At 36.9% G+C, this 72,089-nt stretch overlaps 1 protein-coding gene and 1 non-coding gene across 2 annotated transcripts; one reads left to right on the forward strand and one right to left on the reverse strand.

Annotated features, from left to right (window-relative positions):
• Positions 1-2,142: 2,142 nt before the first annotated feature.
• On the reverse strand, positions 2,143-2,792 carry LOC141665689 (uncharacterized). Its single transcript, XM_074471673.1, has 2 exons — positions 2,748-2,792; positions 2,143-2,652 (listed from the first exon to the last, which is right to left on the reverse strand). Exons 1-2 carry the CDS (start codon positions 2,790-2,792, stop codon positions 2,143-2,145), a joined length of 555 nt encoding a protein of 184 aa, XP_074327774.1.
• Positions 2,793-36,941: 34,149 nt separating this feature from the next.
• On the forward strand, positions 36,942-37,048 carry LOC141670011 (small nucleolar RNA R71). Its single transcript, XR_012554262.1, has one exon. It is a non-coding gene; the product is annotated as a small nucleolar RNA R71 (small nucleolar RNA).
• The last annotated feature ends 35,041 nt before the right edge of the window (positions 37,049-72,089 follow it).

The raw sequence follows: 72,089 nt of genomic DNA on the forward strand, positions 1-72,089 counted from the left end.
CTTGGAATCAGGGCTACGGTTTCCCCCGCACTCCTTCATTCCAAGAATTCTGGTGGAGCTCAAAATTCATCTCTGCCAACTATACCCCAATGGGTGGGCTTTTATCACTCTCTTCATAGTGAGGTGTCATGACTTGGTGACTTGGGCATCCCGCTGAATGTAACAATGTTCCGAAGTATATTCATGATGAAAGCTTCTCCCCTGAACATACTTGGCTGGGTTGTGATACAATATAGACCTCAAGTTCCTCATATAGTGAACAAGTGCTCTCTCCATGACTCAATCCACAAATGGAATCAAAAGTTTTTGGTCTTAGAATGGAAGGGTGGTGAATGGGGAGCGTACTTCAGACGTGACTTCAGTAGCCCGGTTGATAGTTCTCACTACATTCTCAACCTTTCTGATGCTGAACTTCATGCTCACGATCTTCTTATTAATGATGACGGGAGAACCCCTTGTTGGGAGTTTGTAACAGAAACCAAGCTCGTTGAGGTTGGCATTAGCGGCCTCTCTATAGAGGGTATTTATTTTCATTCTACTTTAACTTTGTACAAGTTTTTTCTTATATTTGTCTTCTTTTATCTTCTTTCAGCTGCCGAGGCTCTTGCTAAGGTCAACAAGAGCGATACGACTACATGAAGGATGGCTTAGGACACAGCCAAGCAAGCTAACTGAGTCCCTATAATTCCTGTTTTCCATGAAGCGTATGGATCCGGGTAGAAGAGGACCAAAGACTTTGATGGGAGTGCAAGGCCCCCCGGGAACCTAAGTGGGGAAATTCCAACAATGACTCAGTGTTCGGCAATCCGGAATTAGCCCTCGAGTGGTCGAGGAACTGTGTTACTCCTCTTGACCTTCTTCATGTCTCTTCTGAAGAGAAACTTCTTGAGGCCAAGATGTCGGGGGCTCATGCCTTATATCAGGTATACTTCAACTTGTATAAACTTTTCGTTCGAGTGCACTTCTTTGGGAACTTGTAGAAATTTCACGAGAACCAATCTTACAGGGGGGCTCTGCTCGGCCAAAAGGCCTTGTTTTATGTTGGTCAGCCATGACTGGTCGGCCTAGGCCTTGTATTTGGGGACTCATCCCTTCTAACTTTTTATAACTCCTTTTAATGTTCTCCTTGTCAGGCCAATGCTTAGTTCACTGTGTCCTCCACCCAAATCATAATAAATGGACTGACTATGCAGCGCTGCAGACCTCAATGAACACAATGAAGATTTCCTCGGAGGAGTGGGAGTTCAAAGCTCATGAAGCAAAGAGTAAGATTACATTCTTAGAGAGGAAGTGCGCTAAGGTGGAGGAGAAGAGGAAGAAGGAATGGAGAGACCTCGTGGAATTATACCACAGATCCTCATCATTCACTAAGATAATGGATGAGCATGATGATTAGATGCGCCCCATTAACCTAGCCATAGGATGGAAGAGGGGATTAAATGATGCTTATGGCATGTATCCAGACATCGTGGACCTGAGTCTCTTATCTTTCCCTTGGTCACTACCTATTATGGACCCTTCCAGGAAGGCCTCCGGGTCTGTGCCTGAGACCCCTCGTATGCGGTCCCGGTCTAGTTCCAGTCGTGGGGTTTCCGGTTCTAAAGGTAAGGCCCCAATAGCCCTTTATGGGAATATCAGGGATCCTGTTGCAAGGAGCAGGAACTCGTCCTCCGAGGCTAGTTTGGACGAGGAAGAGGAGGGGGAGGGGAAAGATGGCCAAGGACCGGGGAATGTTGAGGAAGAGGAGGGCTCTTCTAATGAGTGACTGATATGGCCTTGCATGGCTTTGATTGCCACATGTGGCCTTGTTTTTTAGAACTTGTTTATTCAAATTGTATTTATTTGTAACTCGTTTGATTTCATTTCATACTTCGGGACTTAACTCGTGATCCTTCGGGATCTTTATTTATGCACTTCGTTTGATTTCATTTCATACTTGTCTTTTATTTTCGGCATTTGTTCCTTCGGGACTTGCATTCTTGAGATGCCCGTACTTAAATAAATTGGTAGACAAGATGATACAAATAAACTTGCATACATAGATAATATCTCTGAGAAATGGGTTCAATCCTTACATAAGATGGTTTCATCGACCTTATTTATAAACTTAATACTAAGTACTAGAAACACATCACCAATTTTCTAAACATAATAAACCTTCAGGTTTGAAGTGCGCCAAGTGTGGAGCACTTCATCACCATTCAGGGTCTCCAACTTGTAGTATCCTCGTCCTAATGTCTTTTTGACCTTATAAGGTCCTTCCCAGTTAGGGGCTAGCTTTCCTCTCTCCCCGACTCCCAATGCCTCAATCTTCCTTAGAACCAAATCTCCCTGCTGAAAGAACCTTTCTTTAACCCTTCTATTGTAATATAGGGAGGCTCTTTGTTGATGCTCTACATTACGTGTGATGGCCTCATCTCTGACCTCGTCAATGAGATCGAGAGTGAGCCTCATTCCTTCTTCATTTGTCTCTGGCTCGTAAGCTTCGATCCTAGGGGATCCATGAGTGATCTCGAGAGGCACCACGACCTCGGCTCCGTAGGCCAGCATAAATGGGGTAGCTTCGGTAGTCACTTTGCAGGTGGTATGATATGCCCATATTACTTGCAGCAACTCATCTGCCCAAGTGTTCCTTAAACGTTCAACCCTTTTCTTAAGTCCATCAAGGATGATTCAGTTAGCAACTTCCGTCTGCCCGTTTGTTTGCGGGTGAGCAACCGAGGTGAAGCGAAGCTATATGCAGTTACCATCGCAGTACTTTCTAAATTTCGCATTATCAAATTGTCGCCCATTATCCAAGACAAGGATGTGTGGGATCCCAAATCGGCATATCACATTCTCCTAGAAAAAATGGGCAATTTTCTTGGTGGTTATCTTGGCTAGTGCCTTAGCCCCAATCCACTTCGTGAAGTAGTCTATGGCTACCAAAATGAACATTCTTTGTCCCGATGCTATTGGAAATGGTCCAAGTATATCCATTCCCCATATTGCAAAAGGGATGGTTGTGTTGATAGATGTAAGTCTCTCTGGGGGCTGTCGTACTATTGGAGCGTGCCTCTGGCACCTGTCACATTTATTTACATAATCCTTTGCATCAGCTAGCATAGTTTGCCAGTAGAATCCCAACCGAGTTATCTTGTGAGCGAGGGCCCTCTCCCCAAGTGTTGTCAACAAATCCCTTCATGGGATTCTTTAAGTGCCTCCTCTACTTCAAGAGGTCTCAAGCATTTCAGGTATATAATAACAAAGGACCTTTTGTAGAGAAGGCCTTCAATCAATGAATATCTTAATACTCTAACTGACAACTTGCGTGCCTCCTGGGCATCATCGGGAAGCCACCCAGTCTCTAAGTGGGTTTTTATCGGGTATATCCAACAGCTTGTCATACCAACCGGTGTTATCATATTTCTGACATAAATAGTAGGGGTCTTTAAGACCTGGAAGTAGATACTTCTCATATAGTTCTCTATTTCAGACGAGGCGAACTGGGATAAGGCATCCGCCATAGTGTTCTCCTCTCTCGAAATATATTTTGCATACCATTCATCAAATTGAGTCAGTATTCCCTTTACGACTCTCAGGTATTTGGCATAATATCATCTTTGGCCTCAAACTCTCCATTAACTTGAGCAACTACAAGTCTTGAGTCTCCATAGACCTTCAGGTTTTTGGCCCTCACAGCTCTAGCCAAGCCTAAGCCGGCTATCAACGCTTCATATTCTGCTTCGTTCTTCGTAGTTGGGAAATCCAACTTTAAATCATACTCAATCATAAACCCATAGGGCTTTGCAAGACTAGATCTACACCACTAGATTTTGTTTTGGACTCTCTGTCAAAATGGAGAACCCAATACTCTTTCAGGGTCGTTTCTTTGTCCTTCTCCTTCTTTCCTCCTTTGGGATTACTATCTCTTGCCCCCTGACTTCTTGATCGTTAATGGTGCATTCGACCATGAAGTCTGCTAAGTCCTGGGCCTTGATGCCCGTTCGAGGCTTGTACTTAATGATAAATTCTTCTAACTCAATTTCCCACTTAATGAGCCTTCCACTGGCCTTCGGGCTATGAAGAATATTTCTGAAGGGTTGGTCCATCAGGACTTCAATCTTGTAAGCCTGGAAGTATGGTCTCAGCTTCCTCGAGGCTGTAATGAGAGCAAGCACGAACTTCTATATGGTTGATTAATTCAACCCTACTCCATGGAGCACCTTGCTTATATAGTATACAGGCTTCTGGAGTTTCTATTCTTCCTTCACGTGGACTGCACTCACGGCTTGTTCAAATACTCACAACTTCTTTGAGATGCGGGCTTTCATTATCTCATCAATGAATGGTGGGTTTGGATCATAAGGATCTTCTAGGGGCATAAGATCACTTGGGTCAGCCCTTGGGGCAACAGTCCTTCTTGGTATTGGACCATCCAGGTCTATGATTGGAGGAATATCTCTCCGTCTCAGAGCAAGTGGAGGTCTTGGGGTCAGGTGCGTCTCCATGTTGCACTTCAGCCTTTGGATCTCAGCTTCATGAGCCCTGATCCTCTCCTGGACATCGTGGAGATTCGTCCCTTAAGTGCTCCTGGAGCGCTGGTTGGTGCTAGGTATCGGCTTTTTACTAGCACGCCTCCTTCTCGGAGCAACATCGTCATCTGATGATTCAGAGTCTCTATCAGAATAAGGTCCAGAGAATTCTTGATCCTCCGGAATAGGAGCCAAGCCAAATATATATTGGGGCATCCGCCCTTGTGCTTCACCCCGATTAGAGTGTCCACTTCCTCCAGCCTCGGGGCATAGAGGCATCCCGTAAGGGGGGTTAGTGGTCAAGATCATCGAGTGCTCATACCCAATGGGTTGAGAGCTCACTAGGGCATGTAGCTGCTGAAATTGGGGATTCGTCCCTTGTGGCTAAGCCTCACTTGCCCCTACCAGGGTTCCTCCTTGGGTGAAGGCATAGGTTAATTGCGGTGGTACTTCCACCACTGATGCGATTGTTCAGGATGGGACAGGACTGTCTGTTCCACTATTGTTTCTGCTCCGTGTGTTTACCATGGTTGGTGTAGTCTTCCCACAGATGGTGCAAAATATTGTAGAATAAAAACTAGATAGTGTTAGTAATTAATGCTAGGGTTTATGAGCTTCGAACTTTAATGGTTACTCTCGCGTTCGGGAGTATCGGTCCTTGTAAGATACCTACGTATCTCTGTGTGTTAGAGAATCAAGCCAAAAAATGTAGTTCTAGGTTGAGGGGTAGAGCCCTTTATATAGAGGTAAGTCTAGGGTTAGACTTGTGTTGGGAGATTTGGTGGACAAGTCTCCAACTTAGATGGTGATTATGAGTCCTATAAGGGAAGGAACTCTAGAACCTTTTGTGTAGGACTTTGAGTCTATTTAGGACACATGTCTCTGCTATTCCATCCGTATTGGGCTTAGTCCATGAACAACTTGTGTTCGTGGACCTTGACGACATTTGCTGGTGGGCCTTGTCTACATGGGCCATCTTGAATCTTCTACGAGCTCGGAACATAGAGGTTTGTACCGGACTTCAGACAAGAAACCCAAGTATAATTAATGAAACATTTAATGTGTATTTAGGATGTATTTTCTATTCATGTCACCGGGGGTTTGAGGGGCTTCAATTCCCTTATGGCGGTAGCAGCACTTTGCGGGGCAGTATATAGCGGCGGTGGAAGAGGTTTTTGGTTCAGATATGCCCTTACGAGATCCATAAACTCATTCATGGGGTTTCCCTTGGATGGGTATCCTCATCCTCTTCTTCCATATATTCCTCTTCATCAAATTCATTAAAATCACAGTCTTCCTCACTTTCCTCATTAACAACATGCTCAGGTTCGTCCTGCCTCTGATTAACTGATTCTGCGGGCTGAGCCCTTGTTCCTCTCCTACGTGGTGGAATTATTTGGATAATGATAGTCGTTTTAACACAGTTGTACATATATATACTTTGATTAATTCATTTATACGTACGGATGCATTTAAATATTTGGCATGCTTTCATCGAGGGTTCAATTGTAACACCCCCAAATCCGGGGTCGGGGATCCGGATTGTCACGAGTTCCATTTCCATTAATCAACACTCAATCTTAAATCAACAACTAACTATTGCGTACTGACCCCATAATATACACATAGACACACACCACATATTATAGTCTTAGAGATGAAACTGAATTAGTATAAGTTAGATGATCTACAAATTATAAGTTATTACACCTCAAAAGGATACCTGATTAATTTACATGTTCCTTTCCATTATAACAATTCATAGATATTTATAAATCTGGTACATCAAAAGTTGAAATCCTAGCCTATTGGTAGTTCCTACCTCGGCCATAGCGGCATTGATGCCTACAAGATACTGCAGAATGTTTCCTATCCATTCGCGAATTGGGAGCTTGGTCCTGTTCATCTTGTATAACTGTTGTTGTGTGATGAATGAATAAAGTAAGGGTGAGAAACACAACCCACCAATTTAACGTATAACTGATTAATAATATACGTACATTTTTATAGTATTTATGAAAGCCTTGGTCAAGAAAATATGAACCATGTTTGATATCATAATGAGACTTTGAAGTCGCAAAATAATCAATATATATATACTTTTAAAATATATATAGTTTGTTTAGTAGTGCAAAGTATCTTTATCGATAACTTTATGAAAATCTTTTTATGCATAAGATAATCATTTACTAGATATAAGTTTAAATGATGAAGTTACAAGATACTTCAAAATACTTATATATTTTTCTCATAAAACTCACTTGAAAACTACAGTTCAAAATATAATTAGTTTTCAAAAATTCATCTCATAGATGAAGTTACAAGGTGATTCAAGATACAACCTTTTCATAATTTGAACATATAAAATAAAGGTGTTAAACAAGTGGAAATGTTTAAAGGACAATTTAAGTGTGAGTTCTCAATCACTAACAACACTTTTGATAACATAGCCAATGGGCTTTCCAATACAGAGTTGTATTCAAATTAAATTTTGAAGAAAGAAAGGAACCTTTTAAATAAACAATGATACATTGCTGATCAGGAAATGTATCATTCATTTAACTTTACTACTAGTAGAAGGACGAATTTCCATTTGGTCATCACCCTAGCTACATTAGGGTATTATGCTGGACTGTCCCACAGCCTCCTACGCGTTGATGGACTATCCCACAGCCTCTTACACTTATCCCGACGCGCTAGGTGTTGGGCACTTCCAATTTCTTGAAGAATCTTGTCTTTATAATTGGAATATGAAGTTAATCGTCATTCCCCGAGCGTATATTAGCTCGTTGATAGGTACAATACTTTTATAAAATCACTTCCAGATATTTGGGAAGTATTTAGGAATGTGGGTTGGCTTGAAGCCACACCCAAAACTCATAATCGGGAATCTTCCTGTAATTAAACTGGTTTCAAGACTTACTTCCCGAATGTTAGGTAAGTAATAAAATTCTCTTTGTTTATTCAGCAACTTCATTGCAAATATATAAAAATACAACACTGAGCAGGATCCCCAAGGTTTTTAGGCGAGTATTTAAATCTCCTTCATAAGGTAAGATTTAAATTTGAAAACGAGTTTTGGGATCCGCTCCAACTTTTAAAATCATTTTGAAGATTTGAAAATACTTTCGAAAATGTTTAAGGTAAAGATGATTTAAATAATATCAATCATTTTTAAAATTATTAGACGAATATCAAAACATTATTCTATAAGGAAATAAAGAATATTATTTAGTAAAATAAGCGAAGGCATAAGTCCTCGAATGAATATTCAAAACTAATATTCATTTCATAAAATAAAATAAGTCTTATACGTAGAATCTCTATTCAAATAACAAAATAATCTTTGGTCATAATAAAAATATTAAATAAATATTCATAAAATAAAATTCACTTGTAATTTAAAACTATCGAATAAGTATTATTCGATTAATAATTTTGAAAACTATATATAATATACTCGGGAACATCGCCTCCTGGTTTAGGTAAAATGTTCAACTGGTATGCCCTACTCTGAGGGGATACGCAAAATATTATTAAATACTAGCATAAGTATTATGCAAGATCTACTTTAAAGCAATCATATTTGACAAGAAAATATCATGATTTCAAAACATGCATGCATATATATCATACCAACATGCTTCCCGAAACATACATGTATATATATATATATCTCAAGAATTTGCTAAGAATACTCATGCAATTATATCAAGATAACCCATATATATCACCACAACAATAGTAATACGGGTAGAAAACTTGCATGAGTGTCCGGGGGTGTTAATGAGCTTGTGGTGGGTCCGGTAACCTATAAACAACAACATAAGCCGGAATTAATCCTCGATCACTTAAGAAACTAGACTTTACTCATGCATACCCTAACGCTTGCTTTCACACTTAAAGGTATACATTGGTCATTTGCACACCCTCGACTCCACCATTTTTATAAAATTGGTCGTAAAACATTTTAAGGAGAATCCTTCGCAAGAATCTTACTAACTGTCCAAGCCACTTTACATAATTGTTTCATGTTCTGATTAGTCTTTTAGGAGCCCTTAAACATGGTCTCAAAGTTATTCGAGGGATAGAAGTTTGCTTCCAAAATGCCGTAACTTAAAACGGTCATTTCTCCTAAACCGTAAATTGGATTAAAGCGATCCACATATCAAAAAGAAGCTTAAAACTTAAAATATCTAAGAATGGCAGTGGTTAGTACTTATAAGTGGGTCTTTGGGTCTAAAGGTTATGTACAAAAATAGTCTCTAATAAAACGGGCATTACGACGGTTATACATTAACGATTCCCGAATTTTAAACTACACCAAATCAACACCAATTCAATAACAATCCAACATCCATTAACATAAAACAAAACCCATTCATCTAAAAACCATTATCATCTAAAGAAAATAAAACTAAAACTAAGGGTTCAAAAGTTTATACCTTCCTTGGAGAGCGGAGAATCACTTGGGGCCTCAAGAACCTCTAACTATCTTTACTAAGGTTGGGTCTTAAAAGAAACATAAGAAAACATAAAGTTAGTTCTTGTAAACACTACTTTGATGAATTAAATGACTATGAAAGCTATGGATTCTAGAGCTTAAACTCATGGCTCTTCTAAGTTAGGAAATTTGGGTGCTATAAAAATAAACCTTGTAATTTTCCATTGAGTATAACTTGAGTTTTGAATTTCTAATTCACCATATTCTTCAAAAGGCCAAATGCAAGATGAAATAAGGGAGAGAAAGAGAAGCTTGCTTGGTTTGCTTTGGGAAATGTGAATGAAATGCTTGGTTGTAGTTTAATCTTGGTTAATATCTTGATTAAAGTGATTGCATCACTTTGATTACATCATCTACAGGCCACATGTCCAAACTTCATGGTGTAATGATGTCACTTGCTCTAATACATTTGCTTAATCTCTCTTGCTTCGTGTACAAGCTTACAGTTCGCTTAACTCTCATTCTCGTTGATCGTTTGAGGGATCATATCCGGGATCTTATTACTTGGATTTCCCTAAGCCTGTTTTAATATCTTATATTCCTTTAATGATCCTCTGTTATAATTAAATCTTGAAATAAATTTATTTTAATCATGTTACCTTATACTTAATTCCTTCAGTTTCTGGTGGATTTTCGGGAAAATCAAAATGTCAGAATTCGAATTCTGAAGACTTTCACATACACTCATTTATATTACGGAACACTAATATGAACCCATAATTTTTAAAACAGAACTCCTATATAGGGTGGTCTGATGATGTTCCACAATCAGCAAAAACCAACAAAAGTTACTATTCATCAGGGTTTCAAAAATTTCTAAAAATTGGGGTTATTACAGTGTCCCCTTCTTAAAAGGATTCCGTCCCGGAATCGGGTAGAAAATAATTAGGGATACCTTTTTAGCATTGCGCTTTCTAACTCTCAAGTTGGTTCTTCCACATTGTGGTTCTTCTACAAAACTCTTACTAGCTCGATAACCTTGTTCCGAATCACTTGTTCTTTTTCATCTAAAATTCCCACTAGGAGTGATATTATAGGACTCTTGTGTGAGCTAGACTATGAAATGCATGGTCACGTGATTTGATATGATAGTCTACTCATTGATCAAGGAAACTTTGATTAAACTAAGATGACGATGACACATTACATGCCTCTAGTTTAATCTATAATATTTGGTTAAAAGGATTATATTACATTATACATTATGACGAAAGGTTTAATCGAATCACCGATTTAATTATTATTAATTGGATAGTAATGATGTATTACTAGATGCTGCTCATTGTTTATAATTTTAACATGAGATATTAAAATTATTGCCAACATAATAATAACCTACAGGGTCACACACAAAGAACGCTTGAAGGAGAAAATATTTATATTATGAAAATAAATTAAATACGTAATTTGTTTTATTTATGATATTAAGTATGACTTAATGATATGGGCCTAAAACTATCCTAGAAATATAATTAATGTTGAATTAATTAGACCTGATATGGTCCAATAACGAAGCCCAATTAATGAGGCCCAAAGCCCTGATTATTTATTAATTTCGTAATTAGTAAATAGGGAGGATTACTAGCTCATCAAATGAGTCCTATCATTGATATAATTCTATAAAAGATAGCCTCAAGGGCACCTACACCAACAAAGAGTCTGATTCCTTTATTCTAGGACTTCAAAGTCTATCCAAAGTCTGAGAACTTGTTCAACAAGTCTCCTAACCCTAGTCCAACTCTAGGACATCGAACATCTATATAAAGGGTCTTACCCCATCAATTAGAACTATATTTTTTGGCTTGATTCTCTAATTCATAGAGATACATAGGCATCTCGTAAAGGTAGAGTTAAGCTACGAATCACGAGAGCAGCCATTAAAGGCCTTGAGCTCCCAAACCTTAGTAATAAATACAGCAGTTAATATACCCTAAGCTTTTATCCATAACATTTGGTGCCTTCTGTGGGAAAGCATAACAACAACCATGGCGAGAACACGGAGTGGAAATAGCGCCCCTGAAGGAATACCAGCTGAGACAACTCAAACAATTTCGTCAATGGTGGAGATGCCCCCACACTCGTCCTATACCTCTACCTAAGGATGAACCCCGATAGGGGAAACCGAGCCTCAGCCATAAGGGACGAATCCCCCGGCTCTACAAGGGATGAATCCCCCGGCTTCTCAAGGGGCGAATTCCCAATTTCAGCAGCTCCATGCTCCTATGAATCCTTGACCCGTTGGGTATGAATATTCCACTGTTGTGACCACTAACCCCCTTATGGGATGCCCCTATACCCCGAGGTTGGAGGAAGTGGACATGAAAATCGGAGCGAAACACAAGGGCGGACGCCCCCATATATACGTGGTTTGGCTCCTATTCCAGAGGATCAAGAATTCTCTGGACCTTATACTGAGAGAGACTCCGAATCTTCGTATGATGATATGGCTCCAAGGAGGAGGTGTGCTGGTAAAGAGCCGATGCCTGATGCTAATCAGCATCCTAGAAGCACCCGAGGGACGAATCCCTAAGAAGTGCAGGAAAGAATCAGGGCTCATGAGGCTGAGATCAAAAGGCTGAAGCATAACCTGGAGGCGCACTTGACCCCAACACCCCCACTACCTCCAAGGAGGAGAAATCCTCCTATCATAGACCTGGATGGTCCGGTGCAAAGAAGGACTGTCGTCCCAAAGGCTGATCCAAGTGATCTTCTGCCCCTAGGAGATCCTGATGATCCCACTCCACCGTTTACTGAAGAGATAATGAATGCCCATATCTCAAGGAAGTTTAAGATGCCTATAATCAAAGCTTATGAGGGCAGTAGAGATCCCGCTAATCATGTCAGGACATTCTCTAATGCACTGTTGTTGCAGCCCGTGAATGACGTTGCCGTTTGCCTCCGAATCCTATTGGGTCCTTTACAGAGCTAAGTCAAGCTTTTATTAAGCAATTCATTAGTGGGAGAGTGCATGAGAAAGGCTCAGCATCCCCTCATGAGCATTGTGCAAGGAGCAAAAGAGTCCTTGAGAGACTATCCGAATCATTTCACTAAAGAGGCTTTGAAAGTCCCAGACCTTGATGATAAGGTAGCTATGATAGCACTGCAACAGGGAACTAAGGATGAGTTCTTCAAGATGTCATTAGCCACGCACCCCCTGAAAGCATGTTACAGCTCCAAGACAGAGCTGGGAAGTACATCAAAGTGGAGAAAGGCATGAGGAAGACGGTAGTGAATAACGAGCCTGCTGGTGGCAAGAAGCGAAAGACTGATCTGGAATATATTGCTAAGGACACGTATCCTAGAACTGAGCAAAGCAATGATTCAACCCCGAAGAAGGGAGGACCTGGACAAAAGTTCACTGAATATGCTAAGTTGAACGCTCCTAGAAGTCAGATCTTAATGGAAATCGAGAAAGATAGAGATATTCGTTGGTCGAGGCCCCTGAAGGCTGATCCTACCATGTTGGATAAAAGTAAATATTACAGGTTTCACAAGGATGCTGGTCATGACACCGATGAGTGTAGGAAATTGAAAGATGAAATAGAGTTCCTCATTAGAAAAGGAAGGTTGAGCAAGTATACTGGAGATGGAGGAGATATGAATAATAATAGAAGAAAGAATCTCAATGATCGTAGGAGGGATCAAGATGATCAGGGGCGAAATCCCCAGCCCAGGGGACCGGTGATAAATGCAATCTTTGGAGGACCACGACCCCGAGGGCCGGTGATTAATATGATTTTTGGAGGACCAACTGCTGCGCGCTCATCCAGAAACTCGAGAAAATCCGATACTAGAGAAGTTATGCATATTATCAGGGAAGCCCCAAAGAGGGCTAGGACATGAGTCACAATGACGTTCGATGATTCTGATTTGGAAGGTGTTAAATTTCCACATGACGATCCTCTGGTCATAACACCAGTAATAGGGAACATCCCAGTGAAGAGGGTCCTTGTAGATAATGGTGCCTCGGTGGACATTTTGCTTCATGATACCTTCATAAGGATGGGTTATAATGATTCTCAATTAACCCCAACTAATATGCCGATTTATGGATTTGCTGGAGTGGAATGCCCCGTGGAAGGGATAATCAAGTTTCCTATGACCATAGGTCAGGAACCAAGACAAGCAACACAGATGTTAGACTTCGTAGTGGTAAAGGCTGGATCAACTTACAATGCAATCATGGGAAAAATGGGAATACATGCTTTCAAGGCAGTCCCATCTTCTTACCATTCAGTGACGAAGTTTCCCACCCAGAATGGGATTGGAGAAGAGAGAGGAGATCAAAAGATGGCAAGGAGTTGTTATGTGGCCTCTCTTAGGGCAGATGGAGTTGGGGGGGGCAGGTTCTGCCTATCGAAGATCTAGATATTCGTGAAAACGATGAGAAAAGAGGGAAGCCAGCAGAAGATTTGGTTCTGATTCCTTTGGCTCCCAAGGATCCCGAGAAAGTAACTTTCATTAGAGCATCACTAGAGGAGCCCCTTAGAGGGAAGTTGGTGAAGTTTTTACAAGAGAATAGTGATATATTTGCATGGTCAGCAGCTGATATGCCTGGCATAGATCTGGAACTGATCACTCACAAGCTGAACGTAGATCCAAATCGGAAGACTATGAAACAAAAGAAAAGAAGTTTTGCTCTAGAAAGGCAAGAAGCTATTAAGCAAGAAGTAGAGAAGCTCTTAGAGGCCGGTTTCATTGAGGAGATACAGTTTTCAGAATGGTTAGCAAACCCTGTGATGGTAAAGAAGGCTAATGGAAAATGGAGAATGTGCGTGGATTTTACCGAGATGTATGCCCAAACGACTGTTTCCCGTTGCCAAGGATAGACCCATTGATAGATGCTACTGCTGGTCATGAGATGCTGAGCTTCATGGATGGATTCAGTGGATACAATTAGATTAAGATGCATAAGGATGAAATCCCAATCATATCATTCATTACTGAATTTGGTATTTTTTTTGTTATCTTGTTATGGCGTTTGATCTCAAGAATGCAGGAGCCACCTATCAAAGGTTGGTAAATAATATTTTCAAGAATCTTATTAGAAAGACAATGGAAGTTTATGTCGATGACATGTTAGTCAAGAGTCTAGTGAAGAATGACCATATAACCCATTTGAGGGAAGCATTTGAGGTCCTGAGATATCACAAAATGTTGCTAAATCCTGCAAAGTGTGCTTTCGAAGTGGGGTCTGGAAAGTGTTTGGGATTGGTGGTCTCCAAGAGAGGAATCAAGGCCAATCCTGATAATATAAAGGCTCACCTGGATATGGAACCATCACTTTCCATAAAGGACATTCAAAAACTCACTGGAAGAGTTGCAACTCTAGGATGATTCATCTCCATATCCGGAGACACGTGTTTGTCATTCTTTAAATCCTTGAAGAAGGTTAAAGATTTCGTATGGACTGAGGAAAGCCATGAAGCATTTGAGGGATTAAAGAAGTATATGGCTCAAGCCCCGTTGTTGGCCAAGCCAGCTCTGAATGAGGTTTTGTACCTATATTTCGTTGTCTCATAGAATGCTTTGAGCGCTGTATTGGTTAAGGAGGAACTTAAAGTCCAGAAACCCATATATTATGTCAGTAAAATCTTGCACGGAGATGAGTTGAATTATTTGACTATTTAAAAATTTGTTCTAGCCCTGGTGATGGCCTCAAGGAAGTTGCATCCTTACTTCCAAGCTCACAAGATTGAAGTGCTAACCAATTAGCCATTGAGAAATATCATTCACGGTCCCAAAGCTAGTGGGAGACTGATTAAATGGGAATAGAGCTGGGAGAATTTGACATCAAATACAAGCCACGAACGGCAATAAAAGCCCAGGCATTAGCTGAATTCTTGGTGGAGTGTACCATACCCAACCAAGAAGTTGGGGGCATGAAGATACTATACCCCAAGACACGAAAGGTAATAAAGGAGACAAAGAAGAGGGTGTTAAAGAGAATGAATACTGGGATCTCTATTTTGATGGAGCATCAAAAACAAATTCAAGTGGAGCAGAGCTTGTTTTACAAAGCCCGGATGGATTCTTGATTGAATATGCCATGAAGTTAGACTTCCCAACCACAAATAATGAAGCTGAGTATGAAGCTCTGATAGCTGGCCTTGGCCTAGCAGGAACATTGAGGGTCAAGAATTTGAAAGTTTGTGGGGATTCCAAGCTTATCGTATCCCAGGTCAAGGGAGAGTTCGAGGCAAGAGATGAAACAATGGCTTAGTATGTTCGCCTTGTAAGGGCTGTTATGACTCAATTTGATGAATGCCATGTTGAGCACATTCTAAGAGAGGAAGATGCTAAGGCATATGCATTTCTAAGTTTGCTTCGTCAAGGATAGAGAAAAGTTCGGGGAGTGTGTACTTCCGCGTTTTGAAAACATGAAGCATCGATATTAAGCTTGTAGCCCCTATAGGGCTGGGGACATCATGGATAGATCCCATTAAGGCCCATATTCAAACTGGTTGGCTGCCAAATGATATGACTGAAACACGGAAATTGACTGTTCGAGCACTAAGATATTCTTTGATCAATGGGATTCTGTACAAAAGATCTTACGTAGTTCCTTACTAAAGATTCTGGCCTGATAAGGCACACTTGGCCCTCGAAGAAGTACATGAAGGTATTTGTGGGAAACAATTGGGGGCAAAGCATTGGCTCATAAGATAACCTGTTTAGGCTTTTATTGGCCAGAGATGATGGTCGATGCCAAAGAATATGTGAAAAAGTGTGATCATTATCAGAAACATGCACCGGTTGTTCGACAACCCCCCGAGATGCTGACTTCCATCAACAACTAAGCAGGTTACACAATTCCTGTGGGAAAACATCATGTGCAGATATGGAATCCCGTGCATCCTGCTCATCGATAAGGGAACACAATTCAACAATGAAGAGTTCAGGAAATACTGCGAGGAGAATGAGATCGAGTTATGGTTCACCTCCGTAGCTCATCCACAAGCCAATGGGAAAGTGGAAGTGGCAAACCGTATAATTTTAGATTGGTTGAAGAAGAAGATTGAAAAATCCAGGAATAATTGGGTGGATGAAATACTTCCAATACTTTGGGCTTACAGGACTACTTGTGGAGTCACTACTGGAGCAACTCCCTTCATGTTAACATATGGGGCAGAAGTAGTTGTTCTTGTAGAAATATCGCACTCATCTCCCCAAATCCAAGCTTTCAATGCTGAGGAAAATGAGGAGGGGCAAAGATTAGCCTTGGATTTAATAGATGAAGTATGAGATGTGGCGCACGGAAAGATAGTGGAATGTCAGAAGAAAGCCTTTTTTTATTACAACCTAAGGGTAAAAGAGAGATTCTTCAAGCAAGGATATTTGGTCCTAAGGAAGGTGGAATCCTCTGGTATAGGGCAGAAAGGAAAGCTTTCTCCAAATTGGGAAGGATCATACAAGATTAAGAGTATTCAGGGAAGGGGATCTTACAAGCTGGAAATCATGGATGGAGAAGAAATACCTCGGACTTGGCACGCTCAAAACCTGAAAGTTTACTACCTATAGATTATACTTACTATATTGGTAACAAGTTTCAAAAGCACCTGGAAGCTTTGTTTGCATAGGATTTTATATCTCGGTTTCAGTAGGATTTGTATTTTAGTTCGTGATTGTTAAGGGTTGAACCCATGTTATGTAAGGTTTTGGAAAACCAGACTATATATTACTGAGTTGGAATTATTTCAATCTTTGGATGTCCAAGTTGTGATAGTACTTTATTTGATTTTAGAAAAATCCATGCTTTGATCACTAAAGGAAGGAAACTTCAATAATTCTTCCATTATAAGAATACTCAGTGCATGACTCTTAGAACTGAGTAGTTCGGGTTATTAATCATCCTCCTTAAAAGTATAACACTTAGAAAGTGATAAAAAACTTGAAGGGAAGGTTATGAAAAAGGAAATAACATAAATAAACCCCGAAGGGTAATAAGTTCCAAAGTACAAATTAATTAATACATAGAAAGCCATGATGGGCCAATAAGAAAAGGAAACTAATCTAGATCATTAAACAAATCATCATCATCGTTTCCCCCGTCAGTAGCGGTATAAAGGGAAACAAGCTCGTCTTCCATGAGATTAACATCCTGAGAAGGAGAAGCTGTGGCCTCAGCAGAAGTAGTCAGAGAAGGGGAAAGAGGAATATCCTCAAGAAGAGGTCCTGGCGCGGGAACATGAGGCACTGGGTAGGCTGCAAGGGTCACCTCCGGGATCTTCTTCCCAATATCCTCCACTATCTGCTCCCAGCAACTAGAAAAGGTCTCGGGAAAGTTAGCATCATACTTGGCATTCAGGATTTCTTAAAAGTCCTAAGATGTTTTATAATCAGCTATCACCTCAGCTCGAGCCCTCTAAGCATTCAGTTCCAGCTTACGAACCTTCTCCTTCTCCTCAGCCAATTCCTTCTCCACTTCACAGAAGCTAGTGAAGTTAGCCTCTGAGGCCTTAAGATACATGTCCTTATCCCTTTCAGCAATGGTCAGGCTAGTCCTCACATCCTTCAGTTTGTGAAGGGCGGCCTGAAGATAGGTATTCATTTGCACAAATATGTTCAAACACAATAAGTAGTGTTTAAAGAATGGAGAAAAGATCCTAAAAACTTAAAAATAATAAGATAAGGAAGAGGCTTACTGAAGCTACAGCCTGAGCACCCAGACGCTCGATCTGTACGTCATTAGAAGACTCTACTATCTCGGCCCTGTCACGAGGCGTAACCACGCTCTCAGACCAAATAACAGCAGCCTTAGAGCTCCCCACTACCGTGTCCCTCCTCTGAAGGCCCCAAGTCACAGTAAAAGGGGAAGTATCCTCATCGAGGCTAAGGGGCCTCTCGGATACGAAGGTAGGGATGAACTCCTTAACCGTGACAGAAGGGCCGTCTCCAATCCTTACCCGCTTGTCGCGGTGAGTCTCAACAGCGGAGCATTTGATAGCGCGGGCCTCCTTTTTTTAAAGATAGAGTCCAGAGCTGCCTTAGCTGCAGGGAAATATACAAACATTAGAAAAGTAACAAAGATATTGAGATGAAAAATGAAATAAAAAGGGGAAAGAAGTACCCTCGGGACCCAGGTCGCTAAGACCTAAACTTTGCAAGTTGCCCTCTGGCAGAATGAGAGCACAATGATGCAAATTATCAGCAGTAATGGCCCTGATGGCCGCATCTTCATCTACACCCAGTTTTAAATCTCTTAAAGAGCCTTCTATACTTTTTGAGAAGTTGGGCCGGAAAAAATGGTCTCAACTCTCCTCGGCATCTAGATATACATAAAACCACTCATTTTTCCAAGTTGGATATGAGTCAGGATTGGTACCAGAAATGAAGCAAGAACGGGCCAAGGATCTGTGAACTATTTTAACCCATCCTTGGTCCTCAGGAGAATTTACAAATTTAAATAAATAGAGAAAAATGCATACATTGGGCTCAAAGCCATGTTTACGGGATTGGGCCATATAGCAGTGAATAAAATGCCACAAGTTAGGGGTAAGTTGGGTTGGACGGACTCGGGCTTCAGCTAAAAGGCGGAAAACAAAGGGCCGTAGAGGAAGACGAAAACTAGCATAAAAGATTTCCTTATAGACCCGAATGGCCCCAGGCTTTGGGTAACATGCCCTTTCATTTGGGCCTGGAGCCACAACCCTATAAGGGTGAGAAATACCAAATAAATGGGCTATAGTCCCTACTTTATTAGAATCAAATCTAGAAGGGTAATTATATGCATCTATGTGTAACATATTAGGGAAGGCTTTCCCAAATTCGGTTAAAAGATCCCTAAGAGAAATAACTGACGAATAGACTAGAGCTTTTTTACCTCGGCTGGCCCTAGAAGGACGGGGAGCAGCTCGGAGAATTTGGGAGTGGGATGAGTCAGAATCCGCCATGGATGATAAAAGCTCGAAACCCAGAAAGCTCTTGAAGATGAGGAAGGAGATGAAGATTCAAACAAAATCTTCAAGAAAACCCCAGAAAATGGCGAGAACTACGGCTGAAAGAAAGGCCGGAAATCGCCTAGCGGTGGCAAAGAGGGAGAGAAAATATTATAGAAGGAGAGAATTTTTGGGAAATTTGAGGAGTGTGGGAAATGAACTCACACTCCACTCCTTTTATAGCCGAGTAGAGGGAACTCAATCGACAAATGGGCCTAAAAGAAATGGGCCTGTCAAGTCACCAAGGGCGGGAAGCCCAGGCATTTTGAATTTGAAAATTCAAATTCTAGAACATTCTTTACTAAAAAATTAAAAACATAAGTTTACTTACCCTAGATTTATGAAAAAATCATAGGGTATGAATTGAAGTACCAAACCACGTCTGGGAGACATGATTCTTAGGGGTGGTTCATAAGGTGTCTCCTAGGTGGGGGTGACCCACGCCGAGGATATATTGAGTCTTGAAAGCCAAACCACGTCTAGGAGATACGATTCTTAGGCGTGGTACAATGCATGCTTCCTAGGCGGGGGTAACCCACGCCTAGGATAATGGAAGGGTTGAAACTCAATCATGCCTTGGAGACATGATTCCTAGGCGTGGTACAATGGATGCTTCCTAGGCGGGGGTAACCCACACCTAGGATTTTGACAGGGATGGAACCCAAACATTCCTAGGAGACATAGTTCTTAGGCATGGTAAAAAACTTATCTCGTAGGCGGGGGTTACCCACGCCTAGGAAGTATGGAAAGAATGGAACCTAATCACGCCAAAGGGACACAATTCCTAGGCGTGGTACAAAACTTGTCTTCTAGGCGAGGGTGACCCATGCCTAGGATGTATGGAAGGAATGGAACCTAACCACGCCTAGGGGACACAATTCCTAGGCATGGTACATAATTTGTATCCTAGGAGGGGGTGACCCACGCCTAGGAAGTATGGGGGGGATCCAACAGCGCCTAGGAGACAACATTCTTGGGCGTTGTTGGTAACAGGTCTCCAAGGCAGGGGTGGCCCACGCCTAGGATGCATGGCACCTTAGAAGCTCATTTTCTGGATTATTTAATTAATCAGAAAATGGGCTAAAATCAGAAAAATTGCTAAAAATTCCCAAAAAATAGGGGAAAATAAGCAAAAAATACCAAAAAAATCAGGAAAATACAAAAATAATTTTCAAAAATTGTTTTTGATAAAATATTTTTGAAAAATTAAAGGAAAATACTTGTGAGTATCAGAATACTCCTAAAAATTATGAAAAAAATTCATTAAAATACCAGAAGGTACACAGAAAATCCCAGAAAATTAGGGAAGCCCGTAGGGATGGATCCCACAGGAAAAATCGTTGTAAATGTGTAGGTCGCTCCACACTTTACGGTAAAAATGATAACTAAAAAAGGTATAAACTTCAACTTTTGTAAAACCTTTGCAAGGTTTTGTAAAAGTTGGGGGGCAAATGATATGGGCCTAAAACTAGCCTAGAAATATAATTAATGTTGAATTAATTAGATCTGATATGGTCCAATAACGAAGCCCAATTATTGAGGCCAAAGCCCTAATTATTTATTAATTTCATAATTAATAAATAGGGAGGATTACTAGACATCAAATAAGTCATATCATTGATATAATTCTATAAAAGGTAGCCTCAAGGGCACTTACACCAACAAGGAGTCTGATTCCTTTATTCTAGGACTTCAAAGTCTATCTAAAGTTTGAGAACTTGTTCAACAACTCTCCTAACCCTAGTCCAACTCAAGGACATCTAACATCTATATAAAGGGTCTTACCCCATCAATCAGAACTATATTTTTTGACTTAATTCTCTAATTCATAGAGATACGTAGGCATCTCATAAAGGCAGAGTTAAGCTACAAAACACGAGAGCAGCCATTAAAGATCTTGAGCTCCCGAACCTTAGTAATAAATACAGCAGTTAATATACCCTAAGTTTTTATCCATAACACTTAATTAATTCAATAAATAAAATAGAGAAATTACTTAAACTAATTCTGAAATAAGTTATTAATTAATTAAGTGTGACTTAATTAAATAACAAATTGGGATTTTTTTAGTATTAATTATAATTAGTTTTTAAATAAAAAAACTCATTTTTCTCCATATATAAACTCTTTGAGGGCTGATATATATATAAGGATACATGGTTTACAAATTCCGAGTCGTTCAAGGAGAAAGAGAGGTGGAGATGGAGTTTTCGGGTGCTAGTACACATCGATCTTTCAAGAAAAACATTCGGGTGGATACCGTAGAGCATAGATCGTGAGAGCGGGATATATGGTGGTTCAACAAGGTTTGGAACTCCATTAATCCTGCATTAATAAACTCTTAAAGCTTCTTTAAGTAAAAATTCTTACTACAAATTAAATATCTATTTCGCATGGATCCTGCATAGGGTTTCGATTTTATTCTAGTTTTAATTTAATTTTACATCATTTCTGTTGTTTTTATATGCTCGAAACCCTTCAGATATCACATTCGTCTCCAAGAATCCAAGCCTACAATCCTGAGGAAAATGAGGAAGGGCAAAGATTAGCCCTGGATTTAATAGATGAAGTGCGGGATGAAGCACATGCAAGGATTATGGAATATCAAAAGAAAGCTTCTTTGTATTACAATCTAAGGGTGAAAGAAAGATTCTTCAAGCAAGGTGATTTGATCTTTAGGAAGGTGGAAGCCTCTGGAGTAGGACAGAAAGGAAAACTCGCCCCAAATTGGGAAGGGTCGTACAAGTTTAAAATTGTTCAAGAAAGAGGATCTTACAAGTTGGAAACTATGGATGGGGATAAGTATTGAGGACTTGGCATGCTCAAAACTTGAAGAATTATTATATATAACTATCTAGAAAGGAAGTTCTTACCTACTAGTATTTATTAAGGTAGTAATAAGGTTCAGAAGAATCGTGAGCTCTGGCTCCTTAGTATTTGTATTCCAATTATGATTTCTATTTCGAACTTAGTTTTCATAAAGTTTATGTAAGGATTGGAACCCAGAGAATTACGAAGTTTTCAATATGCTACATTAAGTTTCTGCGAAGCATGAAATTGCTAAAGTGTAAAAATGAAGATAAACGAAGTGAAACAGATAATAGTTCAATGCATAAAAAGCACGAGTTCTAAATACGAATGAACATAAATAAATAGCCATGCATGGCTTAATAAAAATCTAAATGAGAGGGAGAACCCTATACTCCATGTCATCCTCTCCCTCAATTTTACTAGCTGCCGCTCTCACCAGAAGAAGAGCTGGACTACTCTATGGCAGCTCTGAAAGATGACTCGGGAGGAGAAAGGAGCTTAGTGTGAGGGAAGTCTTCGGAGACAACCACGCGATTGTGAAACCTCTGGAGTAGGGTCTCGTCATCTAGACAAGGGTAGTCTACCGGGTTAATATTAGGACATGCATTGTTCACGGTCTCGAGGGTTGTGCCCCAGCCAGTCCTGAAAAACTCGAGAAATAACATGTCATCTCTGACCCGCATAGACTGCACAAACTCTGTGTTGGCTTCAGAGAGTTCCTCCTCCTTGTATTTCATTTTCATCAATAGAGTAGTGTATTTGGCCTTTTTCTTCCTTAGGGCCCTGTCGGATTTCTCCGATGCCTTCTTCCAAGATTCAGCATGTCGAATGGCCGCCTGAAAATGAGCATTTTCTGAAATAATAACAAATATGAGACAGGGCAAGAATAATGCTTCAAAAAAGAGAGTTAAAATAAATAGGGAAAAAGCATACCAAACCAATGGATTAGGCTCCCATGAGCTTCATCCGCTCCAGGTCCTGTCTATCCACAACAAGTGTAAAGTCGTTAGGGGTAATAGAAATATAGGACCAGCCCCAAGCATATCTCGTGGAGCCAACCACGGTATCCCCTCAATGAAATCCCCATAAAAGGGTGGAATGAGCCGTAGAGGGTGGAACAGGAATGGCTGTAGCCTCAGTTTCAGCTGAGGAGACCTCCACCATAGGTTCTTTGTGCTTCCTCAGGAAGCTGGGCTCAGTAGCCTTACCATGAGTATCTAGCACTACAAGCTGGGCTTTCCTCATCATGGTTGTTTCTTCGACAACTGGCACAGTGGCGTTGTTTATCTCCTGAGCTGCTGAAAAGAAAACAGAAACAAAGTATAAGTTACGTTAATAACATATGAAAAAGGAAAACAAAAGTAAAGAGGAACAGAAATACCATGCAATGTGACTGAAGAAATTCCCACATGGATCAGGGAAAACACTTCCAACAAAGTCCAACTTGCGGTATTGCCCTCATCTTTTATAAGCTCCCTATATATGAGGTTTTCCCCAACTGATAGGTGAAGGATTTTGGGGACACCATCACTAACTTTACCGAAGGAAGATCTAGAAAGTGTGCCCAATCACAGTTCTCCCATCTCAACCCAACATAATTTGTCCCTCCAATGTTGGTTGTTATCAGGGATGGAGGTAATGTTGAAAATTTGTGGACAGTTGGGTCTCTTCCTGATGTAAACCCAACCACAAGAGGTCTGGGCACTATTATAGTACTGAAAGATTTTCCTAAAAAAGGCTACAGAAAGGGGAAAACCCTGCCTAAGACATAGAACCATAAAACATAGGACGTTCCTCCAGGCATTGGGTGGAAGTTGACAAGGGTTAACATGTAAGTCAACTAATAACCTGTAAATAAACTCGTGAAAGGGAGACCTAAGCCCCGCTATGAGGGCATCTACTTAAATAAAAGGGTATCCTTTTTCCAGAAGCATGTACGATCACCACCGTCAACGAGAACTATCTTAAGAGAAGGACGAATATTATAGGTTGTGTCAAGATTATTAATATCGGTTACGTTTTACCATTTATTGCAGTGATTGAAAGTATCTAAGTGAGCATCGGATGGGTATGCATCCTCCCTACTGTTGATCATATCTAATAAAGGCATATAAGATGAACGAACTTGAATTTCGTTACCTCTTTTAGAAGATGAGGAAATCTTAGCAGCTCTCTTTGACTTTTGTCCGCCATGGATGGAGGTGAGGTGAATGATTGAAACCGGATGTTGAAAGAAGAAGATGAAGACTCAAGGAGCAGAAACCCATAAAATGGCGAGTAGAAAGACTGAGGCCGACCACCGGAAAAGACTTGGAGGTTGAGAAAAGGAGAAATTGAGCTAAAGATTTGAAAATGTGGAAATAAGAGGTGAGGAGATCTCACTTCACTCCCAAACATGTTTAGCACCCCTAGCCGGTCAATGGGCCGGTAAAAAGGAAATTATAATCGGCTATAGCCGATTAAAAGCCTAGCCAATATACAAGCCAAATGATAGAAGTTTCCAGGATATATTCAAAAAATAAAAATAAAATAAAATTAGAATTTGGAAAACTCCAGAACATTTTGGAAAAGTCAACAAAAATTAAAAAGAAGAAGCACAATATACATGCCAAGTTAGAAGGCCTACTTTATAGACCCAGATTAACAAAAATTGATAGGCCCACAAAAGAGCCCAATTGAGTCAGAAAAAACTTTTAGTTAATCCTAGTTAAAAAAAAGACATTTGAATTTCAATTACAGTGCTAATCGAATGAATCCTGATCGAATTCGACCTAAATCCGGGTCGAAAAACATCATGGTCGAAAAATACATGATCAAGAATAATTGGAGCTTAATTCGGTCAAGAATTAAGTCAAAAGGTAGATCCTGACCAAAAATCCGGTTAGGATTCTGGTCGAAAAATATCCTGGTCGAAAAACCCACGATCAAGAATAACTAGACCATAATTCGGTCAGGAACTAAGTTGAATGAAAGATCTTGACCTAAATCCTTGTCGAAACACCCACGACCAGGAATAACCGGACTATAACTCGGTCAGGAATTAAGTCAAAGGAAAGATCCTGCTCGAAAAACATCCTGGTCAATAAACCCACGACCAGGAATAATTAGACCGTAATTCGGTCAGAAATTAAGTCATAGGAAAGATCCTGACCGAAATAAAATCCTCCTGATCAAAATCTCACGACCAGGAATAAATGGGTAATAATTCGGTGAGGAATCAAGACAAAGGAAGACATGACTAAGTCGGTCAGGATCCTAGTCGAAATTAATCCTGACCGGAAATCTCACGAGCAGGAAAAAATGAGCATAATTCAACCAGGATCCTGGTCGAAAAAGAGATTCCTGGTTGAACGTATATTAAAAAAAATTGGAAAATTTCAGAAAAATTTGATTTCTGGAAAATACTTTCTGAAAAATTGAGGAAAATTTCAAAAAATTAAAATATTTTCTGAAAATTGATGAAAAATCCAGAATATTCTTAAAAAATTAGGAAAAATACATGGTGATAGGGAAAAATTCATCAAGGATATGTATTTAAGACGCAGAAGGGCAAATCATTGTAAAAGTGTAGGTCACTCAACACTTTTACACTAAAAACGAGACCATGCAAGAGAAATAAAAAACTTAACTTCTACGAAATCCTGCACGATTCCAGAAGTTAGGGGGAAATGATAGAGGATAAAATAATTCCTGATTACATAATTAATATGGAATTAATTATGACTGTTTGGGTCGTAAAAAGCCCATTTATAGAGGCCCAAACCCCTGAATATTAAATATTTTCATAATTAATAAATATGGGTAAAAACAGCTGACAAATAGAGTTCAATAGAGGATATAATTCCTTGGAGGCTGATCTCCAAGAAACCTCATGGGATAAGAAATAAATTTCCTGCATTTTAGGACTCCAAAATCCATTCTAAATCTGATACTTGCCCACCAAGTCTCCTAACTCTAATCCAATTCAAGGCATACCATGCCTATATAAGGGGCCTCGCCCCAGAAATCAGAACTACATTTTTTGACTTGATCTGGTATATTTAATTGATGATATTTGGATAGAAACTATAAGGAGTTCTTATCAAGACTTAATATCAGTATTTACTGAAGAGTGACTTCATCAGTGCTTATATTAGTACTTGATGATCAGCAGTTTATGTCATCAGGATTTGTCACTTCAGTACATATTCAAGAAGGAAAAGGATAGCAGAATTAAAGGCGGTAAAGGACTTTATTTCAGAAGCAATCAAATATGGATATGGAATAGATTTCTTTATTGTAATATAATAGGATTCATTATTGATTGTGTAACTGTGCCTATATAAACACAGATTAGGTTTACACTATATGTGTTGTAACGAATTGTTATATCAGTCATATATCCTGGAAGGTTAAGATGGCCATGTGTTTGGAAGCTACAGATCCTGAATATCTAAACAGGATTTAAGATGGTCCTCATAAGCCAATAAGGTTGGAAGTAGCAGTAGCTGGTCAAGAGGAAAAGATGGTTGATAAAGATAAAAAGGACTATACTTTTGAAGATCTTTCATCTATCATGAAAGATACAAAATTAAGACATTTTCTTCACAATAGTCTTGATAGTGTTATGTTCAATAGGGTTATTGGATGTAAGATAGGAAAGGAAATTTGGGATTCTTTAGAAGTAAAGTGTCAAGGAACAACAGCTATCAAGAAAAATAGGAGAATAATACTTACTCAGGAGTATGAACACTTTGACTCAAGATCTGATGAGTCTTTGACTGAAATCTATGATAGGTTTTAAAAGTTGATCAATGACATGTCTCTGGTTGACAGAAAGTATGATCTTGAAGACTCTAACTTGAAGTTCCTTCTTGCACTCCCAGAAAAGTGGGACTTAAAAGTCACATCAATCAGGGATTACTATGAATTGGAAGAAATATCTCTAGATGAGATCTATGGCATATTGAAGACATATGAACTAGAGATGGAACAAAGAAGCAAGAGAAAAGGACCAAGGTGAAGGCCAGTTGCACTCAAAGGTGAAGAGAATCCAAAGGAGAAAGCTAGGAGTAAAGGTCACTCCAAAGGAAAGGCTATGATTGTAAAGTCTGCTACTGAGTCATCAAACTCAGATGATGATTCAAACACTGATAGTGAATCAGACACTGATAATGATCATAACAACAATGAAGACATTGAACAAATGGCTGCTTTATTAGTTAAAAGCTTCAAGAAGATGGTCTACAAGAACTTCAAGAAAGGGAAAAGGTTTTCCATGAAGGGTTGCAGTTCCTCAAACTCTGATAAGAGGAATGATAGAAGAAATACTGATAGGAAGGAATCAAGATCTGGAAAATTTGACAAGTCAAAGGAAAGATATTACAACTGTGATGGAGTTGGACATTTTGCAGCTGACTGCAGATGGCCTGGAGCTAAAAAGAAACAAGCCTAGATCACCAAGAAAAAGAACTGGGATGATACATCAGAATCAGATGAAGAAGTCAACTATGCTCTCATGGAAAATGCTGATACTGAGGATAATACTACTGAATTAAAGGTACCTCGAACCACTCTTGCCTTTGATACTGATAATATATGTGAATTAAGATTGTTTCTTAAATCTCTGCATCTTAGTTATATGGATCAAACCTTAGAGAATAATAGAGTGAGGAGTAAAAACCATGAGTAAAAAAAAGGAATGATCACCTAGAAATTGAGTTGCTTTCCATGCTAGAAATTCAAAAAGAAAGAGATACTGATGTGTATGTTAAATAAAAATCGTTAGAAAAGCATGCTAATCTAGAAAAAGAGTTAGCTAAAGAAAGAGAGGTTATTAAGATTTGGACTGACTCAGGAAAGACAACTCGGAAAATTTAAGAAAATGGTTGTTGGGGATCAGGATTAGGATATGCAAATAGATCTAATTCTGATAAAAAATCTGGAAAAGAAACTGAGAAAAATAAACCAGTAAATACTGATACTAAGGTTCAGATGAAGCCTATTAAGTTTAATTCAAGTGTTGATGCTGTTAAATTAGTTTTTGAGGTAAGTTCAACCTCAGCACCTAAATCAAACTTAAGTACTGATAAGAGTGAACTTATTCACACTGTTGGGATTTTAATCTAAAATATCTGTTTACTCCATGTTTTAATTATTTAGACTAATATTTAGTCACCTAGTTAGTCATGTAGTTTAGACTTGGGCATTTATTTTAGTTGAGCTATTTTAAGAGAGACATGGGGTGATGGGAGTATTTGAGTTTTTCCAGGAGAAGGTTGCTTATTTGTAGCCATTATCTTTATTAGTCTATATATTAGACCTGTAAGTTGTTTTTTGTTTCTCTGAGACTTAATAACAAAATGTCTTCCTAGTTCTTCCAAAATAAGTGTTTATTGTGTGTTTATTACACGTGCTTATAAATATATATACATTAAATCTGTTCTTATATTCTACACTTGGTATCCGATCTAGGTAGTTTATGCCCAAGTACATGGCGAGGAAAACAAGCATGGACGTGCCAAAGATGAAGGAAGGTGTTATCGGACACAGTTATCCTATGTTGGCCAAAAACAATTACACGGCATGATCATTAAAAATAAAGGTATTCATGCGGGCACAAGGCATCTGGGAAGCTATTGAGAATAGTGACCCAAAGGGTGTAATTGATCCAAGGAAGGATAATGTGGCATTGGCAGCCATTTATCAGGAAATTCCAGAAGATATATTATTGTCCTGGCGTAGAAAGAGACAGCCAAAGAGGCTTGGGATGCTATCAAAATAATGTGTGTCGGAGCTGATCGTGTTCAGAAAGCAAAAGTGCAGACTCTTAGGTCCGAGTTTGAAGCTCTCAACATGAAAGAGACAGAAAATATCGATGATTTCTCCATGAAATTGAATAATATTGTGAGTAATATTCGAGCTCTAGGAGATAAAGTAGAAGAGTCCTGTTTTGTGAAAAAATTACTACGAGCAGTCTCACCAAAATTTCTGCAGATTGCTTCATCTGTTGAACAATTTGGTAACTTGGACAACATGTCTGTTGATGAGTTAATCGGGAAGCTAAGAGCTCATGAAGAGAGGATTCATGGACATGTTGAAGACAATGGAAATCAGCTGTTGTTAACTCATGAAGAATGGAAGGCAAGATCCCATGGAGGATCATATAGTAGAAATGGTGGACGTGACAAGAGAAAAATAAAATGCTATAACTGTAACATCTTTGGCCACTACACTGCCGAATGTTATGAACAAAGACAAGACAAGGAACGTAAATAAGAAGTAAACCTCACACAGGTGGAAGATGATGAACCAGCTTTGTTATAGGATGAAGCAGCATGCCAGACGGGCAAATAAGAAATGCCAGATGGGTAAACAAGACATGGCATATGGGCAAAGAAAAGGCATGCCCGTCTAAGATGATCTAATAATTAAAACCAAGTACAAACAAGAGTATAGGTTCAACAAAACAAGAAACGAGCATCCAAGATTACAACTTAAAACAAAGATTCACAAGAATAAACTAGATCGTCTTCACCTTTGTTAAATTGTGCTATCGGTCTCTTGCCGTCTTCTCCTCGTGCTCTAACAAGTCTCTCTCCCAAAAAACGATCTTGAGCTATCAATATAGAGCAGCCCAAACAACCCAGGAGTCCAGAAAAATAGAATTGTAATAGAATAAGGATTTTATTATCCCGACACGTCACGGCCGCGCGCTTCATCAGTGCGGGCCCGCTGGCTTCCTATACTTCGGTGTGGCCGCGTGCTAGTTCAGCGCGGGCACGCTGGGGTTCTGCCAGAAATAACTTCTTTTCTTTTTTTTTTATCTTGCAACTTCGAACCGGCTTCAACGAGTTTTTATTCCAACACCACCTAGATACCATATTAGCACCAAAACAATGCTAATTCACCTAATTCACGGATTAATTCATGAAATGCAAAAACACTAAAAAAACAATTTAAAATACTTTACAATTTGAGTACAAATGCATCAATTCAAAGCTTATTAGAGCATAATAAAATGTCATAAATGCCACTCAACATACCCCCAAACTTGAATCGATGCTTGTCCTCAAGCATAAACAGACTCAAAGAACAAGAAATAAAAATGCATGAATGCAACTAACGTGAATGGAATGATACCCATAGAGTAACTAAATCAACCAATAAGCAACACCTCCGTAAATGCAATTATTCATATAAAGATCAATCAAATCTCTCATATCAACCTACAAACCAGAAACGTGCGTATGTGCAAATGTTTACAGATGTACTAATACTACTAGATCGACAATCATGACTCACTACTTATCAAAACAATCGAAAGTTTATAAACAGAATAAAAGCTAAACTCAAAATAACTTATAACACTTCAATTATTATATCAGAGTTTTTATGGATTCATGCATTTATTCACAATAAAACAACACTAGTATGCTTATTTGATCGTGCAATGAGTGGGACCACAAAAGGCTTATACAATAGTACCCATGTAATGAGCGTTAGGTTAGCGGATCCAAGACTATAAAAGCCTTAGGTCACTAGGCACAAAGTCCCCTAAGAACTTAATAACTCGAATACTAAAGAGCCCACTCGTGATCAATTATGCAATACACTTATTCTTCTTCTTTTTTCTTTTCTATTTTTTTCTCTTTTTTTCAACAATTTCTGAATGAGTGCATTTCGCTCCATCTCATTCAACCCTAGACTACTCATAACAATATGAGCTGGCTACTAGCCATTTGACACCTAGCCACACAACTAGCAATGAAATCCAATTTTTTTCAATTTTTAAATATCCATGCCTTTTATTATTAAGAGAATACCCTAAATTCCAAATATAAACAAGCGATTAAACCTTGACAATCAAACAAATCATGACTATGATCTAGCACTCTAGAAACCTATAAGACTTAGTGAAATACAAGTGTCTCTAGCATGCAACTCAATCCAAAAAGACTCAACATCACAAAATACGATATCACTACACTAGCATCAATATCACAAATCAATCGGGAAATTATCTAAGGGATCATGCTATAATGAAAATGCATGAAACTACATGAACAAAATATCATAAAACTACCAAAAATAAAATTAAAAAAAACTACATGGCAAAATATGCAACTATATGAAACAAAACTAACATGAATATACAAACTATATGAGACTCATACAAACTATATTCCTTCAACTACTACCCCCAAACCTAAAATATTCACTGTCCTCAGTGAAGGTAATAGTAAGGAATCAGACATACCTACTACAAATTCGAACCCTCACCCTCACCCTCAATGGGTGAGTGTCAGGCATGTCTGGAGGCGGATACACTGAATCCTCACCATATACTGGCCACTGGATGTCAACTCCGGTGGCTCTAAAAGCTGTCCCAAGTGCCTGGGTAAGGTCGCGTGCAAACCGACTATGGATGTCGTGCATCGCACACATCTTCCTCGCTAGACGCCTATACTGCCTCGAAATCAAACCAGCTCCCAACTCTACTCCTGCTGCCTCATGCTGCTACTTCTGCGACGAACCAGACTCCTCTCCATATTGAGCTCTCCAAGCTGCTCGACGGGCATGCTGAGAACCTCCTGCAGTAGTAGCCTCTATGGGCACACCTCCTGGTAAATGCTCATATGGGCACAGCAACGGGCGCCTCACAAAAAGAAACCTAGACCATCTCGAGAATCATCTCTAACAGCTTACCATCCTTCCCTAATGTCAGAAAACCTCGCTCCTTAGCAAATGGCTTCGAGAGAAGCCTAGTCTACTCCTCATCAGCTTCGGGAGTAGAAAACCTGGGCCTCACACCACCCGCAGATGAAGAGTCGGTGGTGCTTCTTCCAACTTGTGTTCTTTGTCTCTTGGGTGCCATCAAGATTGAAAAAGAAAGAATAAAAGCTTAAGTGTTTAGAGAGAATTTGTGTTGAGAGGTTGTGAATTGGTGGAGAAGTTGTATGTAGATGTATGTATTTATAGGTGGGGAGGTATGAATTCTATAAGGAATAGAAGTGGGAATTGATTATGGGAATCGTGGAAATAATGGAATTGATTATGAGAAGGAATTATGGGATGTGGAAGAGTAAAAATCCGGTTGGAATTGATTTTTTGTTAAAAATCCTGATTTTCTCTTAAAACTGTCATTTTTATATATATTTTTTTCGAACAGGGACCCGGCGCGGCCGAGCACTAGGACAGCGCGGGCGCGCTCACTCTCTGGAAAACCGGCACAGCCGTACGCTAGAACAGCATGTGCGCGCTTGGCTATTGGAAAAACGGCGCGGCCGCTCGCTAGAACAGCGCGGGCGCGCCCAGCTTCTGTAGTTGGCCCTGAATTTTTTCCTTTTTCTGATTTTTTTGTGTTTTTCTCTTTTCTTCTTGCTTCTTCTACCTACTAATGTACAACATACTTGGGTTGCCTCCCAAGAAACGCTTCTTTTACGTCGCTAGCTCGACGTAGAATCTCGAGATCAAATGAACAATAAAACGGCACTAACCACCTCGCGGTTTACCGTGTCACTATAATAATGCTTTAACCTTTGACCATTTACTTTGAATGCTTGGCCCGGATCATTCTCAAAAATTTCCACCGCTCCATGTGGAAACACAGTTTTGACAATAAACGGCCCTGACCATCTTGACTTCAACATTCCAGGAAAAAGACGGAGACGAGAGTTGAATAAAAGAACTTGTTGCCCTGGCAAAAATGTCTTGAGCACTAGACCCCTATCGTGCCACCTCTTGACTTTCTCCTTATACATTTTGTTGTTCTCATAAGCTTGAAGTCAAAACTCATCAAGTTCATTAATTGAAGCATCCTTTTCTTACCAGCTGTATCCAAATCCAAATTCAACTTCTTCAAAGCCCAATATGCCTTATGCTCAAGCTCCACAGGGAAATGACACCCCTTACCATAAACCAACTGAAACGGCGACATTCCCAATGGAGTCTTATAAGCTGTTCTATACGCCCAAACAGCTTCATCAAGCTTCAAAGACCAATCTTTCCTTGATGGACACACCATTTTCTCCAAAATGCGCTTGATCTCTCTATTAGATACCTCAGATTGACCATTCGTCTGAAGATGATAAGCCGTAGTGATACGATGATTCAAATTATACCTTTTCATCATAGCAGCGAACTTGTGATTGCAAAAATGCGACCCCTCATCACTGATTATAACTCTTAGAGTTCCAAACCTTGTGAATATCTGCTTGTGAAGAAAATTAAGCACCACTTTCACATCGTTCGTTGGCAACGACTTAACTTCAACCCATTTTGACACGTAATCTACCTCCAACAAGATATACTGATTATTATAAGATGAGACAAATGGCCCCATGAAGTCAATTCCCCAAACATCGAAGACCTCAACCTCGAGAAGCACATTAAGAGGCATCTCATCCCTCTTCGACATATTACCCACATGTTGACATCGATCAAATTTCAAAATGAACTGATGAACATCTTTAAACAACGTCATCCAAAAGAAACCTACTTGCAGAACACGAGCTGCTGTCTTTTCTCCACCATAATGTCCTCCATAAGCCGTTGAGTGAAAATCTCGCAAGATCCCCCCCCCATTTCGCTGTAAGGAATACATCTCCTGATGATTTAGTCAGCTCCTTATCGAAAAAGAAATGGCTCATCCCACATATACCACTTCACCTCATGTAGAAACTTCTTCCTTTGAGCATGAGATAAGTCGGGAGGCACAATATTACTCACAAGGTAGTTCATAATGTTTGTAAACCACGGTTCTTCTTCTTACACTCCAAACAATTTTTTGTTAGGAAAAGACTCATTTATCAACGTCTTATCCAATGAAGTAACATTAGGATTTTCTAAACGCGAGAGATGATCAGTTACTTGATTTTCAGTTCATTTTGTATCCCTGATCTCTAGTTCAAATTCTTGGAGTAAAAGAACCCATCTAATCAATCTAGGCTTCGAGTCCTTCTTTGAGAAGAGATATCGAATTGTAACGTGATCAGTGAAAACTGTCACCTTCGTCCCAAGTAGATAAGATCGAAATTTCTCAAAACCATAGACAATAGCCAAAAGCTCTTTCTCCGTAGTAGTATAATTCAGTTGGGCACCATTTAGGGTCTTACTAGCATAGTAGACCACGTGAAATATGTTGTTCTTCCTCTGCTTAAGAACTGCTCCAACTGCATAGTCACTTGGATCGCACATCATCTCAAAAGGCTCATTCCAATCAGGTGCAGTTATGACTGGTGTCGTGATTAAACTTTTCTTCAATGTCTCAAAAGCTTCAAGGCACACGTCATCAAACTTGAGAGTAACATCTTTCTCTAACAGACTGCATAAAGGCTTTGAAATTTTCGAGAAGTCTTTGATGAAATGCCTGTAGAAACCCGCATGACCAAGAAAACTGCAAATTCCCTTAACAGAAATAGGTGGAGGAAGATTCTCAATGACCCCCACCTTGTCCTTATCCACCTCAAGACCCTTACTAGAAACTTTTTGCCCGAGAATGATGCCCTGACGCACCATAAAGTGACATTTCTCCCAATTGAGAACCAAATTGGTGTCAACGCACTTCTTAAGAATATGTCCAAGATTTTACAAGCATTCATCAAAAGAATTGCCAAAGATTGAGAAGTTGTCCATGAACACCTCCACATTCTGGCCAATCATGTCAGAAAAGATGGCCATCATACATCTCTGAAATGTGGTTGGTGCACCACATAGACAAAAAAAACTCATCTGAAGGCGAAAGTACCAAATGGATAGGTGAAGGTAGTTTTCTCCTGATCTTCTGGAGCAATACAAATCTGATTGTAACCCGAATAGCCATCCAGAAGATAATAGTACTCATGACCGGCCAACCTGTCAAGCATCTGATCAATGAAGGGCAAATGGAAGTGATCTTTCCTAGTGGCTTTATTTAACTTCCTGTAGTCTATGCAAACTCTCCACCCCGTGACTGTTCTTGTAGGAATATGCTCATTCTTCTCATTTGCTACCACAGTAATTCCACCTTTCTTCGGCACATATTGAACCGGGCTTACCCATGAACTGTCAAAAATAGGGTAGATGATCCCTGCATCTAGCCACTTAAGAATTTCTTTCTTCACTACTTCCTTCATGATAGGATTAAGTCTTCTTTGCTGCTCGACCATAGGCTTGCTACCTTCCTCTAGCAGAATTTTATGCATACAGTAAGAAGGGTTGATTCCCTTGATATCTGCTATATTCCATCCAATTGCCAACTTGAACTCTCTCAGAATTCTCAAAAGCTTTTTCTTATCACTACCTGAAAGGTGAGATGCAATAATAACAGGCAGAGTAGATGCATCACCTAAAAATGCATACCTCAAATGTTCAGGTAAATAATTAAGCTCCAGAGTGGGAGCTTCCTCAATAGATGGCTTGAGGCGTTTAGGAGCCTTGCTCAATTCCTCTATTCCAAGAGATTCAAACGGGTTATCAATTTTCCTTTTCCTGGGGGAAACATTCAAATATTGCAATTGTTCTTCATATTCATCATCTTCACTATCCGAATTCCCCAACAAGGCTTTTTCTAAGGCATCAGACCATAGCAATTGATCATGTTCTGATGTGACCACCAAATCAACCAACTCCACCTTTAAGCACTCATCATTATCAGTAGTAAATTTCATAGAATTGAACACATTAAAGGTAACATCCTGATCCAGAACTCGCATTTTGAGCTCACCCTTCTACACATCTATCAAGGTACGGCCAGTTGCCAAGAAAGGTCTTCCCAAGATTATGGGAATCTAATTATCCTCCTCGAAATCAAGAATGATGAAATCGGATGGGAAGATGAGTTTATCAACCTTGACCAAGACATCTTCCACAATACCTCGCGGATATGTAATAGAACTGTCAGCCAACTGCAAGGTCATATATGTCGGTTTGGGATCAGGTAAGTCCAACTGCTTGAAGATTGACAAGGGCATCAGATTGATGCTAGCTCCCAAGTCACATAAGCATCTATCAAAAGACAATTTTCCAATAGTACATGGAATAGTGAAGCTTCCTGGATCTTTAAGCTTCGGAGGCAACTTCTGTTGCAGCACAGCACTGCATTCCTCCGTGAGAGCGACTGTCTCCAAATCATCTAGCTTCACCTTCCGAGAGAGAATACCTTTCATAAAATTTGCATAACTAGGCATCTGCTCGAGAGCCTCGGTGAAAGGTATGTTGAAATGAAGTTTCTTGAACAGCTCCAGAAACTTCTCAAATTGCTTGTCCAGCTTTTTCTTCTGCAGCCGCTTGGGAAAAGGCGGTGGAGGATAGATCTGTTTCTCCCCTGTATTACCCTCAGGTGGAGTGTGCTAAACAGTAGTCTTCCTTGGTTCCACTTCTTTATCCTGCTGCACTACTTCTTTCTCAGTCTCAGCTTCTTTAGTCAATTCTTGAGTTTTTTCAGGATTCGCAACCTTTCCAGACCTTAAAGTAATTGCCTTTACCTACTCCTTAGCTTCCCTCTTTCCTGGAACTTCAGTGTCACTAGGTAATGTACCAGGCTGACGATTTAGCAAGGCATTGGCAATTTACCCAATTTGATTTTCCAAGGTCTTGATAGAACAGCTTGACTTTTGCACATAAGCTTCAACTCCTCTAATTCAGATTTTTCATTGTCTTGTTGCAGCTGGAATTGCTGTCTAGGCGCATACTGTAGTTGCTGAAAACCAGGGGGTTGTACTGCTTAGTTGGGTACTGTTGATAAGGCTGTTGAACCGTATTCTGAGCATTGCTCCAACTGAAATTAGGATGATTGCAGTTGTTGGGATGATAGGTGGCTGGCACTGGTTTTAGTGATCGCTTGAAGTTGCTCACAAACTGAGCTAATTCACTACAAATTGTGCACTGATCAGTCTTATGGGCACCAGTACAAATTTCACAGACACTAGCAATTTAATTAACTCCATAATTAGTCAATTTGTCCACCTTCATCGTCAAAGCCTTAAGTTGGGCAGTGATAGAAGTTGCTGCATCCAACTCCAGAATTCCTGCAAATTTTCCCTGAGTCAAACTCGGGGAAGGATTCTTCTACTCATTAGCAGCCATCAGTTCAATAAGTTTATAACTTCATCGTAGCTCTTAGCCCACAAGGCTCCTCCTGATGCTACATCAAGCATGGGTCTAGAAGTAGCACCTAATCCATTGTAGAAGCAATTAATAATCATCCAATCAGGCATGCCATGGTGTGGGCACTTCCTTAGCATCTCCTTATATCGATCCCAAGCCTCACACAGAGATTCTCCAATTTGCTGAGCAAACTGAGTAAGAGCATTCCTGATTGCAGCAGTCTTCGCCATAGGGAAGAATTTAGTGAGAAACTTTTGAGCAAGATCTTCCCATTTAGTGATAGACCCTGGTGGTAGAGAATGTAACTAGCACATAGCCTTTTCCCTTAGAGAGAAGAGGAAGAGTCGCAGTTTGATAGCATCTTCAGTCACATCATTAAACTTGAAGGTGTTGCAGATCTCGATGAAATCCCTGATGTGCATGTTGGGGTCTTCAGTAGGAGAACCCGCAAACTGAACTGAGTTATGTATCATCGGAATCGTGTTTGCCTTCATCTCAAAAGTGTTAGCCCTGATGGCTGGTCTGACGATGCTTGACTGAATGTCATTAATCTTGGGCTGAGAATAGTCCATCAAAGCCTTCGGATTTTCTACTTGATCTCCCATTTCTACTACAACTGGTTCTGCGACTTTCTCTTCTTCTTTTACCTTCTTTTCTTCCCCAACAACTTCCCTACGAACTACCACAAGTTCTTCCTTGGCTTTATCCAGTGTTCTCTTACGAGTACGCGAACGCGTATGCATACACCCTCGATAGAGTACCTGAAATAAGACACAGAATCAGATAAGTAACAATGTCTGAGTCAATGAACTTTAACGACCACTGATGGAAAGCACACAAACTATCAATTAACACTGCAGTCCTCTGCAGCGGCGCCAAAAACTTGTTAGTCGCTAAACACGCACTAATAATACACGCAAGTATACGAGTTCTTAAGTAGTATAGAATCTTTTCTAGTTCATTCCCACAGAGACTGTATTGGTTAACTAATTAATTCATGCACCTAAACAATAATGTATGGTTATTATTCAATGCTAAAACAATAACTAATTGAGGTTGTTTTATAACTAAGAATTAAACTAATAATTATAACTACGAGAATCAGATTGATTGAATTAATAAATATGACAAACATGGGATTCTAACTTCATTAAGTATTTCATTCCATAGCCTTCTTGATCTTAACCTTAGCATGCAATGGTGATGACACTAATCAGACAACACAAAACTGATAAACGCCAACTTTCGTTGCACAAGTACCATACTACCAGACATCCACAAAAGAGATAGAAGCTGAATAGACACCAATTATATTAAGACCCTATATGTCTATAGAATTTGACAACATAATGGTTTAAGCACAAGTTATATATCTTGATTACACAGGGCAAGTAAGATGGTTAAAATTACCTACGAATCATGCATATAATACATGAACCTATGGTAGCATGGCAAGTTCTAAATCCTTAAATTCACTTTCGCTTCATTAAGAATTAACACACTATCTTATAAGTTCACGACGCTCATAAGACGATTATGCACAACCAATAGTAGGATATCATAAAATAACCACATACTAAGGTATCAAACAATTTAACTAAAGAAATCCATAAATAAATTCGCTAGAACCCCACGATAACGATTAGCCCATAATCGGACTCATCATCAACGTGGGTTCCGATGAAAGCATGGTATATAAAACGTAGTCTTTATAACAAATAATTAAAACTAAGTACAAACAAGAGTATAGGTTCAACAAAACAAGAAACGAGCATCCAAGATTACAACTTAAAACAAATATTCACAAGAATAAACTAGATCATCTTCGCCTTTGTTGAATTGTGCTAGCGGTCTCTTGTCGTCTTCTCCTCGTGCTCTGATAAGTCTCTCTCCCAAAAAATGATCTTGAGTTATCAATATATAGCAGCCCAAACAACCCAGGAGTCCAGAAAATAGAATTGTAATAGAACCAGGATTTTATTATCTCGACACGGAGCGGCCGCGCGCTTCATCAGCGCGGGCGCGCTGGCTTCCTGTACTTCGACGCGACCGCGCACTAGCTCAGCGCGGGCGCGCTTGGCTTTTGCCAGAAATAACTTTTTTTCTTTTTTTCTTTATCTTGCAACTTCGAACTGACCTCAACGAGCTTTTATTCTAACACCACCCAGACACCATATTAGCACCAAAATAATGCTAATTCACCTGATTCACAGATTAATGCCTGAAATGCGAAAACACTAAAAAACACGTTAAAACACTTAACAACTTGAGTAAAAATGCATCAATTCAAAGCTTATTAGAACATAATAAAGTGTCATAAATGCCACTCAACACTATGTTAAAGTGCCAAACGGGCAGAAAAGTTGAAAGTCACACGGGCTAGGTTAAAAGCCATACGGGTTGCTACTATTTGTTGAGGAAAATTTAGATTAATGGGGAGATTTTTGGGATTTTAATCTAAATTATATGTTTACTCCATGTTTTAATTATTTAGACTAATATTTAGTCACCTAGTTAGTCATGTAGTTGAGACTTGGTCATTTGTTTTAGTTGAGCTATTTTAGGAGAGTCATGGGGTGAGGGGAATGTTTGAGTTTTTCCAGAAGAAGGTTGCTTATTTGTAGCCATTATCTTTATTAGTCTATATATTAGACTTGTAAGTTGTTTTTTTTCTCTGAGACTTAATAACAAAATGTCTTCATAGTCCTTCCAAAATAAGTGTTTATTGTGTGTTTATTACACGTGCTTATAAATATATATACATTAAATCTATTCTTATATTCTACACACACAAGATCAATAAATATTGGTTTAATGACTCAGAAATAGCTTAAACAAAAGATGAAGGAATTACACATCAAAGACAAGGAGAAAAAGCCTAGGAAAAACATGAATGGTAAAGTAGGAATTAATAAAAATGGTACTTATGTAACTGCTCTCAATGTTCCTAGAAAGAAATGTTTGAATTGTGGTAGTACTAATTATCTTGCTAATTCTTGTTGGAAGAATAAAGACATAAATATTGTTCCTCTTAAATTAGAGTTTAGGAATAGAATAGTTAGATATAAACCATAAAATCCTTGTTTTCATTGTGGAAGTGGTTGGCACTTTATTTATACATGTAAAGAGTATCACAGTTTGTGTTATGATTATTATGAACTGAAACCCTCTTTAAATAAAGCAAAATATGTTTCTGCATGTGTAAATACTGATAGTAAGAATGTTAACATAAACTATGATATGAAGTCTTCTACTACATATGTTAATAAACTTAAAAAGGCCAAAGGATCCAAGCAAGTATGGGTCCTTAAAAACGCTAACTAACTTAAATACTGATTGTAGGGTAACAGAAGAAATTCTCTAGTCTTGGACAGTGAATGCTCAGGATATATGACTAGTTATAAATCCATGCTATCAGAGTTTAAATAGAAGGCTGGCCCAAGTGTTTCTTATGGAGAAGGCAACTTAGGAAAAATCTTGAGATATGGCAAAATCAAAATTGGGAATATCATCATTGAAGATGTAGCTCTTGTTGTAGGACTCAAGCATAGTTTAACAGTGTGAGTCAGATCTGTGACAGAGATTACCATGTGCACTTTTATATGGAACATTGTGAAATTGTCAATAAGACTGATGGCAAGATTGCAATGACTTGTGTAAGACATGATAACTTATATGAAGCCTTGGTCTCCACAAATATTGATGAATCTGGAGTTTATCTACTTAGTAGAGCACATTTGGAAGACAGCGGGAACTGGCATAAAAGGCTTTATCACCTCAATTTCAACAACATCAATGAACTTGTGAGAAAAGATCTTGTGAGAGGATTGTCCAATACAGTATTTACTCCTGATGGCTTATGTGACTCTTACCAGAAAGCCAAGAAAAGGAAAACATCTTTCAAGAGTAAAATTGAATCCTCTATTCTTGAACCATATCATCTGCTTCATATTGATCTCGTTGGTCAAGTCAATGTTATGTCTATTGCCAAGAAGAGGTATGCACTTCTGATTGTTGATGAATATATAAGATACACATGGGTGTACTTGCTACACACCAAGGATGAATCTCCATCCATTCTTCTTGATCATGTGAGAGAACTGGAAAAAAAGGATTAACATATAAAGTGAATATTATCGGAAGTGATAATAGAACTGAATTCAAGAACAGTTCTATGGAAGAGTTTTGCAAAAATAGGGGATAAAAAAATAGTTTTATGCTCCTGGAACTCCACAACAAAATGGAGTTATTGAAAGAAAGAATAGAACTCTCATAGAAGCAGCAAGAACTATGCTGGAGGAAGCAAGATTTCCCACCTACTTCTGGGTTGAACTGCTTGCTTCACACAAAATGAAACTTTGATCAACAAGCATGGTAAAACACCATTTGAGACAGTGAAGGGAAAGAAGCCAAATTTGAAGTACTTTCAAATTTTTGGCTGCAAGTATTTTGTTCTCAAAACTCATCCAAAACAGCTTACCAAATTTGTTCTAAAAGCTGATGAAGGCATTTTTGTAGGATATCCATTGTCTACTAAAGCCTTCAGAGTTTATAATCTGAGAACAAGGACATTCATGGAATTTATACATGTATCTTTTGATGACAAGAAGATTACAGGTCTATAAGATGCAGATGATCATGATGAATTGAGATTTGAAAATGAAGTACCATATGCTAAACAGTTAAATCCCGATATACTGACAAGTTCTGAAACAGTAAATTCTGATATCACTCCAAGATCTGATGATCCACATGACGGTGGAAATTCTGAAAATATTGAAGCACATGTTAAGGGGGAGCAACATGATTCACATCAAGAGTCTTCTACAAGTGATTCAACTCAAAGAATATCAGTAAATATTTCATCAGACACTGATTCCTCAAATACTGATGGGTCAAATACTGATAGCACTGGAAATGCTGATTCAGGGAGAGCATTAGGAAATGATAGTGGTATAAGTCAAAGAGATACAAGAAAGTTCATGGATCAGGGGGGAGGTTCTTATTCAAGGAGTCAACTTCCATCTGCAAGAAAATGGTCTAAGTCACACACACGTGACTTAATAATTGGAAATTCGGAAAGTGGTGTAAGAACAAAAAAAACCACTCAGGGTGAATATCTCTACCATTCTTTTCTATCTCAAACTGAACCAAAGAAAGTGGAAGAAGCTCTTCAAGATGCTGACTGGGTTACAACAATGCAAGAGGAGCTTAATAAATTTAAAATGAACAAAATCATAGTGTGGTATCTTCTCTATGTATCAGGTTTTGTTAAACTGTGATAAGTATATTAAACTCCGATGCCATGTAAACATGCTTAATATTTCATGATTAGTAATTCAGATATTGTATGCATGTTAAACTCTGATTGCGTGTTTAGATACTGATAATGGTCAAACATTTATTGACTGTTATATTCTGACAATGTTTTAAATTTATTCAAAATAAATATTTAATCAGCATTTTTAATAAACAGTAAGTAAGTGGGTAAGTAATTATTAACCGATTACTTGTGGTAACTAATGATGTGTGTATCTGTAAAAATGATTAAATATCTGTTTTATATTGGGAGAAGGAGTTTATTAAAGAGACTTTGCTTTTTTCCTAGGTACACGTAAGACAATGCATGTGATGGTAATTATTACAGTAGTAATTATTACACGGTTAACAAAGAGTCTCTACCATTCCTCATTTCTCTTCTATATAAACATGCAATTTATCTTACAAATCATCCACTCTACTTTAAACACAACTCCTCATCTTCTTCTTCTCAAACCCAAAAATATGAATCAAGATCATTTTTTCACTCGCTGTGGCAGAGGGGTTTACTACCCTGCTCGCATCATGGTTGAGGGTTGTATATACTATGACCCGTTTGGACTTTCGGTCCAAATCAACCAACAAATCTATCATCCTCAAGATGTTCCAATGTCAGTATATGATGATCTTTCCTTCAAGCAATAGACGGATCTCCAGTTTTTCCAACTGGAGACCGTATTGGAAGAAGAAAGCTCTGGAATTGCAAGAGTATATAATTTCTCTTGCATCCTCCATATCGCGAATTTATCATCGCAAAGCTATGAAGCAACAAGAGGATGCAAAAAAGCTGAAGACGGAATAGTTTCTAGGAATAGATTCTAGCATTTAGAAGTTAGGACTATTTTATGACTCTGTTTTGTACTCATCTTCTATTTTGAATGAAAATATCTTTCTTAATGTCTCTTAAAAGTATGATGCATGATTAATTGTTCCTATTTTCTTAAGCACTTTTTAAATTGTGACTGTCCATCTTCAGTTTTGCAATACATGTTTAAATATGAATATTTCAAAAATGCATGTGAAATTAATTTTTACTTGAGTTATTCTGACAACAAAACAACATATACAAAATATAAAGGAACAACCGGTGTCATAGAAATGACTTAAGAAAGGTTCAATGCTAATCTGATGAAAAATATGTTACTGGGGTGTTTTTGTCCAACAAAATACCTAAATATTTTTTTAAAAATAAAAATCAGACACTACGGAACAGGACACATCCAATCCTTTTCCTGACCACGGTGTTCATTAATTTTTCCTTAATTCGAAACAGAACCCACCTCAGTTGTCTCGCAAAAGACACCTGTTGTAAAAAGAAAGAAAAAATTGGCAAAGAGGGCTACATATCCTGATGTAGCCAATCCAAAAGTTGAAGCAAAATAAGTTCCTCATTCTTTTAAACCTTCAGAATCTATCAAGAGGAAACTTGTGCTTGCTGGATTAGAATCGGATTCAGATAACGACAATGCTACCTTATCTTTTAAATTTCTAAACCTTTCATCCGGTTCTTCTCCAAGACCAGTTGTACTACCAATTGAAGAGGGAACAACTACTGATGTTGTTCAAAGTGCCAGAAATCCTGATGTTGGTACAAGCCCATGGCCAAAGAAAAGAAGACTGGTCAAAGCTTACTATAATCAGAACTTGATCAAGATCAAACAAGAACTTGTTGAGGAGACACAAGGGGCATTTACACCAAATCCTGATTTTCAATCAAATCCTGATGCACCTGTGAGTTTGCCTAATTCTCCTATGAAGCAGCAAAGCAAGAGAGCAGGGAAAATCTCTCATAAGCAAGTTGAAGAATAGTCAAGAGGCTAAGAGGGAAAGGTCTTTTCCCTGGATCAAGCATACATGAACCTGTATCTCAAAGGGATACAGTAGCTACAACTCCTGATCCAATCCCACAAGAACCTGCATCTCAAAGTGGTGCAACAAATATTGAAGAACAAGAGCTTCTGAATGAAAAGTCCATTCAACAATGGCATGATGAAGAAACTGCCAGAATTCATGCAGAAGTCTCTCTGGTCAAGGACTTCTGTAGGCAATTTGATCTTGAAAGATTAAGTCAGACAGTTACTTTTTATGAAGAACCTGCTCAGGAGACAAATACTATAATTGTGGAGATGAATACATAAGAACCTGGATGTCAAAGTCATCCAGCAACTCTTGATTCTCCAGCCACACAAGAAACATTGCATCAAAGTTACAATGAAGGCTTCACTCCTGCTGCAGTGACTCTGGTAATAGATGCTGAAGGAAGAATTTATCCATCACCACCATCTACTGAAATCTTATCAGTCCCTCCACTGAATATTTGCACAAAAGTTGAATCTTCAGATTCACAAGGTATAAATAATGATTTCACTTTATCAGCATTTTTTTTACAAATACTGATTTTGTTTTATTAGCATTTATTATGCATGTTATAAATCCTGTTGGTATGATTATATCTAGACCTTATTAAAGGACTACCTCTAGTTGTATGACCATAAATCACTTTTCTTTAGCCACCTATTATTTTTGTAGGACAAATTATTCGAGCCATTCATGTGAGAATGTGTGAAAAGAGTTAGAAAAAAACAGAATTTAAGAGAAGCAGATTCTTCCTGACAAAAGGAGAGGTAGATGAGTGTCAGGATTTAGTAATCCTTGTGAGGAACTCTAACTATTAAAAGTTGTGAGATGTGTGATGTGAGCAGTACTGAGACTACTTTAAAAGAATATAGAGATTAAGTGTTACATGTTACACTTTACATGTGCACAGAGTACAAAAAAAATAGATGTTGAACAGGTTGTTGCCCCCAGTTAAACTCTGATGTACCAAGTGTTGATAATCTCCATGGAAGTCTAAGTACTGATACTTTCCTATAGTCCACTCACTCTACTATTCCATCACTTAAAATTCTCCCTGTTATTGTTAAAGATCTAGTAGCACAACAGTCCATTCATAAAGATTTATCCACTACAGAATCACCACATCACTCCACTGATACTGAGGTACTGAAAGTAAATCTTCAAGCTGCAGCTCATCTATCTACTATTCTTGAAAATGAGGAGTTAAATATTTATGGTATGGAAGTTTCTGAGGTAGCTGGATCTTATATAGACCCAATTTCAAATTCTATTTTAAATGCTGAAGCTGGAGATAAAGTTCAACAGATAGTTCAACATCCAGTTGCTGATGTAGGAGTTGTCCATAAGACAAAATCTAATGATGGTGAAGAAGCTTCAAAATCAAAATCCTCTTAGAGATCCTGAGGATGATCTATTATTCCCTGAAGATATGCCCAGACATGTGAGGCAACATAAAATGAAAGAGCTAGATGTTAAATAGGACAAGGAATTTTTTGAAAAGCTTTGGAATGGGAACTTGAAGGATGCTTAGTATCATATATCCAAGAATTATGCTGTCAATCATCTGGACACAACTAAAAAGGCTATTCAAAATCCTGATGTGCTCAATCATCTGAAGGCATCTACTCTACTAGTCAGATCTTTGTATACTGCTCAAGACTCTACTACTACTCAGATCAATCAGATCAAAGAGTCTTTAATTGCTACAATTATGACTTTCAATTAAGATATCAAGAAGCACATTGCACCAATTATTGATAGACAGACACAAATTGAATCCAATCAAGCTAGACTATAGGCTAAAAAAAATCAAATGTCTGATCAACTTACTAAATTTCAAAATTTAGTGGAGATGATTCTTTCTCTACTGCTTGGTGATGATGCCAAAGAGGGGGAGAATAAAGTTAAATCTAAATGCAAACAACATTAAAAGGTGTTGATGATACAAATCCTGATAGGGGTGATAAGGGAGGAAGAAAGGAAATTATGAAAAGGAGAGGAGAAGAGCTAGTTGGGACTAGTGGTTCATCAAAAGCCACTGGAAGTCAATCTAGACAAGGTGGAGAAAGTAGGATAAGTGAGAGGATTATTCGACAATCAAAAGAACTGACTGTGATAACAACAACTCTACAAACTGTACAAGTCACAACTGTTGATGAAGACCAAGGCATTCTGGAGATAGAAGCTAGTGCAAAAGCAAGTCAGTATCTTCAAACTCTAAAAGTAAAAGGCAGAAAGACAACTCTTTTTTTATAAGGACCCAAAGATTCAAGTATTTGACTTTGAGGTGACTAGAAGAATTTTTGAGAAAGAAAATTCTGGAGTTGATCTAGAACGGCTAATGCGGATGGAGGAAGAATTCAAGAATTCTCTAAAAATAGCAAATACTCATTATACCGTTATCTCTCAAGATCCATATGAAGATGATCCTTCCAACAGACCAACCAAAGGGGTAGTCATAAGGGAGGTTAGCCAAGCAGATGCTGAAAAATTTCTATTGTCTCAAGAAATTTTAAATGTTGATAGAAGTCATAAGGGGAAGGAAAAGATAGGAGAGAAGTCCAAGCCACCAAAGTCTAAAGCCAAAGCGATTGCTAAGAAGAAATCAGTATCTTAGCCAACCAAATCTTAAACACTGATAGATCCGGTCTATATAGTAGCTCAGGCTTTTGATACTGAAGAAAGAGCTGAAGAAGAACAAGTTAGTCAAGCTCATCAAAGAAGAAAGATACATGGAGCTGACTGGGATGAAAAATTGAAGTTAACCTCTGACGCTACTCAAGTTAATGAAGAAGCAAATGCTGTTATTCAACCAATCACAACCTCTGTACTACTTAAGTTGTTGATATTTCAAACCCAATTCAAGCTGAATTATCAAATCCTGATTATGAAAACATAATCTCTGATAATTCAGAACTTACTTTAGAAGAAAAGAAGAAGCTGCTATGGGGAAGCAAGAAATCTGCAGCTAGAAGATATTCTTTTGACACACTAAAGAAGATTTATAGTGGAAGTTCTCATGCTAGAAAACCTGGAATCATAACTGGTCTGGGAAGGTTAAATGTTGATCTATCTATAGGTGATGCTTTGATTCTAAGGAAACATGCAAATTTGACATAAATTGGATACAATGTGATGCTTAAAGATTTACAGAAGATCATATCAGTACAAATTTTTATTGATCTTGTTGGAGAGAAAATGATTTATTTTCTGAAGTCTGGTAGAAGATTAAGGTTGACTCAAGAACAGTTAAGAGATAAACCATGGCAGGAGTTAGAACTTGTAGCTACAATTCTCAAGGTAACCAATCATGTAACTACCAGGTGGTCTGCATTTGTAAAGAACCTTATACAGTTGAAGCAGAGAGGAATGCCTTACAAATAAAACTATATTCCAAAGTACATTGATCAAACTGAGTATGTTGTTGATATGCATGGTGGAAGAGCTAAAATAGAAATGAGTCTAGGAAGGAAAGTCTTAACTTTTAATCCTGATTGAAAGAAGATTGGATTTATGGAACTGGATGATCCATCACTTGGAAATTCAAAGCTAAATGACCTCAGAGAAGCTATCTATCAATATAATGAATCAACAGATGAGCTAAAAGAACACAAATAGAGGATGTAGTGGTACTTGGATGTAATGGAAGAAAATCTGCCAAGTAAATTCCTTGAAGACTCTCCAGACTGTGTTAGAGTTCAGAATGAAGAATAAAGTCAGATATTCACTATCTGTAAGATTGAATATGTTTATTTGATTTACGTATTTAGATAGTTTTTGACATCATCAATTAGAACTTGTACATAATTTTATAATGCACAAGTTGGGGGAGATTGTAAGATATAATTGATGATATTAGGACATAAACTATCAGGAGTTCTTATCAGGAATTAATATAAGTATTTACTGAAGAGTGACATCATTAGTACTGATATCGGTACTTGATGATCAGCAGTTGATTTCATCAGGATTTGTCACTTCAGTAGATATTCAAGAAGGAAAAGGATTGTAGAATTCAATGCGATGAAAGACTTAATTTCAGAAGCAATCAAACATGAATATGAAATAGGTTTTGAAGCAGATCGAGTCACAAAGCAGGAAAGCAGTCAAATGGAGTCTTGAAGCTCATGAACTTTAGCAATAAATACACCCTAATTTTTTACCTATAACAATTACAATAAAGTCAATATTTACATTTTGAAAAAAAATATTTTATCATATTATAAAGCACCGTTGTGTCCTTCAAGTAAAGATAAAAAACATACTTTCTTTTGTAATATCATGTTCATTAATTTACTAGTGGTCTTATTAATTATTTTATACTTTTTTATAAATTAAACGAACTACACTATAAAAAATACTCACATTTAAACTACTTGGTCATACAAATTATAAATACTACAAGTAACAGAGACTAGGGCTTTCAAATGGATAATTTGGATACGGATCTGCCTATATCCGTATTCGGATCCGAATCCAAATATTTATATCGTATCCGTATCTGAATTCGAAAATATTTAAAGAATAATATTTGAATCTGGATCCGACGGATACAATCCGGATACGGATAATATCCGGATCCGAATCCGATTTTCAATCTGATTTTTTTATTTTTATATTAAAAATTCAAAAAAATTTAAAAAACATATAGTATAAATTAAAATTTCATTTTTCAAAATAAAATAAGAGTTAAAGCGATTTAATCCTATTTTAATTTATTCAAAAATTAATTTTTATTTATCTTTTCAATATATTTGTTATCTTTAATTTGTTGAACTCAAATGATGTTTTTATATATGTCAATACTGTTTTTACAATTATATAAAATTTGTATAAACATAATATTTTAAATATATATATATATATATATGTGTGTGTGTGTATCTTTATATACACATACACACACTATATATTTTATATAATAAATTGTAAATTATATAAACATTTAAATATAATATATTTATTCGGATTCGGATATTATCGGATACCAATATGCCCATATCCGTATCGTATCCGCAATCGTTGAATTCAAATACAGATAATATCCGCTTTGTTTCGTATGCGGATAATATCCGCTTTATTTCGGATACGAATACGGATTTTTCGGACGAATATCATATTTTTCAAATTTTTTTTATAGCCCTAACAAAGACCGAAAACATTAGGCAGATTGTCAACAATCTGAAGTAGTCCCACACTTCAAAAAAGTTGAAATGAGTCCATACCGAAATGAGTCCATACCTGTAAAACTAGAAAATGTATGCAAAGTTACATATACTCCCTCCATCCCTCTCATTTCTTTTCACTTTTTTTCCACACATTTTCAGATGTATATAATTTATATTTCCATCACTTATTTTTAAAATTTCTTTTTTTGAATAAAAATACAATTATTTAATTTTTATTCAAAAGAATTTTTTCTTAAAAATAGTTTATGAAACTATACTGAGCGTTAAAATGCATATTTAACCAATACTCACAAATATAAAAAATTGAGAGTGGCGGAGGAAATACATTTTATAATTGCAATCTATATACTGGAAACACACATTTACAATACAATACACCTCTAAAAGTAGAAAACAGAAGGCGAAGAAGAGACAAATAAAGAAAAGGGCATTTATTTTTTCTACAAATGAGCAATTTCTATTAACAGGATAAAATATTTTAGTGTAATTGTTACCTTAGTAGTCATGTGTTAGGGTGAAAAACCAAAACACCTACCACTTGGGGAGATTTTCCCAAAATACCTATTAGCGGGATGTTCAGCCCTTTTTACCCACTGAATACGCATATGGGAAATGCTGATTCGGATTAAAAAATTTTAACAAAGGATATTCACATTTTGTTTTTTTTAATACGCATGTTGAACATGTGTATTCTTTGTAAAAGCAAAAGTAAATACGCATGTTCAACCTGTATTTCCTTTGTTAAATTTTAAAAGGTTGACTACGCATCCCTTAAATATGTATTCTGTGGGTATTTTGGGTGGTTCGTGCGCATCTGGGCCTTTTGGGCAGTTAAAGGTGAAAAGTGGTATATTTTGGGCATTCTTTCTGTAACATCCTCCAAACCCGGGTCAAAAGTTTGGGGACCACAACACACACACCATATTTAAACCTGTTTATGAATATATTAATATATAGCAATGACCCTACTTACCATTATCCACGGATCGAAGCAGTTTAAAGTATGCCCACAAGCCATCACCTTATTTATATTACAAACATTCCCAATCCCAGTTTATTTATCTTACAACGGAAGTAAACTTTATTACAAACTATAAACACAAACTAAGCCACACATCATCTTCTAGCTTATTCCATCTCAACCTGGATACCTAGCTCGCACACTTGTCTGGGGATCCTCGCTACCACCAGTTTCCTTTTTCACCGGAAAAGAATATAAACAGATTTGCAAGAGTGAGCTAACTAGCTCAGCAAGTCACAATGACAGTCACTGAGATTAACAATGATCAATTGAGATGATATAAGGAATCAAGTTTACTGATAAGCAATGATTAGAATTGGATATTCACTTTTATTTAAAAAAATCAAGGTTAGGCTGTTGATCAGTCACGCACTAACCCCGAGCAAGGCTCCCAGCTTTGCTCTATATACTGGATCCAAGGCACACATTGGCCTATTATGACCACGAATCTGGTCCATATTTAAAAATAATCCAATTCCAGGATCACAATATGATAAGAAACGTAAATCAATAGTTGAATCATAAATAACATTTATCTTGAAGCATAGAATAATATGTAATTCTATGAAATAACAGGGAAATCATAAAGGTTGGGTTTCAATCAAGGAAAGAATCAGAAAGCAGAAGACCCGAGGGTTCAAGAGTTACACAAAATATAAGGGTTGGTATGTTAAGCAATCTCGTATCAAGAATCAGTATGTAGTAGATATATATTTGTGGAGTAGTATCGTATTGATGTGGTTTGTATCTGAGAATTCAACAATCAATGGTTTATGAAGAATCAGGCTTATGGCTCAAGATCAATAAGAATCAGGGTTTAGGTTAAGTACTTCTAAGTACTTGCAATATAGAATAAGAACTGTTTGGAATAGTTGCAATATAATGAAGAGAGTTCAAAATACTTGTAATATAATCAAGAAGAATAGGAACACTTGCCTTATCAATCCGCTTTTACTTTACTAAAACTTGTCAGTTGGTTCCCACTCGTCAATCACTTACTTTCCCTTTCTACATCTCGCTTCCTTTGTTAAACATCACATATACTTATCAATACTTCTTCTCATCACATTCTATTCGTTACAAGCTTCTAACTACCCTTCGTTTCACCCAAATTTGACGTACGGATTGAAAGTTATGGATAAAACAGTAAAATAATGCTCGTACAATCATATTACGCATCAATCAGATCACATATTACACGTAGCACGTAAGATATTCAACTAAAATAATTATTCAAAGAAGATTTGGGTAAAAATAATTTTCCAAGTATTTAATATTAATATTTGAACATTTTTCGAAATTAAAACGGGTCTCTAAATCATTATATAATTAAATAACAGGGTTCGAATACCCGAATCTGACTTGAAAATAATTATCGAGTCTTGAAAATAATTTTAAGTAATATTTTAAAGCTCGGAACTATTTTTCAGGATTTTTAAATCAAAAAAAATAATTAAATCTAATTAATTAATCAATTAAAATTAATTAATAACTAATTAAATTAATTAATCAATTGATAATTGAATTAATTGATTAATTAAATAATTAATTATCACTTAAAATTAATTAATTAAATAATTAAGATTTAATTTTGAATTTAAAATAATTTTTAGAATTAAAAATATTGATTTTTAGAATTTAAAATCAATTAAAACTAATTTCTGAAAAATAAATAAATTGAAATATAAATTTTAAAAAATTTTAAAACTGTCATCCTGTTTTTGTAAGTTTTACAACTAAAGTATAGAATTTAAAAACGTTCGCAAAGTAGAGGGGTGAACAAATTTTCATAATTTAATCTTTAATAAATTTGAAATAAAATAATAAATAAGAAAAATACCTTGATTTCTGCATCAAAATAGTTGATTGATTCTGAAAGAGTTTTTCGAGAGCTTCGATTTGATATATTGCACGCCCGAATCATAGTTCGATAATGTCTTCGTTCGCGGGTTTGATTATGAAGAACACAATGTTTTTAGGGTTTTTCTTTGTAAATCTTATATGTTTACTGATCGATTATGATTTTACGAATAAAATGAAATAATAAAAGGGTTATATATGTATGGAATATTGGTTCGTGTTGGATCGTTTTGGATGGATAAATTAGTTGTTTAGCCGCTAAGTAACTACAGAAACGATCTGATTTAATACCCGTATTGGATAATTATCCAAACTTGGCTTTTTATAAAACACTTCATACGAAAATAATGTAATATTATCCCGTCTTTCGAAAGTACGGGTTTTGTTGATATATCGAAATAATTATCGTATCAAAAATTGTACGCTAGGACGCGTACGGGTCAAACCGTAATCCAGAATGAAAAAGTTAAAACATGGAAAATGTCCGAAATTACCAGATTATGTTAGGAAGTAGTTTTCGGACCAGTTTTGAGTTGTAAAAACGTAAATACGGTTGAGGTTGGACGATTCCCGACTTTATAAAATAATTTTGAAATTATTCAGAAAATAATTGATAAATTCATAAATTGATATAAAATTATATAACACTCTAAAAATTACCAGAAAAATATCACAGTTATCTATATTTTATTATGGATAAAATTAACATACTCACATTTAATCACATATATACATCTATTTATCAATATTAAACAACAGATAATTCACCAAAAATCACATAATAATCATATAATATTCATTTATTGATAAAATAATTACACGCGATATCCCGGATATTATATCCTTCCCCCCTTAAAAGGATTTTATCCTCAGAATCTGCTAAGTAAACAACTGAGGGTACTTTTCTCGCATATCACTTTCTAAATCCCAGGTTGACTCTTCAACTTTTGGGTTTCTCCACAATATTCTTACTAAATTTACAACTTTATTTCTCAATATCTTTTCTCTCTTTTCTAGAATCTCTATTGGATTCTCTACATGCGATAAATCTGCCCGAAGTTCTATCGGCTCATACTCGATTACATGCCTAGAATCTGGATTATACTTCTTAAGCATCGATACGTGAAATACATTCTGAATGTGCTCCATGTGCGGGGGTAACGCCAATTCGTAAGCTACCTTGCCGACAAGTTTCAGAATTTCAAAAGGTCCAACGTATCTAGGTTTCAGGTTTCCTTTCTTTCCAAATCTCGACAATCCTTCCGTGGTGACACTTTTAGTAACACTGGATCTCCGTCTTCAAATTCCATGTCCTTTCTTGATTGATCTGCATACTTTTTTTGATGATCTTGTGCTGCAATTAACCTTTTCTAGTTGACTTCCACAACTTCTTTTGTCTATTGCACTAACTCAGGTCCAAGTATCTTACGTTCTCCAACTTCTTCCCAATACACTGGTGATTGACATTTGCGTCCATAAAGAGCTTCATAGGGAGGCATTCCGATATTGGCATGATAACTGTTATTGTAAGAAAATTCCACTAAGAGCAAATGCTCGTCCCAATTTCTTTTAAAATCAATGGCACAAACACGTAGCATATCTTCAATAGTCTGGATCGTTCTTTCGCTTTGGCCGTCGGTTTGTGGATGGTAAGCCGTACTCATGTTTAACTTAGTCCCCAAACATTCTTGAAAACTTTTCCAAAATCTTGAATTGAATCGTGGATCCCGATCAGATACAATAGACACAGGGACTCCATGACGCACTACTCTTTCCTTCAAATACATATGAACTAACTTGTCCAATGAGAAAATTTCATTAATAGGAAAGAAGTGAGCTGATTTGGTTAGTCTATCTATTATAACCCAAATAGCATCGTGGTTCGCTTTCGTTCTTGGTAATCCGACTATGAAATCCATAGCAATGTGCTCCCATTTCCACTCTGGAATCTCTAATGGTTGTAATAATCCACTTGGTCTCTGATGCTCTTCCTTAACTCTTTGACACGTATAACATTTTCTAATCCATTCCGCAATTTCTCTTTTCATGTCAGACCACCAATAATTCTCCTTTAAATCTCTATACATCTTGGTACTTTCGGGATGGATTGAATACCTTGAGTTGTTAACTTCTTGTAGAATTTCATTCTTCAATTCTATCACTGGTGGAATCCATATTCTGGAAGAAAATCTGAGAATACCTTGATCGTCTTTCTGAGTGCATAATTCTTCTCCTACCAAACGATTGATATCTTGATCTATTATTTCCTCTTAGCATTTTCTTATCTTCTCTAATAATTCTGGCTGAAACGTCATACTATACATCTTTGCTTCATTAGGCTTGCAGATTATGACTTCCAATTCCAATTTCTGAAATTCCTTGTATAGCTCCTTGGGGACTGTCAACACGTTCAGTATTTCCTTTTTGTTTAACGCATCAGCTACTACATTCGCTTTTCCTGGATGATAGTTAATTGTGCAATCATAGTCTTTAATGAGCTCCGACCATCATCTCTGTCTCATGTTAAGTCCCGTTTGCGTGAATATGTACTTTAAACTTTTGTTATCCGTATACATCTCGCATTTTTCTCCATATAGGTAGTGTCTCCAAATCTTCAAGGCGAATATTATCGCTGCTAGTTCCAAGTCATGAGTAGGATACTTCTGCTCATGAGGTTTCAGTTGTCTCGATGTATATGCAATAACTTTATCATGCTACATCAAAACACAACCTAATCCCTTATAAGAAGCATCACTATAGATTACGAAATTTCCTTAATCATCTGTAAGTGACAAAACAGGTGTCGTGATTAACCTCTTCTTCAATTCTTGAAAACTTTCTTCGCACTTCTCATCCCATATAAACTTCTCATTTTTCCTGGTAAGCTTCGGCAAAGGTATCACAATCTTCGAGAAATCTTAAACAAATCTTCGATAATATCCCGCTAATCCCAATAAACTTCTCACTTCTGCTGGTGTTTTTGGCCTTTCCTAATTCGTAATAGCTTCAATCTTTGCTTGATCCACTTTGATTCCTTCATTACTCACTACGTGCCCTAAGAATTGAACTTCTTGTAATCGAAATTCACACTTTGAAAATTTGGCATACAACTTCTTCTTTCTTAAAATTTCCAAAGATATCCTTAGATATTCTGCATGATCTTCCGTTGACTTCAGGTTGATCAAAATATCATCAATACACATAATTACAAACTTGTCCAAATATTCCTTGAAAATTCTATTTATCAAATCCATAAATGCTGCTGGGGCATTGGTTAATCCAAAAGACATCACTAAGAATTCATAATGACCATACCTTATTCTGAAAGATGTCCTTGGTATGTCTCCGGGCTTGATCTTCAATTGGTGATATTCGAATCTCAAATCAATCTTAGAGAAATACTTGGCTCCTTTCAGCTGATCAAACAAATCATCGATTCGAGTTAACAGATATTTATTCTTAATCGTAAGTTTATTGAGTTCTTGATAGTCGATGCATAACCTCATGCTTTTGTCTTTCTTCTTAACAAATAATACCGGTGCACCCCATGAGGATACACTGGGTCGAATCACTGCTTTTTCCCTAATAGTTCTTGCAATTGCTTTTCCAATTCCTTAATTTCAACTAGCGCCATTCTATACGGGGCCTTAGATACAGGCTCTGTTCCAGGTGCTAAGTCGATCGTAAACTCAATTTCTCTATCTGAACGAAGTCCTGGTAATTCGTCTGGAAATACGTCTGGAAATTCATTTACCACATGAATGTCTTCCAGTTTTGTTGTCTCCTGACTTTTATCTATCACGTACGCAATGAAGTGCTCACATCCGTGTTGCAGTAACCTTTTAGCTTGAATTATCGTCAATAACTTCTTTGCTTGCTTCTGTCCTTTAAATGTCACCACTTTCTCGTCTGGCATTTTCAAGATTACTTTCTTATTATGATAGTCTATCTGAGCATCGTGCTTAGATAGCCAGTCTATTCCTAGGATAACGTCAAACTCTCCTAACTTAAATGGTATCAAGTCAGCATCAAACTTATTGCCAGAAATCTCAATCTCACAGCTCTTACATACTTAATTAACCGATACACGTTCCCAATTTGCTAATTCTACCGTCATAATTTCACTTAGCAATTCAATTGGGTAATTCAACTTATCAACAAAATCTTGAGAAATAAATAATCGAGTTGCACCCGAATCTACTAGCACATTTGCACATAAAGAATTCACAGTAAGCGTACCCGCCACAACATCAGTGTCCATGATAGCATCTTTCACAGACATGTCATAAACTCTAGCTCTAGGAGGTTCATTCACTACTGGAGGGGCTCCCATGATTCGCAGTGTATTATTGACTAGAACTAGTGCCTTGCAATCCCTTTCTATGTGTCCTGGCTTTCCGCACTTGAAACAGGTATACCCAATTGCTGGAACTTTTCCTGCCTGATTCCTGGTAGGTTGATCCTTGTTGGCTGGCTCCCTGGCTAGCTGATTATGGCACTCCCATGAATAGTGCCCCCTCTGGTTGTATCTATAGCAGACCATATTCAACTTGTTGTAAACTCCACATTGTTTCTTTCCACAGACTTGGCAATCTGGTAGTGCTGGCCTCTGCTTGGTTGGCTGGTTCCCAGTGGCTGGGCAGTTACCCTGGCCTCCGTTGCCGGTATTCTGTCTGTTGAAATTTCTCCCGGGCTGGAACTTGCCTTTCCTCTGATTGAAATTTGGAAACTTCCCAACTTGAGATTGTCCTTCACTCCCTTCAAACTTCCTCTTCTTACCTTCCTTCTCTTTCTAAGATATTTCACTTTCTGTCTCCGCAATCATAGCTTTCTGCACAACTGCCGCATACATGTCTAATTCAAATATGGCCACCATCCCTCGGATCCATGGCTTGAGTCCTTGCTGTAATCTCTTAGCCTTCTTCCTATCAGTGTCCACATAGGATGGCACAAACCTAGACAATTCCTCAAACTTGCTTTCATAATCTACCACTGACATATTCCCCTGCTTGAGCTCCAGAAATTTCAATTCCATTTGATCTTGAACAAACCGAGGGAAATACTTCTCTAGAAACAACTCATTTAATCTATCCCACGCAACATCATCAGTACCTTCCAATACTTTAACAGTTTCCCACCAGTAGGTTGCTTCATTCTTCAGATAGTAACTTGCAAACTCAGTCTTCTGTTCCTCCCTCACCTTAACTAAGGCAAATTCCTTCTCAATCACCTTTAACCAGACCCTTGCCTCAATCGGATCTACAAAACCTTTAAACTCTGGTGGATTCACCACCTGAAAGGTCTTAAAGGTTACCTGAAGGTTAGTCTGTCTCTGCTGTTGTTGAGTCAGGTGGACAGTCTGTTGGGCCAAGATTTGAAAAATCTAGGCTACAGTTGGGTCTGTGGGACCTAGATTCACATTTTGGTTATTGTTGTCTTGGGTATTGTTGTTGTTATTGGTTTCTTCATTTTGCTTGGTAGCACGGGTGTTTCTTCTAGGAGGCATTTTCTATAAAGAATCAAACAACTTATTTAGCCTTTAAATCAAATCCCTTTTTCTGAAAAGATTTTTGTAAAACAGAAATATCTCTTTTTGAAAACATTTTCCATAGTCGAACTAAGTAAATTGCATGCTTCTTTACAGAATATAAACAGCTAGGGGAAAAATACACGTTATCACAAGAGTTTTATAACTGGTGTAATAAGATAAAATAGGTATAGTAAAGTAGATGACCATACTGGAAAGGAAAGGTACTGGTGTATATCAAAGTTTGGTGGTACAAGCGCGAAATGTTTCATTGAAGGAAAAGGTACACAGGCCTATCCATTAGTCAGCAAGTCTTGTTTATTGATATTTCCACCAAAAGTATGATCTTACATATCACACATTATTATATATATATCAGCTGTCACATCATCTCTGTCGTCTAGTTTCATGTACTCTCCGGGTCACCTGAATCTCATTCCAAAATTCCTTCACATTCCTGTCGACATCTATAGTCCTGATAGCGTGTTGTAGTTCCCGGATATGTGTCCTACAGGGCTTCTCGTTTCAAAAGAAGAGCCTCATACTAGCGATTACTGAAGAAATTCATTATCATAGAATACCAAATGAAATTTCAAAATCAAAGAAACCGAATGAGAAGGAATAGTGAAGAAGATGTAGGTATGACTGAGAGCAACCATACAAGTACATAAGATGGCCAGTCTAAGTACCGCATAGTTCACAACATATAATTCGGTGGCGTCCCACTAGACCCTTTTATCACACAGACAAATAGTCAACGCATATGCATTGTTTGCCCCAATCATCCGATAGAATGACCGAGGAAAGAAACAATGTTTAGATATAAAAATTCACAAATAGGGAAGGAGAGAATCTGATTTATAATGGGATCAACAAAATCCTAAGACGCACCCGCAGCCGAATGTCCAATAGAGTCAGAATCAGTAGGTAGAGGTCCTTGAATAGGTGGTCTCACACTTGGAGGTAGAATAGATCGTATTGGTGCAACCATCGCAACAGGTATTATGGCTGATACCGGTGGAAGAGCAAGACGTAGATCAGATGACGGTCCTCCAACTAAAGACTGCGAGTGATTAGATGATATTGGAATAAAGGAATCTGTCATCGCTGCTATCTGAAAATTACGCTACTAGATAAGAATCTCAAATCTCGTCATGAATCATACTAAAACCTACTATTTAGTCGCACTCAACCACTTGACCCTCTATTTCTTTATTTCCTAATACTAATCTTAACCCTCTACCTATTCCCGAGAATCTAGGCTTGTTGCAGTGACTTTAAATCGTAGCTCTGATGCCAAACTGTAACAACCTCCAAACCCGGGTCAGAAGTTTGGGGACCACAACACACACACACACCATATTTAAACCTATTAATGAATATAATAATATATAGCAATGACCCTACTTACCATTATCCACAGATCGAAGCAGTTTAAAGTATGCACACAAGCCATCACCTTATTTATATTACAAACATTCCAAATCCCAGTTTATTTATCTTACAACGGAAGAAAACTTTATTACAAACTATCAACACAAACTAAGCCACACATCATCTGCTAGCTTATTCCATCTCAACCTAGATACCTAGCTCGCACACTTGTCTAGGGATCCTCGCTACCAGCAGTTTCCATTTTCACTTGAAAAGAATATAAACAGATTTGTAAGAGTGAGCTAACTAGCTCAGCAAGTCACAATGACAGTCACTGAGATTAACAATGATCAATTGAGATGATATAAGGAATCAAGTTTACTGATAAGCAATGATTAAAATTGGATATTCACTTTTATTTTAAAAAAATCAAGGTTAGGCTGCTGATTAGTCACGCACTAACCCCGAGCAAAGCTCCCAGCTTTGCTCTATATACTGGTTCTAAGGCACACATTGGCCTATTATGACCACGAATCTGATCCAACCACGAATCTGATCCATATTTAAAAACAATCCAATTCTAGGATCACAATATGATAAGCAACGTAAATCAATAGTTGAATCATAAACAACATTTATCTTGAAGCATAGAATGATATGTAATTCTATGAAATAACAAGGAAATCATAAATGTTAGGTTTCAATCAAGGAAAGAATCAGAAAGCAGAAGACCCAAGGGTTCAAGAGTTACACAAAATATAATGGTTGGTATGTTAAGCAATCTCGGATCAAGAATCAGTATGTGATATATATGTATTTGTGGAGTAGTATTGTATAGGTGTGGTTTGTATCTGAGAATTCAACAATCATTAGTTTATGAAGAATCAGGCTTATGGCTCAAGATCAATAAGAATCAGGGTTTGGGTTAATTACTTCTAAGTACTTGCAATATAGAATAAGAACTATTTGGAATAGTTGCAATATAATGAAGAGAGTTCAAGATACTTGTAATATAATCAAGAAGAATAGGAACACTTGCCTTATCAATCAGCTTGTACTTTACTAACACTTGTCAGTTGTTTCCAATTCGTCAATCACTTGCTTTCCCTTTCTACGTCTCGCTTCCTCTATTAAACATTACATGTACTTATCAATACTTCTTCTCATTACATTCTATTCGTTACAAGCTTCTAACTACTCTTCGTTTCAACCAAATCCGACGTACGGATTGAAAGTTATGGATAAAACAGTAAAACAATGCTCGTATAATCATATTACGTATCAATTAGATCACGTATAACACGTAGCACGTAAGATATTCAATTAAAATAATTATTCAAAGAAGATTCGGGGTAAAAATGATTTTCCAAGTATTTAATACGAATTTTGAACATTTTTCGGAATTAAAACGGGTCTCCGAATCATTTTATAATTAAATAACAAGGTTCGAATACCTTAATCTGACTTTAAAATAATTTTATAAAAATTATCGAGTCTTGAAAATAATTTTAAATAATATTTTAAAACTCGAAACTATTTTTCAGGGTTTTTAAATCAAAAGAATTAATTAAATCTAATTAATAAATGAATTAAAATTCATTAATAACTAATTAAATCAATTATTCAATTAATAATTAAATTAATTAATTAATTAAATAATTAATTATCACTTAAAATTAATTAATTAATTAATTAAGATTTAATTTTGAATTTAAAATAATTTTTAGAATTTAAAATCAATTAAAACTAATTTCTGAAAATTAAATAAATAGAAATATAAATTTAAAAAAAAATTAAAAATGCCATCTTGTTTTTGTAAGTTTTACAACTAAAGTATAGAATTTAAAAACGTTTGCAAATCAGAGGGGTGATAAATGCAATTTCCTCTCCTTCCCCGGCGATCTCCCGCCGTTCACCGCCGACCAGTCGCCATTAACGGCGACTGGAGCTTTCCGACCACCTTCAATCGCGCCCAGAAATGCCTGGAACTCACGGGAATTCACCTTTTGTTTTCCAGAAACACAATCATGTACTCAGAATCGTCTATAACTCCATAAATCGGCCCGAACAACCGGTTGAAAATTATCACCGCCGCATTGAAAATTTTCCGACGAAGCCCTTCCGGCTATCGTCCGTTCACTACCCATGCATAAATCACATCGTTTTTCAACGATCTACAAGATGGTAACATCAATTTTAAACAATAACCCTTAACCCAGATATACCCAATTTTCAATTTAGAACATTCATCTCAAGAACCATAATTTTTATTTTCAAGAAACAAACAACCTTTTCTATATGTTATTGAACTCGGTTTTTGACATATAATATACGAAAATGACCAGCAAAATATTATCTACACGATGGAATCATCAAATCATATCAACAACATCAAGAAAAAATTTTCATAATATAATCTTTAATAAATTTGAAATAAAATAATTAAATAAGAAAAATATCTTGATTTCTGCACCAAAATAGTTGATTGATTCAGAAAGAGTTTTTCGAGAGTTTCGATTTGATATATTGTACGCCCGAATCAGAGTTCGATAACGTCTTCGTTCGTGGGTTTGATTATGAAAAACACAACGTTTTTAGGGTTTTTCTCTGTAAATCTTATATGTTTACTGATCGATTATGATTCTACGAATAAAATGAAATAATAAAAGGGTTATATATATTTATGGAATATTGGTTCGTGTTGGATCGTTTTGGATCGATAAATTAGTTGTTTAGCCGTTAAGTAACTGCTGAAACGATCCGATTTAATACCCGTATTGGATAATTATCCAAACCGGGCTTTTTATAAAACACTTTATACGAAAATAATGTAATATTATCCCGTCTTTCGAAAGTACGGGTTTTATTGATATATCGAAATAATTATCGTATCAAAAATTGTACGCTGGGACGCGTAGGGGTCAAACCATAATCCGGATTGAAAAAGTTAAAACACGGAAAATGTCCAAAATTACCAGATTAGGTTAGGAGGAGTTTTCAGACGAGTTTTAGGTTGTAAAAACGTAAAAACGGTTGAGGTTGGATGATTTCCGGCTTTATAAAATAATTTTGTAATTATTCAGAAAATAATTAATAAATTCATAAATTGATATAAAATCATATAACACTCCAAAAAAAACTAGAAAAATATCACAGTTATCTATATTTTATTCTGGACATAATAAAATTAACATACTCACAATTAATCACATATATACATCTATTTATCAATATTAATCAACAAATAATTCACCAAAAATCACATATTAATCATATAATAATCATTTATTGATAAAATAATTACACGCGATATCCCGTATATTACACTTTCCATGTGTTATTGGGCTTTATATAAAAATTTCTCTTTTAATAGGTTAATATATTCGAGTATATAACCTATTAAAAGAGAAACTTTTGTACAAAACTCAATAACACATGACTACTAAGGTACCAATTAAACTCAACTAACCTCAGATCAAGGACAAAATAATAACAAATTTTAATTTTATTTATCTTTTTTCTTAATTTTTAAAAGCCAAGTGCCTTAATAATTATTTTTAAAATCACCAATTATTTCACAATTTTAAATTTTATTTCAAATTTATTTTTGAGAAAATTTGTTGTTTTAATATATACAAATATACCCTAATAATATTTAGACTTAAACAAATATGTATTAAGTTTTTTGAAAATAAAAAATATTTGTAATCTGAAGTTTACACATTTTTTAAAGTAAAATCAAATGCATCGTAATTTTTTGTTATAATTTTAGCATAAAACTTTGTTGTAACAAAAACACAAAAGTCACATGTTTTTTCAAAAAAAAATATCTCACAACATAACAATAGCACAAAATTTATGTTTTTTTTTACAAAAAAATTATCTCTCACTATGCAAAGCGGGTACCTAGTATATTGTATATATGTATGAGGTTCAAAAGAGATCGTGCGAAAACTATAAAGCCCTGCCCACTAATCAGCTTTTATTCACGTTCTTGAGATTCTCTATATACGGGCTGTTTAAATAGAAACAACCTCATAATAGAAACTAAAAACTAACCTAATCGATTTTAATCAGGACGACCCACCCCATTAAATCAATCCCAATACACTTGATATACATACAGCAGCAGTATGTATCAGTATGTATCAGCAACACAAACCTATGTTTCATCTCCGATCACCATCTTCATCTTCCATTACAACTAATCTATCAACCCCACATATCACCAACACAAACCCATGTTTCATATATTCGATCACCATCTTCATCTTCCATTACAATTTACAAGTAGTTAATCTACCCCACTATCTCCAATCTAATTCTGCCATCATCTTCGATCTACATACATCCGCCACCCTGACCTAAAATTAAACAATCCGATCCATCTTTAATAACTGTTTATATTACAAAAATCAATAATTCGTATAATATGAAATGATGAAGAAGATCGGGTTTAATGTACATGCCGCAAATATGTTGATGAGTGAAGTTTGAATGATTACTGTGAAATAGGAGGGGGACATACGAAATATAAAATCATTGACAATTACCAACAATAACCTCCAATTTTCAATAAAACTCAGAAGATCTGAAATTCGAACATGATACATGAATACAAATACCAAATTTTATGAAATAAATCAACAGATCTACACTTTAATTACTAAATCGTATGACGACAATCATTAATTTGTATAACATAAATCACCAACTTGTATTATAAAGATTACCAGATAGTATATACAACATACATACACGATCATATATTTTCTACATAAGTTGATAATATCGTCAATCTTGTTGGCTAGAGAAGCTGGTGATTTACAACAACTGGAGGTATATTTAATTTATTAAGAAGGAGAGGCAATGAAGTGATTCGGTGGGTTTGATCGGAGATGAATGATGGATGGGGAAAAGAAGTGGGAAGCTGGGGAGAGAGATACAGTAGTGGATCACTTGTCGGGGAGGGGATTTTGTAAAATAGAAATGTAAATATGTTTTTTTGAATGGTTTCTAGTTTTTATTTTAAGGTTGGTTTATATTTGACCACGAGCCTATCTGTATATATGTAATATCAACTATATATAATTTATTTATTCAGTTCAGTTTATAATCTGCTTAAAAAAAATTTAAAACTACTGCAACAAGACTTTGAAGTTGCTCGGGACTAATTTTTTTTTCTCCCGTAAAGATTTATATCCTCACATTTTTAAGGACTATATTCTAGTTAGAAAAAAAATCATACTTAGTTGAGGTACGAGTCAAAGCTACCCACGTGGACGGGCTTTATTGAAATTAAATAATTTATTATAATATTTCTTTTGCAAAAATAAAATTCCTAATTTTATTAATGGTTATTGTGGCAAGAAAATATTTTTAAAAACGCCAATTCCTTGAAGATGTTCTCAATCTTAGAAGGGGTGATACCATTTTCCTCCAAATAATAAAAAAAATTCAACATAATTTGTTTGATTGAAAATGTACAAATAAATTGAAAATAAATAATTTGTCAAATTTTCATAAATCACATATTATTGTCTTTTATTTAATTATAAATTTTCTCCTAAAATAATTTATAATTAGAACATAGTTTTGATGTCAAAAATTAAGTAAAATATATATAAATTTAAAAATAAAAATTATATATAAACATACTTGTGCATTGCACAAATTGTAAATAAACATTCTTTAAAAAATATACAAAAACTGCTAATGGTAAAAAAGAAATTAAATTAGGCGCTTAAAAAAGTCAACATACACCAAAAAAATTATTATTTTAATTAGTTAGTTTGTATACATTTGATTTTACAATTATTCAACATATGTATATAAAATTATATATACCATGCTTAAATATCTATGATTTTAGGCTTTCAAACCATTAACATATTTGCTTCTCGTAATAAAATCATCAACATGCATCATAATATTTACGGGAGACTAATTTAAGAGAAGATGTCAATGGTGAATTTCCGGAAACTGTGAAGACTGCATGGGCTTAGACCCATCGCAGGCCCAGTTATGATCCGCCCCCGAGTCTGCAACTATATTTTATATTCGGTTTTTATACAGTTTGATTATTAATTTGATATTTAATAGTTCAATTTTGTCTTCTCAGTTTTTTTTTCTACTTTGCTCATCCCTAAATTAAACCAAATAACCTCCAAGTAAGCTAGAATGATATGCAAGCCTACAGGTGATAAACTCTCTAAGAGAACCCTATAATCTCCCTCGAAATTTTATTATTAAAGAGAAAATCGGTTTCTTTGCCACCAATAGTAATAGTGTTCAACTTTTAGTCCATCCAATTCTTTGCTATATCTTTTATAAAATGTCTTTCATATATAATTTTTTTTCATATTTTTAAAAATAGTAATTTTTTATAATAAAATAATTAATTTCATCCACTACTTTCCTTATACATTTAAAAATTAATTGGTTTCATTACTATATCCACTTTTCTTCCTTTTTTTCATTAATTAAATTTCGTACCCAAATATAATGTAAAGAATTTGATAGGATGCAATGACTACATGATAATAAAGATTAATTATAGCAGAAATTCCACTATAATTACTCCATATGTTTGTTTTCTTAAAATTGGTGACAAGAACTATAGAAGGGGCTGTGGATTGTACTTTGAAGTTCCATCCAGCCGGCAAAGCTAGCGGAGTGCCTTATGTTTCATATGCTTTTTCACAAGAAATACTTATACTAATATGATCAAATAATAACAACTTATTGTAAGTTGTACAACTCTGTTTGTTACAATTAAAAATAACACACGTACTAGTATTAATAATCTTCCTTTGTCATGTTTATATTTCTTACTAGTGCATCAAATGTTCTCATCTGTCGTCGTTGTCTTGCAATGTGCGTATATATAATAACCAACATTGTTATTATTAGTTACATGTAATCATATACACACACCATCGTTCTCTTCACTTGATAATTATACGAGAAATGGCAATGATCATGTTCCTTGTCCTAGCTTTCTTTCTCCAAGGAGCACTTGGTATGTAAACAACATCATAGTTTCATTTTTACTCTCATGTCTCATCCCTCTAAGCAACTATATATATATAGTTATTGTAATACTTGAAAACCCCTTCTTTTATTTTTAGAGCGCGTTACAACTTGAAAAAGCCCCATTTATGAGACAATATTTAACAATAGTGTCCAAATAAAATTTAGTGTACGAAATCTGATTTTGAACTTGAGAATGTTGCGTCACAAGAAGTGCAACTAGTGTGACACCATAATTTTTACCAACTCTTAACAAAGCTTTAATGTGTCAATAAGAGAGTTTAATATGTATATCATGCTTGTGTGCTAATAAATTACTATTTTTCTCTTTTGTCAAAAAATTCAGGTGAAATTATATGCGAGCAGCTGCCTGTTCAGATGTGTGCCTTTTCTGTTGCATCAACAGGAAACCGCTGTGTACTAGAGTCGTATGGCTCAAATGCTGGAAATACCGAGTTCCAATGCAAGACCTCAGACGTATTTGCAGAAAATGTGGCTCAATGGATTGAGGATGATCACTGTGTAGAAGCTTGTGGAGTTGATAGAAAAACCGTTGGAATTTCCTCAGACTCTCTGTCAGAGCCTCGGATAATTGCCAGTGTTTGTTCAACAGCATGTTACGATAATTGCCCCAATATTGTCGATCTATACTACAACTTGGCTTTGGCAGAAGGTTCATATTTACTTTACTTCTTTGTATACAACACAAACCCCCCCCCCCCCCCCGTTTTTTTGTTTTTGCAAACGAGACTCTTGCATCAACAAAGGAGGAGGCACCTAAATAACGTCACTGGAGTATATATAAATTTTTAATAGTAATTGTAATTTAAGTTCTAAATTTTTGGGGTAAATGAATTTCAGGAGCATACCTTCCCAATTTGTGCAAGGCACGGAATGCAGTGCCTCGTCGTGAAATGAGTCAACTTCTTGCTTGGGCTCCACTTTCGGGTAATGCTGAATCGTATGGATCTTCTGCTTGGACTCCAGCCCCAACTCCAATTCCAGTTTCACCTCCGATTAATGCTGAATCGGATGAATCTGGTGCCTGGGCACCAGTTCCGACAAGTGTCGAACCTTTTCGGCCTATTATTTTGGCACCGACTCCTTCTGTTGTTATACCCTTTATACCTATACCTATTTCTTGGCCTCCAGCTCCAGCTCCAGCTCCAGCCTCAAATAATTGATTTGATAAAATCTTCATGAATTCAGTTTAATTCATGCACAACCGTGCACAAATAAATTCAGCTGTAACTCTTTTGAAGAGCTTATATATATGAATTCATTTTGTTTTAACGTGATTGATTTTAAAGAAGAAATATTGATTTCACTATTTTTAAGTTTATCAAACATAGTAAACTGTTCCGAGTTCCAACTAATTTGTTACTATGGTCTATGAGCACTCGTTATATTGGAAACATGGCTACGCTTATTGTAACGAGTAAAATGTAAAATGTGTACACGTAGACTATAGTTTATGGTTCAAGCCAAAAATATCATAGTTCCCTTAGTTGTTCATGTTATGTGTTATGATCAAAATTTGATATTGTATTATCTCGGGTCAAGAATGGATCAATTGAGTTAAAATAGGGTAAATGTGTAAAGAATTATGTTTTGAGTTACATCGCAGAGGGTGAGGACGCGTTCTACAGGAAGGCGCACCCTAACTTAGGAAAATACGTGTTAGATATATTTGATAATATCATGTCTAATATGATTTATGTTTAGTTTTCAGATCTTACTTAAACAGAATAAATCAGTACTTAACTGAAATCATCACTTATACTGAAATCAGAACTTAAGTAATCAGTACTTAAGGTTCAGGAGATATTTATCGGGAGATAATATCAGGACTTAAAGGAAACTTTCAGATAAGGAAGACGGCTGATTGAAAGGAAAGAAGATCAAGACAAACGTAAGAAGAGATATGCATGAATAAGGAATTCTGTGAAGAATGGAATACTTGGAAGAAAAGATAACTGATTGATATATTTTAGGAAGCAGAATTATATTCCATATCAATTAGCAATTATCTTGTAACTGTGTGATATATAAACACAGACATAGGGTTTACACTATAAGTGTTATCATTATCGAGAATATTATTCATTGTAACCCTAGCAGCTCTCGTGATATTTGTTCATCACTGAGAGAGGACAGTTTCATATTGTAACAGAGTTTATTATATTGAATAAAGTCTGTTTTCTGTTACTTGTGTTCTTTGAATTCGATTTGATTGTGCTATACACTGTATTCAACCCCCTTTACACTGTGTGTGACCTAACAAGTGGTATCAGAGCCTATCTGTTAACACACAAACAGTTTAAGATCCAAAAACAATCATGTCCGAAGCAGAAACTCCAACCAAGCCCACCAAAACTGAAGAACCCCCAAAGACTCAAATCCATAGTCGATATGAGGCTATTAGAGTTCCCATACTGAAACCATTTGAATATCCCATATGGAAGGTGAGGATGACTATGTTTCTGGAAGCTACAGATCCAGAATATCTTGACAGAATCAATGAAGGACCTCACAAGCCAACAAAACTCGTTGTTGTAGTTGCAGGTGAAGCAGCAAAGTCTGTACCAAAGGAGAAGAGTGATTACACTGCTGAAGATATCGCATCAATTGCTAAGGATGCTAAGTTACGACACTTGCTGTATAGTGCCATTGATAATGTAATGTGAAACAGGGTAATTAACTGCAAGACTGCAAAGGAGATATAGGATGCCTTGGAGACAAGGTGCCAGGGAACTGATTCGATTAAGAAGAATAGGAAGAAAATACTCACTCAAAAGTATGAACACTTTGACTTAAAGCCTAATGAGTCATTGACTGATTTATATGACAGATTTGTCACTAGTTGATAAGGAGTATGATATTGAAGATTCAAACCTTAAATTCCTGTTAGCTCTTCCTGAAAGTTGGGATTTGAAGGCAACAATTATAAGAGACAACTATAATCTTGATGAAACAACTCTTGATGAAATTTATGGGATGCTCGAGACTCATGAACTTGAGATGGAACAAAGAAGCAAGAGGAAAGGAGGAAAGTCAAGGATAATTGCTCTAAAGGCTGAAGAAGAATCCCCCAAGGCAGCTACCTCAAGGAAAGGCAAGGGAAAAGCGCTCATCACAAAGTCTGATACTGAGTCATCAAGTTCTGATAGTGATGATGACTCAGAAACTGAAAGCTTGCCTGAGATGGATGCTGATGAAGAAATGATGAAGCTGTGTGCTCTTATGGTGAAAGGAATCACAAGGATTGCATACAGGAAATTCAGAAAGGGAAAGAGGTTTTCCAGGAAAGGTGCAAGTTCTGATAAGAAGAGTTTCAGGAAATCTGAAGGCAAAGGAGGGAAGTCTGACAGATGAGATTACACAAATGTCAAATGCTACAATTGTGGTAAGAATGGCCACATATCTCCTGATTGCAAGAAAGTGAAGAGTGACAAAGGCAAGGCTTTTGTCACAAAGAAGAAAAGTTGGACGGACACTTCAGATTCTTAAAGTGAGGTGAACTATGCCTTGATGGCAAATGCTGATAGCAATCCTGAAGCTGCTGAGTTAAAGGTACCTCAAACTACTTATGCCTTTCATACTGATGACATTAATGAGTTGAGAAGATATCTTAAAACCATGTTCATTAGTTATAGAGATCAAACTTTAACATGTGAAAGATTAACTTCTGAAAATATTGCTTGTAAAAAGAGGAATGATTATTTAGAAAAAGAGTTAGTCATGTTCCATCAAACTCCAAAAGATAGAGATGATGCTTTCTATATTAGGGATGAAGTACTTAAAATGAATGAATCTCTAAAGACTGAGTTAGAAAAGGAAAGAGAGATTATCATGACTTGGACTAACTCTAGCAGAACAACTCAGAATTTGTTAAGTAGTGGAAACTGGAAAGAGGGCTTAGGTTATGGAGATGATAAGAATGATAAAGGAACTGTAGAAACTAAGCCTATAGTTGTTAAACAAAAGCCAAAGTTAAAACCTGTTAAGTTTGTAGATGTAAAGTCTGATACTTAGAAATCAGAAGTTAAAGAGGAATTAACTTCTGACAAACTAAAACAGGAAAAGACAACTGAAGTAAACATAGGCTTAATGACAAAAAAGCAGCTTAAGCATAAGCTGAAAGATGTAGAGAATATAAACAAGGTAAAGTCACCTAAGAAAAATAGGAATGGAAAGGAAGGTGTGAATAAAAGCAATGATTATAAGCCCGTTCCTAATGCTCCTAGAGAAACATGTCATAACTGTGGAAGTTCTAACCATTTGGCTTCTTTTTGCAGGAAGAATAAGAACATAAACTCCTTATCTTTAAAGTCAGGAGTTAAGAGTCAGTCTGTTAGATATAGGCCACAAAATCCTTATTTTCATTGTGGTAGTTTGTGGCATTCCATTTATACTTGTAAGGAATATCATAGTTTGTACTATGATTATTATCAAATCAAACCTTCTTTAAAGAAAGTTAGCATTGTTCCTTATAGTGTAAGTTCTGATACAAAGTCTGATAGTGTAAATGCTGATAAGAAAAATGTTAACATAAACTCTGATGCTAAATCCGCTGCAAATGTTAACAAACCTGATAAGACCAAAGGATCCAAGCAAGTCTGGGTCCTTAAAACTAATCATTAGTGGTCTTTGTGATTACAGGGCAACAGGAAAAACATCTTAGTTATGGATAGTGGATGCTCAGGACATATGACTGGAAATAAAGCCCTGTTATCAGACTTTATGGAGAAGGCTGGCCCAAGTGTTTCTTATGGAGATGGCAATATTGGAAAAACATTGGGATATAGCAATATCAATCTTGGGAATGTCATCATTAAGGAAGTAGCTCTGGTCTCAGGACTTAAACACAATCTGCTGAGTGTTAGTCAAATCTGTGACAGAGGTTATCATGTGGATTTCTTTGAAGAACACTGTGAAATTGTAAGCAAATCTACAGGCAAAGTTGTTCTGAAAGGATACATGCATGGTAACATTTATGAAGCCAGGCTTTCAACAAGTACTGATGGGTCTAAAATCTGTCTGGTGAGTAGATCATCAATTGAAGAAAGCTGGAATTGGCACAAGAAACTCTCTCATTTAAATTTCAACAATATAAACGAACTGGTCAAGAAAGATCTTGTGAGAGGACTGCCAAAATCAGAATTTGCTCCTGATGGCCTTTGTGATTCATGTCAGAAGGCTAAACAAAGAAAATCTTCATTTAAGAGCAAGACTGAATCATCAATTCTTGAGCCTTATCACCTACTTCATGTAGATCTATTTGGTCCAGTAAATGTCATGTCTATTGCAAAGAAGAAATATGTTATGGTCATAGTGGATGAGTTCACCAGATACACATGGGTGTATTTCTTGCACACAATAAATAAAACTGCATCTATCTTGATTGATCATGTCAAGCAACTGGATAAATTGGTCAAAGATTCTGTAAAGATCATAAGAAGTGATAATGGCACTGAGTTCAAGAATTTGACAATGGAAGAGTTCTGCAAAGACTATGGAATCAAGCAGGAATTTTATGCTCCTGGAACTCCACAGCAAAATGGAGTTGTTGAAAGAAAGAATAGAACTCTCATTGAAGCTGCACGAACTATGCTTGATGAAACAAAGCTACCAACCTATTTTTGGGCAGAAGCTGTGCAGACTGCTTATTTTACTCAGAATGCAATACTCATTAACAAGCATGGAAAGACACCATATGTAATGGTGAAGAAAAAGAAGCCAAATATGAAGTATTTTCATGTATTTGATGCGTTTTGTTCTTAAGACTCACCCTGAACAGCTATCCAAATTTGATTTAAAAGCTGATGAAGGAATTTTTGTTGGGTATCCACTTTCCACAAAAGCCTTCAGAGTCTACAATTTAAGAACAAGGGTTGTCATGGAATCTATCAATGTCTCCTTTGATGATAAGAAGATTACTGGACTTGAAGATTTCAATGATCATGATCAGCTGAGATTTGAAAATGAAGACTTAAATTCTGATACTGAAAATCCTGACAGTCTAAATCCTGATACTGCAAACTCTGATGGATTAAACTCTGATGTTATTGAAACTG

The sequence above is a fragment of the Apium graveolens genome, chromosome 6 (genome assembly GCF_009905375.1).
Source record: "Apium graveolens cultivar Ventura chromosome 6, ASM990537v1, whole genome shotgun sequence".
Classification (NCBI taxonomy): Eukaryota; Viridiplantae; Streptophyta; class Magnoliopsida; order Apiales; family Apiaceae; genus Apium; species Apium graveolens.

What these genes read in the sequence shown, in the direction of transcription:
- LOC141665689 (XM_074471673.1), bottom strand. Translation starts at nt 2,792, where the DNA reads ATGGGCGACAATTTGATAATGCGAAATTTAGAAAGTACTGCGATG. An exon ending in ATTTAGAAAGTACTGCGATG is followed by an intron (nt 2,653 to 2,747) that starts GTAACTGCATAT and finishes GATGGACTTAAG; the next exon opens with AAAAGGGTTGAACGTTTAAG.